The following is a 69,960-nucleotide window of genomic DNA, read 5'->3' on the forward strand; positions in this document are numbered from 1 at the left end:
GCATGCTAACATAACTAAGTTGCATGTTGACATCAATAGGTAGCGTATCTAGCATATTGGATGTCACATGTTGGCGATATTTGAGATTTTGTATAACTCTTATTTGATTGCAGTTTTCGTCTATGTCAATATAGTGATGTTGCATGTTGACATAACTATCTTGCATGTCAACATATTTATCTTGCGTGTCGACATAATTAATAGAAAAATAACTTGCACACAAGGGGCAGAGATTGTATTTTAAAAATTTCACATAAACCTTTGAGTCAGGTGAACAAAAAAGTGGTTTGATTACGAACATCGATAATCTTATACAAAACATGAATGATGAGGGTCAAAACATACTTTCGCCATATCAAACATAGTACATTGACAGTTTCCGGTAAAAAATCAAAAAATATTAAAACACAACCAATGCTTTTTTGAAACGTTGTTTACTTTGCATTCAAAATACCAATATTTATCCGATTGTTTTTATTTCTTTATAATATAGACAACGTTTTTAGTCATTAATAATGAAAACCACATAAATTATTGTATTTTGTTTTCCGGCATTTGATATTACTATAGTAATATTTATTTTATAGATCAGTATAATGCATGTGAAAATTTAATGATTAATATATATACCGTTAGTACCCATAATGGAGTATTATTATAACAGGAAATTTAGCATGTATCGCTAACAATATACAGGGGTCTTTACACTTCACTATAACTAATATTCAACATCCCAAGATGCTCTTGTTGAGAAAAATTGTAAGAAAAAAAACTGGCGGGGAGAGGGTCAGAAAAAGCCTATTTTAGGGTTTAGAATAATCTACGTTTCCTAGAACCTGAAGAACTGATAGTATTTTCTCGTTTTCTTGATTTTCTTTGCATTCTGTATCCGTTTCCGGGTCCTCTGTTTCAGAATCCTCCAATGGACTCTCGTCATTATGTTGTGAGGAAGTGTATCGCTTCGAATAAATTATTAGGAATACCACAAAACCTATCAGAACTGTAAAAAGGACTAACAAAACCACGGCTAGAGTAAAAAAACTAGGTTCTGAAAAGACAAAAATACACAGATTATTGTTAAACCTATATGGAGTTGTTAAGAAACAAATAAAGTAGGTGATAATACGATTACTTTTACTTACTTCCAGTTCCTTGTTTGTCAGCGATGGGGAAAACTAAACAAAAGTGAATCAAGAGTTAAACAGTGAATCAGTATGATACGCAAATGACAGGATGCGTACCACCGTAATGTTGACGTTACTTACCTGTGAAGCAGTGCTTCCCTATCCATCCTTCATGCATCCACTAAGACAGTCCCCAGTATCCATAGAACACTGTTTGTTGTCCTTACAATGTCCACAGTCAAACGCACAGTTAGGACCGTATTTATAAGGTTCCTATTCTAAGGGGTAAACGAAAGAAAATACTTATTCCTTTTTTTTTTATTTGAAGACATATTTGAAATTCCCTTTACCAGAATCATTGCGAACATTAAGCATATGCATTTATTATAACCTATTCTTCAGTTCATAATGATTGATGTGATGGTTGGAATAGTGTACTTCTTTAACACATAGTGTGCTGTAATATGTATTTTTTACTTATTCAATAGCTATCAAGGTAATATATAGTTAATAGTCAGTTAAATGCCGTTCTCCACTTGAGTTAGATGATTATAGCTGCAGATCTGTAGCACCCAGTCTGAGAACAATCGAATTGACAATCGGGAACTACACTTTTTTTCGCCCTAAATCTTTACAATTCACCGTACACAAAACTTGAGCTCATTAGTTAATTTTATTTTCCACAAGCTCAATGTTCCATAGAGCGATAGATCTGCAGTTTTTAAGTTGATTGTGTCGAGTTCAAGTAATCGGACTTTGGATTTAAGATCCTGGAACTAAGAGTAGGTACACTTTCAGTTATATTTTATCCTGTTTTACAGATTTCCAAATATCACCAAAATGGAAATGCAGCATGTATATGCACATGAATACCTGAACATTCAGACCGTATAAAAATTACCAGATTAGAGATTCAAATGTCACAAGAAGTGCATTTCCTCATATATTTTTTTAAAACTTAGCAGCAGACACAATTTCTTCCGTAGTTTTTTTTTTGTAGAAAACTATACATTGTATGTGCAGCCCTCGCCCACAATTAAATTTACGTGATATTGCATAAAATATATTCATTTCAAAACAACCAGAAAATGTGCCATTTTTCATCATTTTTGGCATATTCTGAGATATAAGGTATATTAATGAAATCATTTTTACCTTTTAAAAACAGAAGAAAATTTAAAACTTTAGACATCTACGTTTTCAAAATGGTATAGTAGTATTTTCATGAGATTTAAACAACTGTTTAATGTTATGGCATATATTGCAGGAAACTGAACCTTCTTCCTCCCAAACAGGTCTAATAGCTCATTTCGGATAAAATATTCTATATGAATTTAAAAAGCAGTGCCCCAAAAATTTTCATTTGACTAAAATTTTGTAAATCCGGATAAAAATCCTTCAGATATAAGATCTTCTGGAAGATAAGTTTTCTTTATGACTACTGTTTTGGAAATCGATCCCTCAGTACATTCAAATCTTATTAATCTGTAGGTTTACGGTAAAACTTGTTCAACAAATTTGTTTTAATGGATACCGTGAAATCAGAAACAATTTTTCGGGGATTGCTTTATTTTTACTGGTTCCTAAGGACTAATTTCCTATCATACCTATAGATTGAATTATGACTTTATTGCCTTAATTTATTAATTTTTGGAGGAAATGTTTTCGTGAATGTACCCATGAATTACACAAACATTTTGCCACCACGAAATAAAATAATTTGCAATATCATCAGGATTTATTACAAATGTTCCTTATAAGAAAAATTGCCAAATTTTGCACTGTAAATTGAAATTTAGGTAATACATCCCAAACGAACGTGATATTGTATATGCATTCGTCGAAATACACGTAGGTAAAAACCCACATATAATGGATAACAATATCCAAGCATTCTGCCTGCGCATGACGGTAGTGCCCAATTTTCTCTGTTTCCAGTTAGGCACATGGCGGGAAACTTATTTGTAAGAAAGCATGCCAGGAAAAAGGATATAGAATATGACATGGTAGGGTTTTTGTCATTAACTATCATGATCACAACTTTTTACCTTTGCACAGTGGTGGTACCCAGTGTTCTTTGCAGCCATTTGGACACAAACCGGAAGTCCAATTGCAGCCTGCGACATCTTTACATTTCCCACACTTTTCCTGGCAGTCGTCTCCATAGAAACCAGGAGCACAGTCTAAGGAAAGTATTAATACATTACATATCGTATATTAAATCTATAACCCTACACAGAAACACGCCAACCTACTGTATTATAAAAGTAAAATGATCTTTGGCTGCCTCGTCAATCTTTCTTACAACTGATCTAAAGTTGTCTTTCATGAATAGTACAATCGCAATATAAAGTTACAAATAATACCTTAATTGTATATAAATGATAAAATATATTTTATAAAACACGTGATCATTTATTTTTGACACAGTACTTGTAGTCGATAAACAGTACAGCGTACATGTTTAGAACACATGCTTCAGAGTTTTCAATATAGAATATAAAGAAAGATAACTGTTAAATCCAGAACATCAGCGTCATATTTACAAGGAATTTTCCCTCTGTATTTATTTCCTTTTACATATAGAAATGGACAATTGATTTGCAGTAATATATATCTGCAAGGGGATTTCGGTAGCAAAGTTCAGAAAATTTATTAAAAATATATATCGTTATCGGTATATTCTGCTATAAAAACCAAAGTTGTGCATAGTATTATTCATGTCGGCAATGGTCAAATGCATACATACAAACTTTTAAACAAAAAACATATACAACAAATCCGTTGTTATAATGATTCATTATTACACCACATTGTTTCAAATACCTTTACACAACGGTTGTTGATAATTTGCCTTACATCCATTTGTACAGTGTCCATTAATTTTCTCACAGAATTGTCCATTGACACAGGAACCGCATGTCCCACTACAGCCTCTGTTGTAAAATCCGTCTACGCATTCTAGAATCCAATTTGAATTTCGCCATCAATATTTGTTAACTTTCGTTTATTCATGTTAGTGCGCTTAAGAAATAAATGCAGAGAGAGAGAGAGAGAGAGAGAGAGAGAGAGAGAGAGAGAGAGAGAGAGAGAGAGAGTGAGAGCTATGAAGACAGAAAAAGCATACAGAACCTATCAAGATGTTTTTCCTGTTGCTAACACAGAGAGAGAGAAAGAGAGAGAGAGAGTATGAAAAGACAGAAAAGCATACAGAACTTATCAAGATGCTATTCCTTTTGCTAACTATACATCGTTTGATCTTTGTTTAATTTAAGTGTAGTAGATTGTGCACTTTTCAAACCAAACCGTCATATTTATATATATATTCATTATCTCCTATCATGAAGTACCTTCTCACAGAACTGCCCGGTCCAGTTTTTATCACATACCTGGTCACATCGACCCGTCAACTTATTGCAGAGGGAATCGTTCTTACATCTCCCCGGGCACCTGACACACATCCCGCTAGAAATGTATGTCCTGTCACTGCACACTAAAACAAAACAGAGTATATTGTTTACGTTGCATTTCTAACATACAATGCAATTTAACGTCCAACAGATTGGCTTTTGTAGAATAACATTGACAGCAACAACAAGGAATAGTTAAAACCAAATCATGTGCGATAAATCGTGTGCACAATAAATAAATATATATATACATTTTGTAGGCTTTGTTTTTACTGTCAGAATATAAAATTCAGCTTGTTAAATAATCCTTTCTATGATTTGATTTATATTTTTGTTGAAAAGTTGTCTAAATATATCAGTATAATTCACCTATACAGTCAGAAGTTAAAGCATTAGGATCAGTACACCCGTGTATACAAGAGCCATTGAAAGCGTCACAGTGTCGGTTTTTACATTTATTCAAACATTCACGACCCCATCCAACACCATATTTACTGTCATAAACACCACCCCTTGTGTCACCATGTTGACTGTAATATTCATCACCGATGCCGGACACCCGGACAGAGCGTCGTGGTAATACACCAGGTGTTTGGGGTCATTCAGCGGGTTAACGACACCTACCACCAGGCCGAGTTGTTCTGGTGAGAGATATCGGATATAGCACAAGAATTGGCCGTATAGTTCTGGTATGTATCCCCATATATTGCCTTAGCGGCGGACCAGACCGGATTGGCCGGAACTGAACTCATTGTCGCCCCTCCGCGTAATCCTTGGTCGTGAACCAGATTAACTAAAAGTTAAAAAGCAAATTAATATAAAAACAATTGTCCTTCCATCAACCAATGACGGTTAAAATCCTAATTGTATCGGACTGGTATTATTATCGTATGATCAAAGAAGAAGTTGAAAAAGCCCTCTGTTTTTAACGCCCGACTTAACTTGTTAACGAAACAATACGCACAACAAACATTGACCAAGTGTGGACAGCAAAGAAAAAGAAAGAAAAAGTAGCTGAACAATCTCCCAAGTTTAAATCGTCGTTTACAGACGACGGACACTATTGTAGAACATTTTTATTTCAGTGACTCAGATGACGTGAAAAATGAATAATTCAAATACTTACCATAAGATGTTACTTCTTTTTAGCCTAGAAATAGAATAAACAACTCAACCGCAAAGTACGACATCATCGGTAAGTTATATTTACCTTGCTTAAATTTAAACAGGGCAGTTATCAAGGTAAATAAACATAGGTGGTGATAAACATTAACTTGAATCTAATCCACTTATTCATTGTGATAAAATGTGTTAACACGCATACAATAGTTTCTTTTTTCCACGAAATACTTTACTTTCAATATCTCAATCAATTAATAATACGTTCATGGTTTTCATAATTCCTACTACTAGTTGTTCTTATTACAAGTGTAGTTCATGTCTTCTTTCATGAAGCTTAGCAGATTCATTTATAATTATATGTTGTATAGCAAAGTTGTTTTATTAGGCAAACTGTTTAATATAAATTTAAGAATAGTAATGAATTTGATATTTTTGTTTATTCATATATTATTTTCAATTTGGTTATTATAGTGTGTCAAATGTTAAATTTATTAATAATGTTCTCAAAGAAAATAAAAACAAATCACCTTTGTGATGGTTTTTATGAAATTTTTTTATGGCATTTGCAATATGTTGATTTTATTATTCAAAATACTTTGTGACTAAACAAGTTAATGGTATATTTAAATGCTAAGAAAAATTTGTGTTAAAAATTTGTTTTTAAATCATATTAAAATAATAAATTTAGGTTTGTTGCACACGCGTTCTTGTTCAGATAATATAGTGAATTTAAAAAAAATATATATATATATACAGTTGAACCCTTTCTTTCATTAAAGGTTTGTAAATCTAAAAGAAGTTGGCCAAACCAAGCCTGTAACTCCATTGATTTTTAGAACATGAAAATTTTGTGCCAATAATTTTCTAGAGGATGAAAACACTTTTTAAAACATTGTGAATTTTACAGTGATTTACGCTTTGATTTATTTGCAAAGTCTTAAAACATTGAAGTAAACTTTGAAGATTTTAATGAAAAAGTTATACTTTTTAATGAATAACCCAATTGTACAAGACATTTTAGCCAAAACACTTGTTTAAATGAATAAAGGAAGGAAATATGCAGATATGTTTTGCTGTATGTTGTACTTTTTATGCAAAGGGGAATAACCTGTCCTATTTTTAGTGTCTCACATGTCTTTTAAGGCAGGGTGCCAATATTTTATGTATTGTAACTATATGAAATTTTACTTGTAATATTGGAGAACTTGACACTCAAATAGACGATTATTTACATACTTACATCTCCAGGCCTACTGTAGAACTTTATTTATTGCTATTTGCGTCCTCATTTAATGAAAGAGCATTAGTTTTGATATTGAACAAAATTATAATTATACGCTAAATCTGCTTGAAAAAAGAAAAAACTAAGGGTCATTGTTTACCAACAGGAAGTTAACTTCTTCACTTAATGAACAACGGAAGATTCGAATATTATTCATAATCCGGATTTGACTATTTAAAATCTAATGTTATATCGGTATCCGAATCTTTAATCCTATGAAATTACTATCGAATATATCAAGTATTGAGCATAAGGAAGTTTTGTAATGGTCCTATTTATAATTTAGTAGAGATTAGATTTGCAATGAATGTTTAAGAGTTGATGATAATGATGCAAATGTAAAGAGTTCAGCTTAAGATACAGTCGTATACTGACGGTAAAAGGAAACAAACTGGTATCTAAAAAGATCATTTATGATAGTTCGTTTAGCATTGTATGAAATGGGAACTTCAAGTAATCATAATCAAATTTCAAAAGACCATATAAATGAACATCAGCTTTAGTTTACTACAAAAGCTTCAGTACGCTTCTTTAACACAAAAAGACTGTGCAGACAAATTGAATACCGCGCATAATCGTGGTATGATAATTTGTCTGCACATCCTTTGCGTGTTAAAGGACCGATGGCATGCGAAACTTCACATTCGATGCTTAAATAAACACACTTAGGTTCATATTTACCATAAACGTACGGTAAGTTAATTTTCTGTATATTTTTTTTAGCTTGGATTAAATGTTCTTCTTTGAAATTAACCTGCACTGTTAGTATGAACTTTCGAGGAAGTCGAATCTTTTTTTCATAATCCTGTTGACTGGTACATGTTTTCCTCATATTCTTAATTGTTAAAATGGTGACCCAAAGACCAGTACTGCGGTTCTAAGAGAGGTTTAAAGTTTTTCGAGGTTTAAAGTTTAATGCAAAAATATACAGGAAAATGTTTTTTAAAGATCTTCTTTTCAAGAACTACAAAGCTAAAATTTTAAGATTACTATACAATTATCCTCAGATCGTGTATTCTAAGCCACTAAAGTCTGACACCTAGGGCAAACATAGACTTCCCAAAATGAGTTTAAATTTCAAAATTTAAATATAGATTTAACCTGTTTATAATCTTCTGCCCAACAATGAGAACTACAATGTTACATGAAGGCTTCAGATTATTTGAAAATTATTTTTAATCTCCTTCCATTAGAGCACTTCCTGTCGCTTTAAGTCCAGTCTGGGTAGTACCTGTATTAGTCATTGAATTCATCAGAGTAAACGCATCATTTGCGACATATTCTCCTTCTGGTGTTCCTGGGTCACTGTTGGGTTGGTATCTGCGCTCATATATCCTCCCATAAAACTGATAAGTCCGGGGTAAATTAACTAGTCTTTTCCCCTCAACTACCTCACATTAAGTGCGCATTAACTACACCGTTCCTGGACTCTGCGTTTTTGGGTCCTCATGTCTGACTTCCTCCTACATGGCACCCATTCATTAAGATGTAATTGCTGATAGCCAACTTAAGTCACTACTCCCAATGCCCTAAAAATACTTACGGGGTGGGAGGCTTTGTCCCTTTGCATCTTAGATCGGGACATACTCTTTCTGAATAATCCTTAAAAATCTCGATTTTCTCTGACATTAATGCCGATTCCCATCGACAACATGACAGCTGTCATTTTCATGACATAACAAGTATACATCCCAACACCCAGACAATCAATATTTTCACATGAGAAAAAAAACACAGCAATACATATATAAGCTTTTTACATCAAAATTCACTAATTGCTTTTCTTCACTTTTAAGTATGGTGAACATTAATCATTTATTGAAACCTCAATAGAAGACCCCTTATATGAATATGTGAATTTTTATAAACACAATGCCTATTTTTGTTTGAAACACACATAGATACAGTTCTAGAATGTTTTAAAGTCTGTTTTCACTAAAAGTTTTTAACTTTTACCTATTGTATAAAAAATTTCTCAATTGACCTTACGGACGAAGTAAGAATTAATTACATGAACAATCTTTAATTCCAACATTACGCAAAATAGTCCCGAAATTACAATTTAACAACGATATTTAACAGTAAATGAATTTCCACATTACAATTTTTGAATCGTGCAAGACACACGGTCTGTAACATTCAACTCCGTGAGTTTTCATGAAAATGTTTTATTTTAACTATGGTCATGTAGAGACAAATGTTAATTCATAAGTACCAATTAAAATCATTATCGTAGATCCGTTTCTTTTGTTTATTGTCTATTTATCAAATTAAAAAGTAATTTGAATAAGTAGATGTGCGATAATGTAATGTATTACTCTCAAGCACTCACTTGTTTATTAGCCTTTTAAATTCAATGATTTATTTCCGGGTTTAGATAGAAAAGCAAGAGAAAATCATAATTCTTCATAAGTAAGATAAAATCAAAACTTTTTAAAGTATTTACATTATATTAACTATAAATTATAAAATTATAAGCATCCTTATATTATAAATATACGATTGATATTCAGAAATGAAAACTATTTCCTTTAGTATTTTTTTTATATGATACACATCAACAACAAAGGCCGTTACAGATGGTTGTTGTTTGTCATATCAAATAAATTAGATTTTTGAATTATGCGCATGAGACAGATGCAAAGATACCATGACTTTATTGACGATTTTATTTTATCTCATTATGTAAAGTACATATGGAAGTTGCGAAAATAGCAATGGATATAGATGTATTTATGGCTGCAGGTTTGTAGCTCCCGACTGCAAAAAAGTGACATGAACGATCTGATAACTACATTTCCTTATGTGTCAAAATGTTGCAATTTTCGGCACACAAAAACGTGCGTTTGTTTTCGGCTGGTCAACCTTATCACCACACGAGTTCAAAAGAGTGTTGTGTATTACTTAATTACTACTGATGCCGTTGCTTAACTTAACTCAGGCTTTCTCTTTATCACGTTGACAGACTTCGAAAAATGAAGTACGTTAATGTCACGTCCAGATCGAGAGTCGCCTATTTTACATATAAGCAAATTACACTACTTCACTTTGCGGGGCTGGTATTAGTAATTTAGAGAATATCAGAGCCAGTTTAGGTAAAAAGTAAAATGTCTGAAGAGTTTAATGGAATCAAATATCGTACAGAATGTTTATGAATAAGATTGATAAGCCTTACAATAGCGCAAGTAAAACACTGTCGCTCCCAAAGCATCAATCCATTTATTGCATACTAGGAACTACAGACATGCAGCAAACATATTTAGTATAAACAAAATAATTATAATTGCTACATGTAACACTTAAGAACATGACTTATATGTGCATCGAATTTATTCCATGTTCCAGGGGTGAGTTTAAAAAATCGTTTTAAGATTACGTAATAAAGAAAACTATTTAATTTAACAAAATAAAGTTAAAGAGGTGGGATGGTCAACAAACTATCTACCTTAAAATTTTAATGTAAGGGAAATGAATACACGTGGCCCTATTTATACTTTATAGATCTCCATAAGGAAACGACTGAATATAGATAAAGAAATATTCATATATTAAAACTAACAAGAAATTTTTTCTTCTGTACTTGAAGATCGTGTATAGTTTTAAAAAAGAAAGAATAAGGTAGATCCTATGGCTAATTTATTGACCACTTAGTCTTCTAAACCAATAAAGCTATAAAGAGTTATCAGAGTGACCAAAAATGCTTCACAAATATGTGCTCCTCAATTTTTCATCGCTAATTTTTAATCTTAAACCGAACATAGCAACACTTCTATAATCTTTTATAAATAAAAACATTCTTAAAATAAAAATAGAACCACTTTGGGAAATACAAAAATATTTACATTATACAAAAAGTGTCATCGTCATTGCTCTCCATACAGAAAGACGAAATGGCCCATATCATTCAAGTTAATGTATTTAAAGATAAAAAAATATACACAAAATATTGGCTTAAAATATCAATAGCTGATATATTGCACTTGCAAAAACGCTTGAAACATCTTTTTTACCAAAACTAAGAAACAATATGATATATTATAGTACATTGATGTAATACATGTTAAAAGTGTATTGCTCTATCAAGATGGAATTGTTTCCTGTATAATGACGGAAGTAAGCTAAAATCATGATAATTTTGTATAGTAATACAACTTCAGTCCTTGCGTGTTTTGTTCTAGTCATGACTTTGATGTGCGTGTTCTTCGGATTTTTGGAAATCACAAACGGTTTTGGTAATATATTTTTTAGATTAATATAGTTAAATAAGTGTGGTTTGAGAAGGCTGGGTAATCAACAAATTATCCATTAGATTTGGTTTTATATATGAGTTGTATTGCTAGAAATTATCATTAAGTATAGAAAAATTCCATATGTAAAACCTTTTGAATTCGATATTTGTTTCTATATTATCATACAACATGTCTTTTTCCAGAAGTTTAATTATAACATGTACGACTCTCCAGCCCTCTCGATTTATTAAAGATCGACAAATATTAGCTAAGAAACTTTTAAAATGGCATTTCGGTACTTTCATCAAATAATATAATACAAAAATTGAAATGTCAAACAACATAAGTATGTATTTTATAATGTAGTTTATAAAAGTAATCAACATTATTTCAAATTTATTTTAACATGCTGTGGTTTAACAAAATCACTGAGAGGTTTGTTTTTGTTGTTAATGTTTTTAATTTTTTTCAATTCTGCTTTTTATCTCTATTAACCGTAGTAGTCCTTATAAAGAAAAAAATTAAAAACATACATTTTTTAAAGAACTTAGCTATATAATATATTTGATCAGTGCCAATACATGTATACTGATGTTAATGTGTTGATGTGAGTTACAGAATGGTGCGTTAATTTCCATTTTTTTAGGTGGTGGGGGTAATTTATAATAGTTTTCTGTTTAACAAATCTCACTGTCTTAATTTAACTGATTTTTTTATCAAAAAAATTAGGAGATATATAATTATCAAATTGAATTCAAATACTAAAATTCTGCCAGAAACGCACAGGCAACAGGAAGTTAAAAATGAAACTATAATAATTTTGTTTTTGGATTTACAGTTAATGTTGCTCTAAACAAACCAGCACATCAACTGTACCCATACAGATCAGGCGACGATAGATGCGACGCAAGTAACGCTGTAGACGGACGTAAATCTGACCTGAATTTGTGGGGAGGTCAATGTGCTGTATCGGCTGATTACAAACAAACCGCCACCTGGTGGGTGAATCTAACAAGCATCCACAACATCCATCACATCACCATATACTTCTTGACAAACAATGCACCCACATTAGGTAAAAGTAAAAACAAATGTTAGAAGACTTAAAAATTATATAACTTGTACACGAGAAAAAATGTTGTTGTATTTTTTATTTGTTTTAGTTACATTTAGTTGTTATTACGCTGTACGGCGGTTGTTCTTCAAATGATTGTTCTTATGAAAGAGACAATATAATCAATGCCATATGTAAAAGTGAATGCATAAACTAAATTTTAAATTTTTTTTCTCAATTATACAAGCTTACTTATAATCTCACTTTAATAAAAATAGAAACGAAAGATCAAGACCAATAGTGGGCTCGTCTAAGCAAAGCTTGGTTTCAATTAGTTTAAAGTAAATAATTAGAGATAGTTACAATGAATGATATCATTGTGAATATAGCCCATAGAAATAACTTTACATCTAATAAATGTGCCAAAAGGTTTGAACGGGGAAAAACAAAATCCCGGAATTGACAGAATCAAACATTTCAACAATTGGTGATTGTATTACGTAATTTTACATGTTTAAGATTTGAATAGAAAAATACAAAATTATTAGACAAAAGCAAAATTATTATTCTTTTTAATATTTCATAACATTTTTAACAATATATACTGTTGTATATCTACGAGGGTTGTCTAAAAGGTTCGTAGACACATGTTATGTCATTTTATATAACTACGTTATTTTCATGAAAGTATTATATATACATGTACATTGCCTTTACAGGCTGCACAACCCAAGCTGACGTTAAATTTTAATGACGTTTTTATAACTTCGTAGTCCTTCGGTTACCTTAGAGTAATAAGCCGCATTTATTCGATTGGCCAGCCGTATAACCCCACGCTTCATTAAAAATAGTTTGTGGAATAGTGATCTCGAAATGTCACGATGCTTTCCTGTTTTATCCATCAATTGTATCGTTTCTATCAATGTTTAGCCAAGTCGACACAGGATTTTATCTTGGCGCGCTGACGCATGAAGATGACGAACACAATGCTACTTGCATCTCTATTGAAGATTATGAAGTTTTGACAACTTTTTAAAGAACACACTGTAAATTATAACTTAAAGGAATTCTATGAAGTTTGGACAATATCTACACTCGGCTGTGCATAACCTCTGGGACCCTTTTAATGCAGAAACCAGTTTGTTTGATTTTAGGGAGAAGCATTCAAAACAACTCAAGTTTGATTTTTGAGCTTTATGACAAACATTTCGGTATGCAATATCTATCTATAAACTTTTTGGACAGCCCTCGTACATGATATAGTATTTGAGGTTTTGATTACGGAGATTTATAGTCCGTTTTTATTTTCCTAAAATTATTGATGTTTTATTGATTTTTAATCTAATTTTATAGGAGTAAAAATTTGACCATCATCGGTCATCTGAATGCTCTCTTGATGGTCTATAGACCAGATTGTCCACTCTCCTGTTAAACAAATGTAAAGATTAATATCCTTTTTTCCATGAATACTATTATGAAATCGATGTTATTATTGCTAACAATTTCAGATTGAAAACTAGTCAATTTGGTTTATTTTTATTAGTGTGGGTTTTAACGACAAACAGAAAGACTCAAAGTAAAGAATCTTTTGCAAGACATTCCTGTTTTTATTTAATTTACAACGATACTATTGTTGTTGTTTCAAAATGCAGATTTCCAGAGAACATATGCCAACTTCTATCTTGGATTCTCTTTATACGTCTCAAAAACTACAGACATGCATCAGGGGACTCTATGTTTCAAGGACAACCACTTCACAATGTATACCCTCCCTGCCGTCTTCACCGCCACCTGTCATGCACATGGACAATACGTCATCTACTACAACGAGAGACGAAATACTTACCGCCGAGGCTTCACCCTCAATGTTTACAGTAACCTCTGCGAAGTTGAAGTTTATGGTACGTGATCAATAGTTAAAAAAAACAGTTATAGCAATGGTCATGATTTAGCTATCGAAACAGGAAATTGTAAAGTAAATTTAATTCACATACAATTTTTATGTAATTTATTTGCGTTGTGTTAATAAGAAACACGTTTGTAATTAAACTTATGCTAACCAAATAAACGTTTATGGAAACCATAACCGATTAATAAGAACGTAATAACCAAAAAGGCAGCTTAACAACTTGGATATAAGAGTACTTACCTATATGCTTACCTATATGTAATATGAAATCTTGTATAAATTTAAAGGAAGAATTGTCATAGCCAATTAAAACAGTCCAGAATGAAGAACTTTGAATGTGTTCACAAATTAATTTTCTTTAATTCAAAGTATCGTTTTATCACCTTATCTGAGTTTTGCTCCTGTGGTCATTGGGCCTCTTGTTCATCATTTGATACAATTTTTACAATAATCTAACTTGCCAATTTTTATCATTGTCTTAAGGTTGTCCTAAAACAGGATTTTACGGATCTCACTGTTCCATTCCCTGTCCAGACGCTAACTGTCAGTACTGTCACATAGAAACGGGCACCTGTCAAAGCTGTAAACCCGGGTTCAGGGGTCAACGCTGTGAATTTGGTAATATAATTATTCACGGCACCATCAATTGATATCTACAGTACTATGTTAAATAATAGACTCGAAGTTTTAGCTTTTAATACTAATAAATCTGGAAAATTATTGTATCCTGTTTTACATATTTTAAACATCATTGTTATTTAAAGATTACCAATATGTTTTTATTTTTATTCAATCAAGCTTAGTTAATTGATAATCAACGAAAATTGCTCAAAAATTCCGGAAACTATCTGAATTTTTTAGAATCTAATTATCTTGCGCATGCACATTGGATCCACCCTATATCATGAAAGGCATTTTAGTTTATGTTTTCACAATATCACATTTGCATGGATAAACTCAGAAACGATAATACAAATACGTGTAAATTTTCATTAGAAATTTGCTTTATATTCTGTTCATCAAAGAAGATACATGAGATAACTCTTACACATTTTAATTACTATGAAAAACCCCGGGAGTTCCAAATGTCAACATGGTGTGTAAATTTTAAGCAAGTAAAAACGTTAATGAAAAAGTGTTGATTTCTTTAACGATATGAATTGAATTTTTAGATGAAAGGAATTCACAGCCTCAAAAAGGTTTGTTACAAATAATGTGACTGTAATTTTTAATGCAACTTCAATAATTTTCTCCAAAATCGTTTCGGACCGATTCTGCAGTTTTCTGCTACATTACGGGTATATGGGAGGTATTTTAACTCTAGTGAAGGCCTGTCCCAAGACACAGTTAGACTAATCTAACTAGGCAAAGTGTAGTAGTGTAGTAATTAAAAGCATTGTTGAAGGCTTATAGCTTCTTCAGGTAAATGTCAAGAATACGGGTGTGTCAATGTATATTTCGTAAATGTCTGATACGTATGCAATGGCATCCCATGCACGCATGGGTCAAAGTCTAGGTTCTATTGAGATGATGAATTCACTTGAGAAGTACTGAATTAAAAAGTGAATCATCAACGATGTAAGCTTAATATGAGATTAAGCTAGTTAGTTAGTTTTGTAAAAACGCATGCATATTAACTAATTATTAAAGTTAATATTATTTTACCTCCTTCAAATGGTGAATTTGCTTTATATTAAAATAAAGGATACAAATGCAGGCTCATTTGCCCTCTGCAATCAAATCAATAAATAAAAGATTAAAGGACATATCGCATGTTTCTAAAGTATACGACATTTTACATTTTTTGGCTTCCTTGTGTATCTAATAATTACTCCTAACAGTTTGTTAACGGTATAAAAGCGGTAATTAGCCATAATATCAATTTAAATTATAGCCCCGATCGTTAAAAACTCGTTAATTAGATAGCGTGTCACGTGGTACAGTGAAGTCACATGCGACCTTCTTCGAACAGCTGATTGCAAACAAATTGTAGGATTAGCATTATCTTCTTTAAATTTTGACATTCATTCACCATGTAAGTTGGGTTTTTTTACATGCTGACTAAATTAAAAGAATCTTATTATTCAGTCGTACATGTTTGAGCCACTGGATAAAAAACGATGATATTGCCGAAAAAGCGACGATGAAGTCGGCAATGACGATCAAATTGATCGACGTGTAAACATTTAAACACAACTTAGTAAGGATTGTAGCTCAAATAAATCTGTTAAAGGTGTTTATTTATTAAAATCTACAACAGTCTTGGTTTTTCAGTTTTTGGCGTTCCTAACGACTCAGAATGTTCATTATTGTAAAACTGTGGTGCACAAGAAGTTTGTTTCTTCGGCAGTAACTGATTACAACTTTCTAAGGTTGTTTACTCTATATTACACTGGATATAGAAGCAGGCAAGAACGTTTTCCTTAATTATTGTTTATTTCTGTAAGATCCCATCTCCGTATTTTTTTTATCCATTTACGTATAAATGTATATCAACAAACTTTGACTATTTCTCGCGTAAACAATCAATATCGACAACTTGATCCATGACTTCTCCCGCAAAAAATAAAACTCACAGAAATCTCACATACCGTACTAAAATTATGATTTCTGCAGAGGTGAGCTACATGTATGAATGAAGAAATCATGTAGGCCTATACAAAACCGATGCATACATGAACGTATAGTTTAACAATAAGAAAAAGAAAACAGCTAATGAAGCGAGGCGGTATCCAAAATGGCGTCCCCTCTCGTTATTTTTCTCCGATGAACTTGCGTTTTGTACACAGGCCCCTGTAAATAAACTTCTATTTTTTTCTTTTCGAGAAATGAATACGATTTATTTATGAAACTATAATTACAAAAATGTACCATATAATTAATAATATATGAACTGAATGTTTATTTATAAATCCTCTCGTCGACAGATAGACCCCTATTTGTCACAAGATTTCCGCATACTTTCGTAAGGGAAACTTAAAAAAAACCAGTCCAAATCCCCATTTTCGGTGGCTAAATCACCCGCAGGAGGCACAGAACACCATCATGTCCCGTTATCGGCAATTTTATAGGTGATAATTAGTTTAATTGTCGTTTAAATCTAATCCAATTACAAAGATGGTTAATAAACTTGATTTTTAATGAGTATAGAATGATTTTATTTAAAAAATTCCGAAAATTGAAAAACATGCGATATGTCCTTTAATGCACCTAGATAGCGCGGTGTTGATGTGCTGATATTTTATTTGATACAATTTTTTAACATCTTGAGATTTAATTTGGTGTCCTTTTTTAAAATAGATATCATACACATCATAAACAGTTTCGCTTTTTAATGAAAATATTTTTTTTCGGCATTTTAGCTTGTTCAGTTGGATATTTTGGACAAGACTGTACTGAAAAATGCAAAAGTTCTTGTAAAGGCTGTAACCATGTTACTGGTCTATGCGATTCAGGCTGTCAGTCTGGATGGATCGGGGACTTCTGTGAGCAAGGTAAATTGTCATATACAAAAATATGTTACTGATGTTGTCTGATTCAAATCAATCAAGATTTTTTTACCAAGAATTTTCATTAAATAAAGATGCCCTATAGTCGAGCTTTTGATAAGAAAGTGAAATTTGATTTTTCTAAAAATGTTTGTTTTGCACAAGACAATGGAATAAGGAAAAAATGTTATCTTAGTTTATGCTTAAGAATATGTTTCTGCCATCGCTTAAGTCTAATGATGCGTTATTATTTTCCAGTTGTAAATTGCGTCATTGTTAACATTCCAAATAAGTATCTAGCAAATTAGGATAATGATTTATTGTCAAATGATTTTTAACTATATTTGTCATGAAAATTAAAAGTAACCGTTGGAATCAGAAAAGTTTTTGTTTCCAAGAAGTTTTTTTAAATCAATGTACACGATGACTGAGAGTGTATTTTGTTGCCTAAAAATATGGTTGTGACTGATCTTGGTACTATTCATATCAATTCACAGCTTTGTGCTGGTCGTTTTGAGTTAACACAGAGTTAGGCATATGATAGACAGTTGCCACATTTAAATAACGCCATGACGCATGAAAATTTCGTCGTAACAGAATGTAAAGAAGGGAATTACGGAGACGAATATATTCTTGACTGTGGGCGCTGCAGAAACAAGACCAAATGCCATCATGTGGACGGAACATGTGTAGATGGGTGTGAACCAGGATACAAACTAGAATACTGCCAGCAACGTTAGTAAATCGTGTTGTGTATTATGTATTGAATTGTGTTAATGCGCAAATATTGAATTATTGAGCACTATTGTTAGAAAAAGCAAAAAGAAAGTTAAAACAGTCTACATTAAACAAACTGTGCAACCAAACAATTCTTTAGATTTTGATTTTACCCTTTTATGATGTTAAAAAAGTAAAATAAAGTTAAAACATACTACATAAATCACAGTGTACAATAAATGTTTTTTTTATAGTAGATAAAAATGCTTGACAAATATATCTAATTTTACAATACCAATGTTACAAATAGAATTGCGTAATTACCAACAAATTGTTTTAGCTTGCGAAAAAGGACTGTATGGTGTTGACTGCAGGGAGTTTTGTGGACACTGTCATGACATAAGTCAGTGTTCCAATATCAATGGGACATGTTTGACTGGATGTGATGCTGGTTATGAAGGTGTACTGTGTAAACAGCGTAGTTCCTTGTGGCTCACGTTTTTTTTTCTATATGTCTTCGAATTACTTAAAAACATTGATTTTGGGACAACTCTCGTAGTTGCAAAAGTTTTTATCAGATAAATAGACACATGACCGGACGTCCAATCGATGTATTCATTTGATTTTGACCAATACATAACTGCCAACATATAAATAATCATGACTGTATACAAAAAAAATAAAAAATTGTATTTTGCCCACACATGTTTTGAATTTATTCCTTTCAGTTTGTCGTTGTGGATATTTTGGACAACATTGTTCAGGGAAATGTAGCGAGACATGCGTAGGCTGTAACCATGTCAATGGTTCCTGTGATTCCAGATGTCTCCCAGGTTGGAAAGGAGGCTATTGTCAAGAAGGTTTTACGGGAATTTCTGCATGTTTATTATGATTTCATTATCATAGAAAATAGATTAGTAAAATATCAAAATTCCTTTAAAAGCTTAGAGATTTTTTTTCAAAACATTTGATTTGAAGATACTACCAAAGATAATAAAAACAAAGACATTGCTTTGTTTATCACAAAAAGGATCAATATCAAGCTTTTAGTTGACGTAAGTCAAGCATTTGAAGTGCTCAAATTATACTTTCGAGACATTGATAACAAAAAAATAAAAATTAATAAAATTGTGCCACTTTAAGCCTTATATGCCCATATCAGTAGTCATATTCAAATTGATTCCAGCTTGTGATGAAGGTTCATATGGAGGAGACTGCAATGAGACATGTGGACATTGTCTTGACGTCAAACAGTGTTCCAAAATTAATGGAACATGTTTAACTGGATGTGATACAGATTATAAAGGTGACACGTGTAAAGCACGTGAGTGAATTTACTAGTATATTATTTTTTAAATACAGTTACATGGATGGATACATCTTAAGAAGGACTGCTACAAATAACTAATGATAACAATACACAACAAAAGAGAGATAAATGAGTATACACTTCGTAAGGCTGTTTATAGTAATGTTTTCTTAGACAAACTTTTAAAAAATGTTGTATAAATACTGAAACACAGATTGCATACTAGTATAATTTTCTGTTCAAACCATATTGCAAATAGTGATTCTACTTTTACAAATAGCATATATTTAACTCCTTGTTCTTTTCAAGTGCGTTCTTGCTTCAATATATAAGGGGCAGAATCAATTGTGACACATCATAGAATATAATTTTGTTTATCAAGCATTGCAACATAAATAGTCTACAAAACATAAATAACAATACATGTATAGTGACAACAAATGATTCTCGAATGTGTTTGCGTGTGTCTTTAGGTGCAAAATATATTGATTGATTTTAGCTAAACAAATCAAAACATGATCAATTATTTGTACAAACGTTTAAAAAATACTGCGTTATCAATAAGGGTAATCGTTGTATATTAGTATCTTTATGCGTAAAATGGAACCAAATGATAAACAAAGGAAGCTGCTTTAAATGATCGCGTTGATTAAACCATTCATGGAGGCATAATAACGAGGTTTAAAAGACATGACAGTCTTCATTTCGTTGGCATGATTAAAAGATTCATTGCCGCACAAGGTAAGTTTGCGATTATTCATTATACCTTTGTTATCTTTTGGATTTATTTACCTACCACAACAGATTATTTTCCGAATTTTTTATTTTATTGACTTTATTTCCACCGATAAGACTCATTTTGTGGAAATTCCATTCGCAAATTTTATCATTAAATCTACATCTACCGAGTATTATTCCCTCTATTTTTCACAGAGACTTATAGTTAACGTATAGCTCTATAGAAACAGCCAGACTGAAATATACACGCCCTGTTTATCGATTGGTCGAATTCTACAGCGACTGAAACCGACAGGAAACTGAAGGACTGGAATAAATATATACGATCCGTTTTATCGATTTGTCGAAACCTACAGCGACCTAGGAAAAATCAAACACTGCACACAAATATCATGATGATATCAGTCTCAAGTTTCCGTAAGAGACGACTTTTGACAGTGTAGATTCGTTTTGAATGATACCCTTTTACTTAAAAAAAACAATTGTTACACTTGCATTTTTTTTAAATTCCGTCATTCTAAAAATATGTACAGCTAACGGCAAAGCACAAAAATATCTGTAAGTGATATTGTAAAAAAAGATCGATTTTTTTAAACAAGGACTATGTTTTAACCATATAGGCATGAATGACCGAGGTCGTTGTGGAATTTGCTGTGTTTGTTGTGGACTGTTTTGCTGGAGAGTGAAACGTTTTATAGAAGGATCAAATCAAAACAGTAAGTCAGTGTTCAAGGTAGAGACTGCAGGCATTAACTGCAGGCATTAACTGTAGGCATTTTTTTTTTAAATTTGAAATATTAATGTATTTTGAAATGAATATCTAAAAATTCTTCGTCAATACAAACAGGTGCTTGTTTCTGTAATAAAAGTTAATCAATTTTATAAACATGTCAACTTTGATTTTACAGGGGATAAATTGTTCTTTGTTATAAACCATACACTTTCGTTTTAGTTCTTTTATATAATGAAAAGTTACCGAGTATATACCAGAATTTAAACAACAGCCTTTAAAAAACATGAAATATATATTCATTCAGTAAAATTGATTTTATCAAAAAGTATATTCTCATAAAAAACATATGTAGATGAAAAGTCAAAGATTCAATATTACTAGTAGCTCATTCAAATAAAATTGACCGATTAATGCTTTTTTAAATAGGAAATGTTTCATAGAAAATTTACCACCACATCAATATTAAACGTTGATTCGACTACTTGTTGATAGTGACGTAGATAACGTCATTCCTAAAAAATGACGTCATAATAGACGCGCATTGCGGCGGTTTTCTAGCGTACTGATATTGATTATTCAAAGTTTGAGCTGTCAAATTTGGGTCGATATCATGAAAAAAATCTTATAATCTCAAAAAAGTATCTTTGAAATGAATGATTACCGACAAAACATTCGGAATTGTTTTACTATATTATAGAATGAGCACTTTTAACATAATAGAAGGAATTCGAACTAAAATTTTAAAATTTTTGTTTTACGCTAAAACAATTTTGGTATTACTTTAATATTAAAAGGTTAAGGGTTAAGTTTTCATTTGTTCGTTAAAATAATTTTGCAAGTTTCTGTTTAATTTAGCTGACTTATTTATTAAGATAATAGTGTGGCACACAATGCAAAAATATTGAAAATGCTTAACAAACGTTAAAAGACAACAGCAGAGGATGCTTACTCCCTAGGCACCTGATTCTATCTCTATTTAGTTTTAATTACATGTAACACTTTCAAAATTAACAACGTCTCAATTATAGTAAAAATTTATTAAGGATTTTTCTTCGTTTTTCCAAAAATATTCAATAGCCAATAACTTTGAAAGTGCATGTATGTCATTAACCAACTTTCTTGAAAGTGAAAAATGACATATTACATTCAAAGCCTAATAACATACAATAAATGGATTTTCATTATCATCAGTGATTGTTTTTTCATTCTTTGTAAATACCACCCATAAAAGATACAAGGATTTGCGAACTTTTAAGGTGCAAAAATAAATAGAATATTTCTGTAGCATAATTTTTAAGGGCGACGGAATATTAACAGAGACTTTTAACATCGAGGATATTCAGGGAATGGACTTTACGAAAAACAGACTAGTGACTACCATGTTGATATGAGAAAATATTGTTTTAAAATCCTACTTCACTTTTGTTTTCAAATTAAAAACCAAATATGTTTTCGTTAATTTAATTACGTTCTTGGAACGAATATCTTGCCCTTTGCTTCGGGTCGTATCGATCAGTATATTCGTTTCTCGAACAATAAAATAATCAATGTTGCAATCTCGTTTATATTAGTATGTTCTATTTGATTTTGTTTTGCCTTCGACTAAAATGAGGTTCTTTTATTGGATAAGACGCGTCACGTGAATGTCATCTACACATCTCAAAGCGGCGATAATCAAAATTTAGAACAACATAACGGACGTAACGTCAATTCTAATGAATATTGACTCAAACGTTCCACCATGCTTAATTTATTTTGTCAGTCCAAAAATATGAAAGGAAATCCTTATTTTTGAATGGCGTATTGTTTACAATAGACAAAAGTAGTAGCCACTATCATCACGTATGTACCACAATATTCGGGGTGTATACTATGTTGTACACATAGTGTTTGCCCTCGAAGCGGCGAAGAGGAGGTCAAGTGACGATATTTGGTTTATTTTTTTACTTAAAGACTTATTTCACCGGACTTTTGTCGATGTGTGTGAGAAAACTAGAATGTGTTTACTTTCTAGTTTTCTCAAACACCCAAACACAATTCCGACCACCAGAGCAAATTTGATTATGCCGTATATTTACGATCAAATATTAGTATTAGGACAAAGTTAATTACTATGTTTATATCATTTACAAATACATGTCATCTGAATATAATTATAGATAGATTAACAGTTTGTATCAAAGTACTGTGCAAAGTAATGACGGGAGATGATTTTATTGAAAATTGCGATTTTTAAAATCAAAGATATGTAATTTTGCATGGCAAGTAGTTTCTTTTAGCTTTATTTATATTTAAATAATTACGCACATGAACTACAATCTGTACGATGCATTAGGTATCAGTATTCGAAACATTTCTGAAAAATTGTATCCAAGCCATCTTGAACTTTGGCATAGGAATACATACGACTACCAAATATATCTAAATTGTTTGTGCCATTTAAAATCTGACTATTTTTAAGGTATTTATAAATAAGTTTCCTTGAAAACGATGCTTCTGATTACATTGCATCGACATTATCGATTATTTTAGAGTACTTAAAAGTTCTAAGTCCTGTTAGCGGTGATGATTTGTGCTAAAGTCAATATACTGTTTCACTTCTGGTTTGCCAAAGTAACTGCATAGGAGAGTTGATTAAAATCAAATCCCAAAAATCAATCATATACATAGTTATTCATGTAAAAATGATATTATACATGGGATGTATACAACTTGTTGTATCAGGAGCGTATACCCTAATGTTATTAGTGCGGGGTGATAATGTAGATTGACATCAACGTCGCAGCATTTTCATTATTAGACTGAGTATGAACAATGTATTTCAATACTTATTTACAGTGTATATTTGAAAAATCATTACATATATCTAACGCAGATCTTCATATAAGCGCTGAATTCATTTCATTTTACTGTTATCAGACCTGAATCTGCATGTAAACACTATCAGGGAATACCCATGGACTAGTGGCTGTCCCTCTATTACTATTTGTATCTTATCTAATCACATTTATGGTTGGTAAAAATGTGTAAGCACAAGTCGACATAAGTTGAAATATGATGACAGTTTAAAGTGACACTTGAAAATACACCAAATTCTCTAAATTCTGAGAAAAATTTATAACTGCTGTTAAAGCTTGAACAAACATTAGCATTTTTAAGTTGATGAGCCCAGAACTTATACATGTATATTGAATGGTTTCGTTATTGCAGTATAATGATATCCAGGGGGCATACTAGAACATCGATATCCAACCCTATAAAACCGTGTTGCTAAGGTACATGTAAATTGTTCGGTTTTATAGGCATTTACGAAAATACCACAGACGATTAGTAAACCTTATCAAATTGTAAACAACAAGTGTTTAGATATTCAATTCAGCTTCCATAGAGTAGATACCTGTATCTATGTGCATATTTTTAAATACATGTTCCAATGGTCTTTGTTTGTGGTAACACTACGAATTGATTTTGTAACATATACTAGTATTCCAGTACAGTTTATCAAAGACAGAGTTGGGGCGACGAGGTTTGCATGATTAAACAAAACGATACAGTAAAATGTCAACAGGTTTATAAAACAAATTAAACGATGATTATTTTAGATTTAACTCATATGGAATCATTCTTATGATATTATGAGGTGGTTAGATACGACCGGGTGTAGTCAAATCTACCATAAAGGCATAATGGCTTTATTGTAATTGATCACCTCCGATCGTATTTGATCAAGGCAAATAGCAAAATCATTTTTAAGCAAGCCTAACATCATCTTTAAACAAGTTTCCTTTTTATCTCAGTTTCACTTATAAAATAACACTTTTGTCTACGTTTTATTCCTTTTGCTATTATCAAATTTACGTTACATTTAAAAGTGAGCTCGTCTAAATTTTATGGCCATAAGTGTCTGAAACCTATAGATCCACTTTTATTTTCTTCACTGATTTTGAGTATTACATTTTGCCAGATATTTAGTTGATTATGTTGTTTCGATGTGAACTAATAATTATTTTCTCAATGACATGTCAATTGACCAGTTACATTACACCTACTCAGGAAAAAAGATCATTTTGACTTGTAATATCAACATTTAACTTGTACTCATAACAAAACCCTCTTAGGATTAATAATTTGAAAGTATACACCCCTGGTACCTGAAATACCATAGATATTTTCACAAATATGGAAAGTTTACTTAATGGTCATTAAATTAATCGACGTGACATGTTTTTCTTATAATTGTTCAACTACTCAAAAAATTTGGTCCTCTACAAAACAAAACACTTTAAAAACTGTTACAATTGTTAAACTGCATACGTGCATAGAAGATGAGCTCGGGGCGATTGAGTCTCAAAAAGACATTTACCTTTCCTGTCCAAAGTGAAGAAATAAGATATGCACTTTACAAAACATAGAGAAATGCTGGAGCTGGAGCTGGAACCTCAACTCAATTTGAAAGTTATCGTCGACCATTTCAAAAATCCATAAAACGAAATACAAATTGAAATCAGAGCATCACGGACCTCCAAAAAAAATAGAGGTAGGATCAGGTGCCTAGGAGGAGTGTCCAGTCACACCCGCCGTGTTCTCTTTCTCGTAAACGGGGGGAAAAAATCGGAAAAGTCCGTATTTGCTGACAAGGTCGGTTTATCGACCATAGAACTTACAAAAAATGACTTCAAACGAGACTGTTGATAGTCCTGTTTTATTAACTTGTTGGTCAGTAGCTTGCCTCGCCTTAGAAACTGTTCATACGAAGAGAATGCCCTTGCGTATCGAATTAACGGAGTGACAAAAACACAATATGCATTTGATGAAAGTATATTGCTACATAAGTAAGGAAAGTTGACTATAGAAAAATTAAAGTCATCGCGTTTATCATAAAGTTCGTTGTTAGGCGACAATCAATGTCCATTTCCAGTAAAATATCTAAATATGAAACAGATGACGCAGACTCTGTGGTATCATTTATTTAAAGTTCACTGGGATATATCATGTTGACGTAAGAATGAAAATAACAATTGTTAATTGGTAATACGTCGTCGAATGTTGAGTTGAAGGCCATATCGAGTGATTTATTTTATTTCCCGTACAAATTTTTGAATGAATTCTGCTTCATTAGAATACAAAAATAGATCCGCTAACAATGGGGTACAAAAGGTACCGATGGGAATTCCAACTGATTGTTGGAAGACTTGATTTCCAAAAACTACATTGATGTTGTCTATCAGAAACTTAAGCATCTTTTTAATGACAACTTCAAAGTACTTGTGTGTGCAATCAAAATGGTTTTTAACAAAATATATTTTAGATTTCAAATGACAAGGTATGCATTTTTACGACAAATGTGACAGGTATGACAAATGTGACAATTTTTACGACAAATGTGACAAGGGACGAAATCATATAACTGTGTTTAAGCATTCTATAAAGTATCTTAGGGTTTTACCGCTATTTTCGTGTCGGAACTGTAAAAAAAGAAACATTTGTTTCCATCATCCTCATTATATGCAAATAAGTACTTTTTATGTTGTGATCGGGTACAAAAATTTGCAAATAGTTTATAACCAAACACTTCTAAAAAAAATTCTGATTTTAGATTCGTTTTGCTTTTTACATTAACATGGAGGTTAGATGTTATGTTAATTTCAATATGTAAATTGAAATTATACATATGTAAATATTATTTTTTTATTTCAAATACATCTGTGAATTCAATGCGTAAGGTCAAAAATGACATTTGCTAATAAACCTTGTTCTTTAGAAATATGTTTTTAAATCATATCTTTTAATAGTATAAATAATATACTCGTAAACTGTTCTGGAAAAAATCAATGTAAAACTTTGCTATCGATTCTGCTTTTAGACGATAACCGCCTAAATTCTGAGGGACTGTTCAACGCAGGTCTTACTTTGGAAGAAAGTCCTGAAGTCCGGAATGCCCCCCTTGATGTCTCCTTACAATCTTTGGATCCGTCGTCAAACGGCGAAAATGTCCCTATTCAACACTCAGGTGAGATTCACTTATGACAATTTTTAAAATACGAAAAAATACACATGTACATGAGCCCAAATCATTCCTATAACATTACAGAGAACCCTAAAATTTAAGGATATACTAGCATTCCTAAATTTCACTTAATTATATTTATTCATTTTCCAGTCTTTCTTTGTGTTTTAAAAAAGATTTGCGATATGAGACTTTACTGCAGAAAACAAATCCAACCGCATATCAATTATGTTTAATCTCTCTGATGTAATGAATCAAAAAGGCTAGCAACTTGTTTTCCCCTTTCCTTGCCCCTTTAAGAGTATTATTTCTGTTTAAATGTAAATACTCGTATTCATTATGAACCAATTATATATCTTTAAATAATGCTATACAATTTAAACTTTAAATGAATTGATTTTTAATTATTTGGTAAACATAAAGCCTAATTCATTTCAAACATAAATTAAAAAAAGAAAAATGCATCTATAATCTCATTCAACATACATCTCAGATCACCAATTGCATACCAGAGAAGTGAGTGCTCAAATGGAGTCACGCATTGTCAAAACTGTCCTGAGCACAGGAGTGGATCGGCAAAGGGTGATGCAGGTCATAGAGAGAAGGCTAAGAGAGACAGGTAAGGGGACTCATTATCAGTGTTACTTATCATTTTATGAAATATATTATATAAAGGTTTCATGATAATGAAACTGACTTTTATCGTCTTCAGTATTCTCAACGGCTTTGAGAAAGGTTTCGCGTACAAACCCAACATTCTATTTTAGTTTAGATATATGATATTATAAAATGTGTTTTATGAAAATGCCAGAGAAAAAGATCAATTGTGTGACCAAAAAATCAAATTTATTTTATCGAGTTGATTTTTAATCACGAATCAATTCTATCTTTAATTATTACACAACACAATTCATACGGGGTTTTCTCAAAATTCTTGTCGGAAAAGTCCTAAAAGTCCTAAAAAGTAAAAGTCACGTGGTGTTGATAACCCTAAGATGATGTTGTTTCTAAGTCTTTATACGACAATTTCTTTTATTCCTCATAGGTGATAACTTCTTAAATCCGGAAGACCTGCTAAACGCAGTTTTGACCTTGCAGCAGAATCATGTGTCTCCACAGCAAGGTTTGACGGTTTGACGTTTAACTTAATCCCAAATTAAATTTCATAGCATACAATAGAGGGAAACAATATTCCTTTTTTAATTTTTTTCCCCAATATTTTCCCTTGTTTGTGTCATTATTGATTGTTTCTAATCCAATTGCAAGGTGTATCAATGTTTCTAATCCAGTTACAAGGTGTATCAATATGAAATAGATCTGTTATGTATTCAATCAGAATTTAGAAACTTTTAAAAAATCTGGGTGGTCAAATTATCAAATATATCTTAATTCTGAATAATGATTTGTTATCCTTTAAACATTTTAGTGAAGAACAATTCCATGTATTTTAGCTTTTACATTTTAGTATCTTCCTATGATTTTATACAGAATTCGATCGCCTTTAGAAGGAGATTAAAAGTCTAAAAATGACCAGGACCTTCTAGTCCCTTTTAAGAGGGATATGCGGCCATCTTGTACATTTGAGGATAAGAATGTAAACATTTCTTGAACTGGTCAAAACTATTGCCAAAAGATATAAAAACAATAAATATGAGATTCTACATGTTGTTTTGTATGCAAATTATGCATACAAGAACAGGACAATGCCTTTTTAATCACTTAAAACAGCTGTCGAATTGCGCAGCTACAGACTTATTTTGAAAATTTGAAAATCTTAAAAAATATTGGGTAGAAACAATCCAGTTCAAGAAATGTTTACATTGTTATCCTCAATTTTACAAGATGGCAGCACACCCCCCTTATAAATCGTTTTTAAAAATAAATTATCTGTGTCAAAAGATGTCTTCTAATTCCTGTATTTCGTAGCATTTAATACCTTAAAGAGGCTGGATTGTCAATAAATTACAGATCAAATCTAACTTGCAATTTTGATTTATAATACTTTTGGCAATAAACTAGCATTTCGTTAAAAAAAAACCAGTCCAAATATTTTAACTTTAAAAATCAAACATGTCCTATATTTACTAATGAAGAAACAATCCATAAATTTTAACTTTAAAATTTAAACATATTTTCATACCAAGCGCTTCATCTTATATATATATATATATATATATATATATATATATATATATATATATATATATATATATATATATATATATATATATATATATACACAAACATAGTGTAATGTAGCCACGACCAGTCATTTCTAATGATATTGCATATAAAAGAAATAGAACCATTGCAAAGGATGATGTGAAATGTAGCCTTAGATTTGATTTTGCATGTATAAGCCCCCTTATAAACTCATATGGAAAAAATACATTATTAACTATACATAAAGGTACAATTAAGGGCTAAAATAGGCATGCCTGCCTGCTGCCCAATCTCATTCAATATGTTAAATTGAATAAAATATTGTTTGAAAAAATACATCATTTTTTATGGTACGGGTACACTGTTTACAAAATATTCAATCTACGTATACTTTTAGTTCTGCACTACATTTGAAAGAGTTTTAAATATTTGAGCGCATTTCGTTACGTTTTTCTCTTTCAGCTGGTCAATGTATGTTTTCGAAATCTATATAATATGTATTTGTCTGTGAGTGTGAAAAGAAAAATGTACTTCAATGCGCTCAAATGTAACTTTTAAAAAAATGCAAAAAGTGTAGCTTTCCCCATTATAAAGTGATGTTGTTTACTATATGTGAACTTGATTTACCTTTTAAATGTTACATGTCTGTACTACGCAGATCACGTGACATCCATATGGGTCAGCGTGTAAGATGTGACTATATACGTCATTGAACTTTATTAATAATCGCCAAGATTTCGCTTATCTTTGGTGATTTTGGCGATAAAGAATGTCACGTGATATGTAAACAAGTCATCTGCTTAATATATCCTGTATAATTGTAATAGGGCTCGCCCATCTGATTCCTTTTTTTTTCGTAATGAATAGAATTTAAAAAAAACAAAACGAATTCCACTGTTTTTGGTTCACATAACCATCGATATATCTTCAATATTACGGAGAGACAGGACTATGATCAAATGACCTTTGTTGATCACATGACAGTTATAATAGAATCTATAGTAATTGTTTTCATTTGCCCCCCCCCCCCATTAAACTATTTTCAGGGTCTTTATGGTAGGCTATACTATGCATATCATTTGTAGTATGTAAAATTTCTTAATTAAGAATTCAAAAAAGAGTTGAGAAAATTTTAACGTCTTTAACTTTAGAAATCAAATTGAAACTCAAAAATATATGTACGAAATCATAAGTTGCTATTATATTCGTGCATAAATTTTTATCATTATTATAATAATACTGATAAATTAATTCAAAGAAGATATTACTTTTTTATGCTTCAAAACAGAAATTGTCACAATAAGCCACGTTTCCAGAAATATTGGTAAGGATAGTTACTATTGTAGTATCTCCGTTGAATTCCAAAATCTTGGAATTTTTATATGTTAAAAAGCACCTGCTAGGGTACAGTTGGACTTCGGTATCTTGAACATCGATATCCCGAATACAATGGATTTGTCGAAGTGACTTGTAAGTCTCAGCCACTTATACCTCAAGTAATTTACCTTTTATATCTCGAATACTTGGATATTTTGAGGTTTTTAACCAGTGCCATTACGTTGGAAACAATGAGGTATTATGATAAAAGAAAATATTCAAAAAATTTCAATGAGTATTTTTTTTTGTGGTATAACTTTGTGTTTGAATTAAGAATGGGAGTTCTCAAATTTGAAGTGTTGAGTTTATCAATACCCTTATAAAATCATGATATTGCTATGTGAAAAGACCAATATTGTAATCAAATGTTGTAATCAACAAAATTAATATATGTTGTAAGGCACAGGTTAATGTTGACGTGTTAAAAAACCCAAATAATTAATTGATAAATAATTCTACACTTCAACGTCCTGGTCCCCCTAAAATCATAACCAGATGTATCATTTTAAAAAATACCAAAATTATTGCCGATTTTTCTAGAATTCAATGTATAATGTTTAAGAATATAATCTTCTTTTTTTAAACCTATTGCAATATCTTAAGCATGAAAAAATGACAATAACAAACCATACAGCTCTTTAGGTTATTGAAATAAAAGGAGGTTTTATTGTTGATTTCTAAAAAAGGGGTGCAAAAAATCAAGACCAATTTCATACGTTTTATATCTGATATTACTAAACTAGACAACACAGACACTAGCCAGCCACCTATGATCGAAGTTGTCCTGGACACGGGAGTTAATTGGAACAGCGTTATGCAGGTCATAGAGAGGAGACTGATAGAGACAGGTAAGAGGTACTCAAAAAACGCTTATCCAAAGAAATATTTGTGTATAAAAATTGTAAACTAAACACAAGTATACACAGTCGTCGCTATAATTGCCCTGATAGTTTATCTGTATAAGCTCCAACAGCATGAACAAAATATTTGCAACGTATCAATATTTAAGATCAATTTGAATGATTACATAATAATCTTCAAATTTAAAAAAGTAACACGGATTAAACCATGGAGAAACCTTAAATGATTTAAACTACGTTAGATACTTCCATTAAACAATTTAACATGAGTTGCGTTTTATGGTTGATTTTATACATCCCGTTTGTTGTCACCGCTGGGCAAACGCAATGCAAGTCTATAACAGAAATTATTAACAAAACTAAAAAACAATGAAAAATGAACAATGCAAAAAAATTAATTTATTGGTAGCCCTAAATAAATTAAAGTATCGTAATGTAATTAATGTCAGCGTTAAATCAATATTGAATTTTTTTTTAGAATTTTCAACTTCAAAAAATTACTTACACTAATATTCAATGTTGAATCAACGTCGTGTGTCTGCTTGGTCTGTGACGGAAAGAATTCAAGAAATGGAATAATGTATAATGTTTATTCTCAAGAGACTCTCCATGCTGTCCATAAAGATAATTTTGGCAATGTTAAGATAATAGATAATTTGCAAATAAAATTAATTTTCCAGTTAAAAATTCTACAGTAATGTTTACTAGTGATAATTGATATCAATATGAATAAAATCAATGCAAAATTACTTTTAAATGAGTATTTTTACTTTAATTATGATTATATTTTACTTGACTTTCAACATGAAATTACAACTATATCTCTTTTCCGGAATTTATGATCTCTAAATCTAAAGACAGGTTTTTAAACATCGAAGAATACTAGAATATAACTGTGGATTTTCTAGGTGTAAACTATCAAACTGCTGAAGAGTTGCTCGATGCTGTAATAACTTTGGAACAGAATTCTGAGACAAACAGTACCTACCAACATCCAGGTTTTAGATTGTTACCATATGACCTCACGAAAATTTCAAATGTCTTTTACCGGAGATGATTCTCTTGATTTTTTTAATTGAAATTAAATTCACTTTTCTCTAAGAAGTAAAATATTCATGTTATGTATTTTTAGATCACCTGAGTAAACTCAGATCTGGTCTTTTATCCTAAAAAATACCCATGTCATACTCAGTCGTGTATGTTTTTATAGATTATGAAGATTATATCGCGGCCATGGTTTTAGAAGAGAGTCAAGGGAGCGACTTTATCATTCCAGATACCACACCACTACCTTATACAAGCGGTGACAGTCTCAATGCTAACACTTTAACATCTGGTAAGATTCTTTAACCATTAATGTTTAGATTTTTATAATTTATAGACTTGTTATATATTTTTACCAAAAAAAATAAAATGGAAAAACCATACATAACACAACTCATTTTCAAAACGGCCTTGAGAAACATTTAAACTGACTAGCCTTTAGATTTCCATACCAATTTAATATCTGAAAAAAGGCCATTAAACATAAACAATTCATACTTTAAGAACTTTGCGTTATAGATAGGTAAATTTGTAACAAAATTATGTACTTATAAACGGAGCTCATGTTTAAGAGGGATCGATGGTCGTCGCCATAAAAAAATAGGAAGGTACCCAAATTTTAAAATAAAATATATATTTTTTTGTTTACACTTAATAAAAGTTCAAATCATATCTTGTTACGTCGGTCCATTTCCTATGTTTTACAGATCATCCAGTTGACACTGAAGTCCTTCGTGTTGACATGCAGCAGCCTATTGTCCTGTCTGTTTTGGAGACTGGAGTAGATCGAAACGACGTGAAAACAGTCATTGAGAGAAGACTAAGCGAAACAGGTAAGGGGATAAACTAACGTAGAAAAATTGTTCATGATAGGCTTTTAAAACTGAGATATGCATTATATTTGTGTGTTTGTCTGCATTTCAACCTTACTTTACATCAATTGCTGTATTTTTTAAACTAAACTTTTTGCTTTCCAATACCTTAAATCAGTCTAATACATATTTTCAAGTTCATCTGGAGCCCTTGATAAATACTAGTAATTTAAGTGTTCTAACCTGTAAAAGAACAAACAAATCTTCATTCTTGGGCGGAGGCTATAATATGTTTCACCTATTTATGCTTTAGTAATCATCATCATCATCATCATATGGTGTGGATAAATCGGACCTTGACCCAATGTAGTAGTCTTAGAACCCAAAGAATATGGTTTATTTATCGTTCATTTCGGAGTTCTTCAATATCATTTCAGATGGGCTGTTCCGTATTTCAAAATATTGTTCAATATAACTTGACCTGCGCCTCATTTAGATGTAGTATAAATACACTTGATACTTTCTGCTTCTTATTGTGCAAATAAAAAACATCTTGGAACCAGGAAAAAGACAATTTTTCATTTGAAATTTTTCCAATATTTTATCAACTTCTATTTGCTCTTTAATTCATGGAAATGAAATTTTGTTATTGCCCTTAAAAAGAGGAACTTTTATATAAATGCTTAAAGTTGGGTACATATCAAGTCTCTCAATTGAATCTGAAGATCCCTATAATTGTGTTAAGTAAAGATGAACTTGGCTCGGTTTTTCTTTAAAACATTAATGTAAGAGCGGTCAGACATACATAAAATAAGTATAAGGTGATATAACTGCCTTATTTAATTTTCAATTCAGGATGACTGGAAGCTTCTTTCTATTTCAGAGCCAACTTATATGAAAATATTTGGTTTTATTAACTTCTCCAATTTTCATTTTTGCTATACATATCAGAGATGGGGTCAATTACTTTCAAAAGTAATCGATTAAATTATAATTACTTTGGATTTTAGAAGTAATCGATTACATTAGACTACTTCTCCTCCTCTTAATAATTTAGTTGAATACTTTAGTTTACATTACTTGCATTTGAGTTTTTTACCGGGTCTTTTTCTTAGTTTCAATGTTTAATGTTTAGAAAAAGAACAATTATTCTTTGACAGAAGTATAATTCTGATATCAAGATAACAATTTTCACAAGCCTCTTCACAACACTGTATTATCAATAACATTTTGATGAAGTTGTTTATGTGTTTGTCAATTGACATTATAGAGATGTGTTGTTTCTAACCATCTTTTTGAGTTGCGTAAATATATCTGTTTTACCTCTAAAGAAAGAAAGAATTCATCTATCATATTGATAAAACACAATTTTTTGTTAATTTACAGATTAAACAGAAAATCCTTAACATATAACTGACTGTGTTGACATGTGTTGGTGAATGCTTTTAGTTATAAAAGTAATCAAAAATGAATTATGATTACAGGCCCTTTATACAAAGTATTCGAATTAATTACAATTACTTTCAACCAGAAAATGTATGACTACTGATTACGCATGATTATTCTGCAACCTGTAATCGATTACGGCTGATTACAATTCTGATTACGAAAACCCCATATCCGATAAATGTTAAACTGGTTGACAAGGATCTGGATTGAAGAAATTCATATAAGGAAAGTACAAACAGATAGTCCACCTTATTGATATGACCTGGAAAGTCCATTCTATGAAATAAAATATGTTTAAGTAAATAAATGAATAGATAAAATCCATTTTGATTGCCTTCACTTACGTTGACTTGTGTTGATATTCTTACCAGGAGAGGATTTCCCTAATGTTCAGGAATTGATGGATGCTGTCCTTGCTTTCGATAGTAATACCAGGTACTCAAATGTCCATCAAGGTATCTCCAGATTACCTGTACCTCTTGATGCATCCCCTGGCAATGCCAGCTATCGAACTCAAGCTGCAAGTAAGATATAAAGCTATGAAAAATATAAGAAGGTTCATTGGTCGGGTTATCTTATACATATTAGTCTCCATTAGAGAAAGAGCTATTTCAACGATATTAAGACATTCAATTCTTGCATCTAAAGTGTAACGGTTTTTACTCAATGAGTTTATCACAAATTTATTAAAGATAATATTTAAATTCAGATATCATGATCCTGGATTTCTGTTTACCATTAAGACTCCCAATGGTACTTTATTATTGCAGTTATTACGACTATGGCATTCATGAGCTTTTTTTGCAACCAAACAAAAAGCAATCTTTTGAACTTTAAGTTGAAATTGTGTGGAAACAAGTTTATTTTAAACCTTGTTTTCGACCATCTTTACCTAAAGTTTTGAAAGTCAACTTACGTATTTAATGGAACATTGCGTATCAAAATTTGATTTTTGTGGAATTTGCTAATATTATATAGAATAAAATAAGCCTAGAATTTGAAAATTCATACCTGATAGTTTATACACAGCGAAAAGGAAAGGGCTTTTCTCGTTATCCTAAACGAGAAGATCCAAGGTGTAATATTTCTACCAGACACTGGTACGTTGATCAATCTTGACAACTAACATTTTTTCTTCTGTACATTTAACTATTTTCTAACTTTGGACCAGTAGGTGAATTCTTTAATTTAAGAAATCGCAAAAACAGATTTCAACTGGTACAGTAGAACACTTGTATGGCTATTACTAGTATTATTAGAGGGTTTTTTTTGTAAATAACTATCAACAGATGTGATTTAACTGTATATTGATAGAATTGGCAGAAGAGAATCGCCAACTAAGGCAGCAGAAGGTGTGCAAGGTCTGTTTGGACGCTGAGATTGGGATGGTCTTTCTGCCCTGTGGACACCTGTGTTGTTGTCAGGCGTGTGCTCCCAATGTTGGACAGTGTCCAGTATGTAGGGCAAACATTAATAACAGAGTGCACGTGTTTATTCCGTAAAAAACTTCAACAACCGTGTGTCATGTTATTTATAATATGGAAAAGAAATCGAATGCAATGGAATGTGTAATGTGTTTGCCACATTTTTCATCAGATTAATGTAAACATGGATATATCACATATTATACAATGACCTGTAAATAATTATATAGAATAAAATATAAATATCAATGTAAGAAATTTTTGAGGAAAAAAATGGTTTATTCTTATTCGCCGATAATTGGCTTCTATAATGACTACTACAAAGCCTTCGAAATAATATTTCTACAACATATAACCGGGGGTCGTTTTTAAATTATACGATTTAATTAAACATATTGTACTTTTTGTTTCAATAATTGACATGTGTGTATATACAATTGTTACACTAGCGGTTTAATTAATAATAAGTGGCTAGTTTGTATAAAAACATATTGATAGCTTTGGCTTATCTGATATAGGCATCAGTAAAATCTTATTATATGTCCACAAATTAAATAGTGAACTACAGAGTTCCTCAAAAGGTTCATTTAAATTGAAAGTGCGACTTATGTAAAGCCAATCAAATTGGCGATGAACTTTATTATATTTTAGAATGTAGTGCATTGTCACATTTCAGAAATTAATCATTATCTTAAAAACCTAAACAAGTTGATATTTAGAACTCTTATGTCATCTTCATATCATCTTCAAACCATGTATTTGTTATAAGAATGTGTACTTTAATTAGTAAAGTATTTGATTTGGTCGGTCATCCTACGTAAGAACTACATAAAATTCATTGTTTATTTTATTATTCTGTTATTATTATATTATTATACTTTTGTATATCATTCTTCTGTACCTCATGTAACATTATATGTTTTGAGTGAAAATAAATGAACTTAACTCTTGTACCAGTTATATGGTTTTGATAAGAAAAAAAATTGAACCCAATTGCACTAGTCTCGGTATAAAGTAGAATAAATACTCTCGTAGAAAAATGACAGGGGGTTAATTTTCTACGTAGAATATTGACCCTCCCCCCCCCCCCCCCCGGTCCCCGGTCATTGTTTATTATTTGTGATATAATCTTTACAATGTTGGAATTTTAACTACAGTTTACAGAAAGTGACAGAAATAATTATTCATATTCACATAAATTTAAAGTAAAAGAAGGGGTATATCTTACAAAATAGAATTGTATCGGGGTATGGTTGTCAATTTATTAAGTTACATTTACCTGTATCTCATTATTACGAGTGACAACAGATTAAAATTATTTCGAGATACAAGACGCAATAAAACAAAATTCTGTTTATTAGCGATGAAAGAGTAGACTCTGATAATTTATAGTCTACATACTTTCCTTAAGGCCGCACAAGTTTGATTTCCTTTTCTTCGGATTCTAGGCAAAAACATATTGGGATAAGCGGGTGATTAATTAATCTTAAAATTGAAAAACTGTAATCTGAAAATATTGAGGCGACATCAAAAAATAGACGCGAGCGATTTCTCGTCTACATCAAACTTTGTTTAAATTTTACAAGTTCACAACTTTCAGAAAAAATAAGTGAAAGTTTAAAACTGGCAATTAAGGTTTACATATCGTAATTTTACGCTGATATTAATTTCTCGCGTTTAATCAAGAATATACAGTTATGTAGCCTAATGAGAGTCATATAGTAATTCATGTACGTGATAATTTTCAAATGTACTAGTGTACAGGACATGCTACACCCCTTGGCAGTACGTTTCCCGACCTTTTTTAAAAATTATCTTTAAAGAAGATGAGTGAATAAGGCGAGAAGAATGCCCATACAGTAACGGTTGATGTTTTGTCATAAAAATGTCCTCAAATATAAAAAAAAAATCCAATTTCATCTTAAAAGCTTCATTTTTATCATATGGGGCATCAATTTTTTTTTAATATTTATTCTGATATGAATATAATGTAACCATGATCTGATTAAGCGTAGTGGGTAAAGCGATAGGATTACACATTAAGATATTATCATCGGCGGTTCGAATCCTCTTCAGTGCGAAACTTTTTTTTACACTTTATCTAATCATTTTACAATGCTTTCCTACAAATTCATGCAGTTCCTTAAACACGATGAATTTGATTAAATATTGATATTTACAATAAATAAAAATAAAGAGAAAACCTATGTTTTAAAAGTATATGTTACAAGAATATGTTTCGGATGGGCAGCTTATATTTAGACTTGTAGTACATGTAAACGCAAGTAACAATGGGTTCACCGACTCGATACGGCTGCTGTGTATGTAAAAAGCAAGTAAAAGAGAAGATAAAGCGTCTAGCGAGTAAAGGCCTTGTTATGATTCTACAAGACAGAGGCGAAAATATCGACAAAAACAGTCAAATTTGCTATCTGTGCATACTTAAAGTGTCAAACAGAACTGATTAATTAAAGAGGTACAGAACAGACCAAAAACTACTACTTATTCAGTGTCTGTTCCTTTTTGTTCTGCGGGAAAATCACATTATAAGTGTGCATTTTATAGCTCTAAGTGAACCTTAGGAGAATTTCAACGGAAGCCAAAATTGATTCCTTTGTTTTGTTTGGTTTGCTTGTGCCGGTAGGATGTAAATGTTGTCCAAACACTTCTTAGAAAAAACATGAATCCCAATCAAGATATTGTTGTGTCCTCTTACAGGAAGAAAACGTCTATCCTCACCTCAAATGAATTCAAAACAAGAGCATTATGCACATAATTTGTCAAATTTCAATCTTGATATTGAAAATTTACATAATGAAGACTGTAACACTTTGATAGGAATTCAAAGAACAGGGTTTTTTTTTATTTGAGATCAAATATAACCTCGCTTCGAAACACAAACTGCGAGTGGCATACTTCTGTTCAAATTGAAATCAAGCATCGGGGCCTTAAAACTTAGACAAGCTCACTTTCGATCTCAGTCTCACTTTTCCTTTTGTAAAAGTGAGACGTAGATTAATAGTAAGCCAGTCTTAGTTTTATGGCCCCGGCTTTGTCTAAGTTTTATGGCCCTGGGGCCAGATCTGTCAAATGGAGTTCTTGTTACACTCTGTGGCATGCGTAGCAGACGTCAGGTAGCTGAAATTGTAAGAACCGCGCGTGTTGCAGTAATGAACGATTTTGTTCCTATGAATCTTGGCTTCAATGACACTTCTCGGGGAAGCATCGTTGACCGTCACATCATAGATATTTCTACACAACTCTTTACCAATCCAATATCCGACAACATTATACTTGTTTTATATGGGACATTTATTAACATGCAAAAAGGTTGTCTTACAAGTTCCGACGCCTTACATACTCAATACATAAAAAACCCTTTGTCACGCCGATATAATGACTCCTCTATTCTGCCTCGCATTACGAAAACAAATGCCGGAAATTTCATGACGTTTTGATCGTTGACAGAGGTTTTAGGAACTCGGTGCGATTTCTTCAAGAATGTGGCTTTCAAATAGAAATGCCGTCATTTCTACATAAAACTAGAAAACAACATACAACGAAAGGAGCCAATACGTCAAGATTGGTGACCAAAATTTGGTGGGTTATTGGGGCAACTAACGGAGGGATAGAGAAATGGCTATATCTTAACAATGTGCTCCATAACAGTCAAATTCCACATTCCTTATATTGGTGATTTTGTGCGTACAATGTGCAGCATGATTAGTAAATACCGACTGCCACATCAAATCAGCGACAATGCTGATCTTAGTCTTTGTTACAAAATGTTAAATTGATACAATCTTCGAGAAAACGCAAATGCTCTGAAACAATTGAGTACAAGAGACAAACAAGCATTTAGAGCTAATTCTAAATCCTGGAAAAGAATTGATCTCAAGGATGTTGTTTGTTGGTTTTCCTGTCCTTAGTGAGGATGAAGTGAGAGAGTTAACATTTGGTGTCTATCAAGTTCGACAAGCAAATCCCTACGTCATAGAACACACTGAAAACGGCCAGTACCACGTAGACGTGTCTGAAATTGAATCTGGATTAATTTATACAAGAATTCAATCAAGACATCGAAACAGTACCACTTACAACCTTTGGGTAAAGTACACTATGCCAACAGTCAGTGTGGTTGGTACTGTCAGTGTAAATCTGGCGCCCGCACTGTAGGATGTTGCGCCCGCGTCTGTGGCGTCATTTGCTATCTTGCGTACTCTCGCCATCAGTGCAATTACGCTGTTAATGCTAATAAACAATCCATTTCAAACATTAATGATGCATACGAACGCCAAACAGATTCTGATGAATTTTCTGACTAACCATAATTTTAAACTGACTTCTTGTACATTGAATATTGTGTTAAGTTTATATATTCTTGCACGAGACATGACAAACTTTACAAAATCTAAAGCCCAATAAGCGAACATTTATGAAAAGGCATTTTAAATGGCTTCTACCCCCATCTTCTTTAATTAAATCTTATGTCTATATCTGTAATGCGTGTACTAGCAACTTAGGTATTAACTGCAATACCTGCCTTAGATGACGTTTTTGATTTTATTTAAAAAGCAGCGCCCTGGTAGGGGGTTCAGGGGGGCGAAGCCCCCCCCCCCCCCCCCCCCCCGACGGAAAACAGATTTCATGTTTTATGGAACACACAGGAACAAATTTTAGGCACTTTTCGCACATAAAATTTTGATTTTTTTAAAAGATTTTTTCCGTATATATTAATAATTAGCATCATCGACGTCACATATTTGTGACCTCAAACAATCAGAGTTTTGAAATAGGGAAAAGAAAGATATTTGTTGTGTGCTTTTTAAAAAAAAATTTTTTTTAATTAAATGTGATATTTTAACATTTTTTATTTTTGGTCTTAAAATGATGTGTAGGCACGTGCCTTAAGTGCCTAACGGCAGCTACGCCACTGCGGCTACAAACAGGGACCAGGGGCACGGATACAACGTACGTAATAAAATTAGAATGCAAAAATAAACAAACATAAAATATTACTAAATTGATCAATGAAGGCATCATAATGGATCTAACACCAAATAAGACTTTCTGAAATCATTAATTTCATTATCAATAAGTTTTGAGCTCAATTAAATACGTTAAACGTCTTGGTCGATGGTCCTTTTTAAAACTGTGGGTCATGTGATAGATTTAACGTCTCGGTACAAATCCTCAGTCGGAGCGAAACGTCTCGGTACGAATTGCCCCGTAACCCAAATAGGTCTATGTCACGGTCGGAACGCCTGCTGCAATCGCCATGTTGGACGAACTTTTGGAGGAGCTCGATCGGTCGTTTAACGCTGTTAAAATGTAAATGATATTGACGCCAAGAAACATTGTAAGTGCTAGGCCTACAGGTTGTGGGTTTTTTCAAGGAGCATGAATGTTAGAATAGGTTATAGTTGAAAGAACATGGTTTTCGTATTTTCATTGGGCAATGAAAGTGCAGTGCATTGTTTATCGAAAAACAAGATTGAAGATATCTGCACTGGGTTTACACGTATTATTTATAGAAACAATACTCCCCAGAACAGCTAAACCAAGATCACGATATGATAATAGTTGTTTAACATTGTAATGAACAGGTCGAGACCACTATATTTTGTGACGTCGGCATAAATTTGCATACTAAATTAGGCATCTGTTTACTTTTATCGACAAACCAATCAGGTGAATGAGTTGCAAGGCATTGTGGGCTACTACAAGTTTCAGTGTATACAAAGCGTATTGAAAATATATACCATTTTGAATTGTCCTTTGGAAACTCATTTTGAATGATTTTTCAGAATTTATGAAAGTAATATGGACAATAGACCAATCCACACTTTACAAAAGTTATGTCCCTTGGCCGCCATCTTTGGGGAAAAACCCATATATTTCTCACAGTAGCCTTTGTAGTTTAGAGGGTTGTAACCTCGCCATTTGACATTAGAAATAGGGTTCCTCTGTGAATTTTGATTGCCCCAAGTTGGGGCAACCCACACATCGAAGGAATAAATTAAATTGCAAGAGATTTCTTCACAGGACGCCCAAATATTTGGTTGCATAAAGAAGGGAAAAGTTGTTTTTTCCCTTTTGATTTTTGGGTTGACCCCGTAAAGGGGAACAACTCTTGCAAAGTGTGGATTGGACTATTATGTCTGAACTTCAATTTCTATGCTCTCATTTAAAAAATATTGCATATGAGGACTTATATTAACCTATTTAAATACCCCATTGTCAATGTTCAAAGGAGAGGTACGTCCTATTGAATTAAAAGCAGCGAGTTTTTTTTCACGTGATACCCCATATTTGGGACAACATTAGTAGAACACGCGTTGGTGTTTTCTTCAGGGACATTCATCAGAATGCTTAACGGACAAACTATACTATATGCTGCATATAGCTTGCGCTTCAGCATTTGTATATTTGTGCATTTGTACTACTGTGGCTATTCACGTATGTTAAAAATGTACAGTTACCTGTATTTATTTCTAGTGCACAATGATAAAGTCACCAATACACAAATGTGATGTTTTTGTCTTATCAAAATATGTTTGTACTTTTATGCGTATGTTTGTCAGTCGTTTGATACTAATCATTTTTGAAGCAACAGTTAATCAACTAAAACAACAGTATTTTTAAAGGGGCATGGTCACGATTTTAGTCAAAAAAATATTTGTTCGATTTTTATCTTTATAATGCTTTAATAAGGCATTTTTAATAGGCAACCAAAATTTGATTGTCATTTGTTGAGTTATAAGCGAGTTACAGAGCTTACAATTCCTCGCTATGTAAACAAAACTTTTGTTTATATTTTGAATGTTGATGTGAAAATTCTAGTTTTAGACCTAAAATGTTTGTGTTAATCTTTAAGAACTGTTTATTAATGCTTAAAAAGAATAAGAATATAGACAAATCATCTAGAAAAAGATTTTTTACTGGTATATTGAACCTATGTAAACAAAATCAGGGCACGAGCCTTGTTTACATGACGAAGAATTGTGAGCCCTGTATCTTGCATTAAACTCATCGACGGGCACCCAAATTTCATTTGATTATTTGAAATGCATTCATAAAGCATTGTAAATAATAAAAACAGAAAAATAAAATTTGACCAAAATCGTGACCATGCCCCTTTAATGTGAGCATGGAACAAAGTTAATGGTACGTAATCTTTCCTTTTTTACCTTCTAAAGTAAAAATCAAGATGTACAAACATTCCGGCAAGCAATTAAATATTGTGTATAAAACAAACAAATACCACGTGCGTTTGTTGAATCGTAAACACGTTAAAGACCGTCATGCATTGCAACTCATTCATTTGATTGGAGAATCTGTTTGCCGAAAATACTGTCACATGTTAAATAATGCTATCCATATAAGGTAGTGTACCCGACCTGTTCAAGATCAAATGGATTTTGTTTATTTCATTACAAGATGTTTTGGCTAAGATAGTGGTACACATGTAATACATGATCAACACAAAATATACTTAATAAAGACAGATAATTTTAGGTTATTGAATGTTCACAAATACTTTTGTAGGATGTTAACATAGCCCTTCTCTCTTGAATTTATTACACATTCAGGTGAAAATATGTTAATTTGCTATTATTTTTAAGAAAGGAACCTCACACATTGCCCCCCCCCCCCCCCCCCAGTAGATTGACATGCGTTAATGCAAGGAACACTGACCCAATATCTATTGTTGGTTACTTTGCAATATCATTTGAAATTAAAGTTGTTATCAAAGAAAACAGTGGTGGAAAGTACAAAGTCTATGGGTGTAAAAGGTTTTTTACTGATTAGATACCTTATACTGTATAACCTTTGATGTGAGATTCTAAAAGCTGTACAAATTATGAAATTTGTTTTTTTAAACCAAAATTTGGTAATTGATGTTATTGATTTTGATTTGTTTGTTGTTATTTATAGGCCTGTCTTTTGAGAAACTGCAGATTTCCCCAGCTGAACTTCCATTACAACATCTGTACATTGTCAACATGAACCAAAGCGTACAAGGTTTGTAGATGTCATGTGCTACAGGAAGGTATCGGTAAAAATCATTATAAAGTAGACCGATAACAACAAATATTGTGGTTTCATCTTTATTAAAATATCAAATTTGTTATTGGCAGGCCAATCATCCATTAAGTTTCATAGCATTTGATTAACTAAATTTGTAAAAACTAATTGCCAGCCAAAATTAATGAATCACAGACCACAATAATTGTCATATACCAGTCAACTGAAATCTGTTTTTGCCATTAAAATGGATTACTATCTTATACAACAGGAAATCTTGAAACCTACAGTAAATGGAGTTTCAGTACATTAGAAAATTAATAGGAATGGAACTGGCTTTTTTTTTTGATAGTCTGTAATTCATTTAATTGAGATAACAAGTTTCAAAAATGGATTAAAAAGAGAAATGGAATAAAAATAATGACCAACATTTGACATGTCTGATAATTGTTTCATGATCTTGATTTTGATAAATTGTGGATCATGAAAACTATACTTAAATCTATTTGATATGTTGTTAGTATGCTTGATTGCATAGTTAAGGAGAGAATGGCTATGCATATTACATTGAAAACTTTCGTTCACATTAATATGATAAGAAAAGCATTTTATCAGGATACAAAATTTACATAGATTTATGTATATATAAATATACTCTATTCCAATAGGATTTTAATTAATGATATACATGTATATTGCAGGGTAGATGTACTATACATAAAGGAATTGACCATGGACCCCCGACACAGCGCCCAGGATGTGGTGCGTTGTGATGTGTGTGATACTCCTGTCCCCCCACTACACTGTGACTTCTGTCAGACCAATCTCTGCAAAGCTTGTGTTGGAGAACACATGCTGGATTTATCCAAAAAACATCAGGTGGTACCGTTCCAAGACCGAGGATCTACTCCAAATTATCCCATTTGCACAAAACATTCCCCCAAGCAATGTGAGCTTCATTGTGAACAATGTGACATTCCTATTTGTGCCCACTGTGTTTCCTCTGAAAGTCACAAAAATCATAAGTTAGTAGACATTTATACCAACTATGAAAAGAAAAGAGAAAATATACAAAAAGATTTGCAAGAACTAGTTGAATCCCTTTCTCCTAAATACCAAGATATTGCAAACAAAATAACAGTGCAGAAAGCTGATCTGAGTAAAAACTCAGAGAAATTGACAACAGCGATTGACAAACATGGAGAAGTCTGGCACAGAGTAATAGACACCATTATACAGAAACTGAAATCTGATCTTGATGAAATGGACGCCAAACACCTGGCTGTCTTCAACAAACAGGAAGATGAAATCACACGCACCATTTCTGAAATCACACAGAGCATTGCTGATCTGAAGAAGTTACTAGACTCCAATGATGTCAGCCGTGTCTCTGCCTACAAATCCAGGAATGCTGAATTCAGAAGATTGCCTCCTAAACTCACAGTTTCTCTACCAAACTTCACCCCTCAGAAAATTAACCCAGAACAACTTTACCAACAATTTGGTTCCCTGTCAGCATTCTCCATTACAACAGAGGAACATGGCTACACCATGGAAACCTCAGAAGCTGGATCCTCTCCTCTCAAACCACTGCTTGATGAGCCACGGATCATCTCCACCATACAGACACAGTATAAACATTATCTAACCAGTGTTACTTGTCACAGTGATGAAGAAATCTGGGCGTGTAGTTATAGTAATAAGATAATGAGTCTCTACAACCTGCAGGGGGAACTAGTGCAGTCAGTCCAAACCAAGTCAGGGAACAATCCAAAGGACATAGCAGTGACAAGGCGTGGGGATCTAGTTTATACTGATTACGATGATAGAACTGTGAACATAGTGAAGAATACACAGATACAGACAGTGATCAGACTACGGGGGTGGAAACCTCGCGGTGTCTGTAGTACCTCCTCTGGTGACCTCCTGGTTGTTATGGTCAGTGATGATGATAAACCATCAAAAGTTGTGTGTTACTCTGGCTCCACAGAGAAACAAAGTATTCAGTACGATGACAAAGGACAACCTCTCTATTCATCTGGTGAGTACATTAAATACATCAGTGAGAACAGGAACCTAGATATCTGTGTGTCAGACAATTACGCCAGTGCAGTAGTGGTGGTCAATCAGGCCGGGAAACTCCGGTTTACCTACACTGGTCCTCCCTCTACTACCAAGGGATCATTTAATCCACGCGGCATCACAACAGACAGCCAGGGTCGGATCCTGTCAGCAGACTATCCCAACCACCGTATCCACATCCTGGATCAGGACGGACAGTTCCTCCGCTACATTGACAACTGTCATTTACAGGGTCCATATGGTTTATGTGTGGACACCAGAGACAACCTCTTTGTGGCTGAGTGGTACACAGGTAACGTGAAGAAAATACAATATCTGATGTAAACAAACTGTGTATGTATTATATGTAAACAAACTGTGTGTGTGTATTATATGTAAACAAACTGTGTGTGTGTATTATATGTAAACAAACTGTGTGTATGTATTATATGTAAACAAACTGTGTGTGTGTATTATATGTAAACAAACTGTGTGTATATTGTATGTGTATATGTCAATGAACCATACATGTGCAAGTATCATATTATATATGAGAAACAAACTGTATGTATGTATCATTGTAAATAAACTATTTTGTTCTATATGTAAACAAACTATGTGTATGCATTTTATTTATAACAAAAACAGTGTATATCGGTGGACATCATATGTAAATAGATTGTGTGTTTTATACATGTACATATGTATGTAAACAAAATATGTGTATATCATCATTAATTGTAATCCAAAGAAATAATTTAATGTACATGTGTGTATTGAATGCAGTTGGAATTGGATGTATAAAAATATTTCTTTATTAAATGTACAGATCTAATAAATATTTTTTTTTCTTTTCTGAAACAAGCAATATTTACGGTATATGCAATGGATACATATATCACCAATGTTATAATATATAGGATCTCTCAAGATTCGTGATGGCATATGATTTGTGAGTGCCTTTAATCCTTTTCAAATTTATATCCAGAAATCCTTTTTATGAGAGCCTTTATTTGCAAATAGCATAAATCTTCATGTCTACAGTAATGCCTAAAGATCCTTTGGGATGTCCTTGGTAAAATTATTACAAGGGATTTTATGTCAGTCAAATATCAGATAGAGTTTTTTGCTCACCGAGACTAAGTCGGGGGGGGGGGTGGGGGTTAAGCTATACCGTCTGTGTCGGATGAATGGATATAAGGATGTAAATTAATATATTCGAATGTCTAAAAGACATTAATGTTTTAATTTGTTAATTCTATTTCAAAATAAACTGAAATATTTTGTTCGTACTTTGAGGTACCTACGGTCGTGTGAATAAATTCAATAACGCCCAAAGGCCTTAACGTATTGTTCTTTGTGTGTAATAATTGATACGCGACTTGGTATGACCACTATATATAGTGACCCCTTCAGAAAAACTTCAAAGATAACACGCGATCTTTTCTTCTCATTTCAAATTTATTTCCTTGAGATCTTTTAATTGGTTAATAAAGAAAGTAAATTGAAAATAATTGTATATACTTGTGTAAAAATATTCCTTTTGTTTATAAATGTACCTCGTGTATCAGTTTATGGTTTTAGAGTGAAAATAAACTGAACTGGACACACTTGATAGAATTACAAACAGCGCACTCAGGTAAACTGGTCAGGCGTGAGTAATTAATGCGAGTTAGCTCCCTTATACCATGAGTGATGTATGTGAAGGAATACATTGAGTACATGTAAAGATTAATTGCTGATCAATAGGAGCTAGGAGGCGGTGCTATAGGAGATGTTAATCCTCACCTACTGGGTGACATGCAGTTTACATAGAGGACAAACAACACAAAAACAGTAGGATGTTAATTTTTAAACGTCAACTGACCATGCTGATGGAACTTAATTCGCATTGAAATAAATATGTTGGTTGGAATACATTTCCATTTTAATTGAGTACATGTAAAGATTGATTGCTATGATTGATCAACAGAAGCTAGGAGATGGTGCTATAGGGAATGTTAATCCTCACCTAAAAGCAGTTTGCATAGAGGACAAACAACACAAAAACAGTAGGATTTAAATACGCAATGATGCGAAGATATTCCGAAAATAAGAATCAAGTTCCTGCTATCTTCCGTTTAAGCATATCTTACTTTTTTGCAGATCAATTTTTATTCACATTATAAGAGATGGACCCCTGTAGAATTTTCGGTAAATCGATCACCGTCATAACCATCGCCTGCCCTAAGGACCCTTTTCAGATCTTGCCTTCTTCCGATATCGAAAATTAATGTAATACTTTTTAAATTCAGAACCTATAGGAAAAAAGGCACTGCAGTCATCATAGTACTTACATGTACTTACCACGGTAAGGGGATTCTCCGTTATATGCCTACTGAGACTCTTGTAGACAAGTGGAGAAACTCATAGCAATGTTTTAGTTGATATGGAATATATAGTACGTGTATATATATATGTGTGCTCTGGGACTTTTTAAAAAAAGAAAAATGATATAATCTGTGCCTGAAACATTCCCAAAAATATATATGGTTTATGCACATCTGCTTGGGGGGGGGGGGGTTGTTATTAATTATTTGCATTGTTGTTGAATCGGGAATCAGGGAAATAATTCACGGTGGCATAAACAGAGAGTTCATGGTGTCTTTAAGAGAGAGAGAGAGAGAGAGAGAGAGAGAGAGAGAGAGAGAGAGAGAGAGAGAGAGAGAGAACGTTTCACGTAATTGCTGTTACAGCAGTATAGACCTATAAATAAATGCTTCGGATCCATATATAGTATACTAGGCCTATGACTTCAACTTCTCAATATTTCAATCTTTTCAAGATAAATTTATGAACTGTTATCTTTGCTGCGAGAAAAAAGGGCGGGGGGGGGGGGGGTAACCCTCCTCCCCCCCCCCCTTCCCGGTTCCGATGCCTATGTAATATGTATATAAGCTGTGGAAAGAAATGTCGTTTTCAAAAAGGGGTGGGGCTACTTGATCATACAATTTTGAATCTAAAAATCAATTAGTAAATAAAAACAGAAAACGGCATCAATGATCGAAATGCGGAGATAATATTATATGCCTGAAATATGTGAACGTACGGTATCAAATTTGTATTTACCTGTCCCGTCTCGCCTGTAATATAATATGGTAGGAACATATAAATCTTCAGGTTTTTAACAGTTAAAGGAATAATTTAATGTTTTATTTTTGAAGTTTTAATTTTTTTTTCATTGTGTATATTATTAAAAAAGTAACATTAAATAAATCGTAAGATTGTCGGACATCAATAATCTTTTCACCTTTGACCTTTAGCCTATGTAAACAATACTTAGCAAGTTGTGGAAAAATCACCCTAGCTGTTGACTTACTTTGTAAAAGTGTAGTGAAATAAATAGCATTATTGTAGGCTTAAAGCTTGGTTCTGTCTGTAAATGTCAACAATACGATGTGATGATGTATCTATTTTGTAAAATCCGAAACATTATCATATACAATGTCAACCCGTGCATGCACGGTTCAAAGTCTAGTTTGTAAATAAAAATTTAAAACAGAATTGAAGAATGTGGAAGGGGGGGGGGGGGTGTTAACCAATCAATGACATCTCAATTTTAAATACACTTTAATTCTCAAAAGCCAAAAACATGCTGTCCATTTACAGCAATAGTAACTATTCATTCTGATATAAATGTAATATAACCATGATCTGATGAAGCGTGGTGGGTAAAGCAATAGGATTACACATCATGATACTATCATCGGCGGTTAGAATCCTCTTCAGTGCGAAAATTTTTCCAACGGAAGCCATAATTTATTCCTTTGTCTTGTTTGGTTTGCTTGTGCCGGTAGGATGTAAATGTTGTCCAAAACACTTCTAAGGAAAAAACATGAATCCCAGTATTCTGCCTCAAGAATGCAGATAGCTAACCAATCGTACTTTAGATAACGATTTATTCATGAACTTGGTAAAAAGCTACAATAAAACAAAACAATAATAAGTACATAATCAAAACATATATGACACAAAATTACACATTTTCACAACTTCCCTACGACAATATTAAGGTTCTGAGCAGATCATGCATTTAGCACATATTATGAAGAAAACTAGCATATATTGCAAGCATACATATATTTGACCTATTTATGACGCTACTGATGGACCGTAGATAAAGGTATGAATATAAATACACAATATTATGAATTATAACTATTATATGCACGTTAACAAACTAATTTCTGTTATATTACGAGGATAATCTATTGACAGGATATACGTTTATGGTAAATAAATTCGTCATGACTCGATACAGTATGTAGTGACTCGTAAATAAACAACACATCGATATGGCATTATGAATGATTATAAAAACTAGATGTAGGAAGTAAATATTGTAAATACTTACACCGTGGCGAACCAAAGTAGTGCGACATTGCTATCAGCGTCTGACTAGTGTGTTGTAGCGGGAAAAAGTGATGCAAAAATCGTGCACCTCTTAATACAGAAGAGTTCTAATTTTGTAATAACTCGTACATGAACTGATTCGTACAAAAACGATATTTATAAAACAAGTAACAACACACCCAGTCAAGATATTGATGTGTCCTCTTACAGGAAGAAAACGTCTATCCTCGCCTCCTCACCTCAAATATAAGGTATCCGACTTGCTTTCAAAAATCAAAACAATTTAAGAGCATCATATGTACATAATTTGACAAGTTTCAATCTTGATTTTGAAAATTTACATATAATGAAGACGATAACACTTTGATAAAAATTTCAAAGGACAGTTGGTTTTTTTTTTATTTGACATCAAATATAACCACGCTTCGAAACACAAAATGCGATTGGCATACTTCTGTTCAAACTGAAATCAGGTCAGTCAAATGGAGTTCTTGCTAAACTCTGTGGCATGCGTAGCAGACATCAGGTAGCTGAAATTGTAAGAACATCAATGATGAAAGAATTTGCAAATACTTATTAATACTTCTGTTAAAACTGAATGGAGTTCTTGCTACACTCTGTGACATGCGTAGCAGACGTCAGGTGGCTGAAATTGTAAGAACCGGGCGTGTTGCAATGATGAAAAATGTTGTTCCTATGAATCTTAGCTTCAATCACACTTCTCAGGAGATTTCTGTCATCGTTATGCTGGGTTTAGACGGGACATATATTTACACACACAGAAAAGTTCGTCTTACAAGTTCAAACGCCTTACATACTCAGTGAATAAAAACCGACCTTTAGTCAAGCCTTTCATCATGACAGCAACAGATGGATACATCGTAGATGTGGTAGGTCCATTCTTTGCCAACGGTTGCCATAATAACGCCTCTATTCTATCTCACATTATGAAAACAAATGCCGCAAAAATTTCATAGTTTTTTTAAAGAACAAGATGTTTTCGTCATTGACACGGGTTTTGGGGATTCATTACGATTCTTTCAAGAATGTGTTAATTCAATAGAAATGCCGTCATTTCTAGCTTAAACTAGAAAACAACATACAACGAAAGAAGCCAATACGTCAAGGTTGGTGTCCAAAATTTGGTGGGTTGTCGAGGCAGCTAACGGAAGGATAAAGAAATTGTTATATCCGCGGGGGTGTTAACCCTCTGGCTGCGACGTAAGCGTGCAAATATACTAACGTCACTGCGACAATTAAACGACGTCATAAAATTTTTGACGTTATTCGGCGGAAATAATTTTGCGCTCGATTGTATTACATAAAGTGCCCGTTCCAGTCATATCTTATCTTTTATTTTATAATTTCATTTATTTTAACGCTTTGTACTTTTTCTAACTATAGTTAGTATTTTGTGGCCCTAGCCACTTGAGAAATTTTAAGCATCAGAACTGAAATAATGAAATCAATTTTTAAATAATTCCTTTCGTTTCTTACTAATTAATTTTACGATATATAGAGACGGAAATCTGACGATCGTTAAGCATAAAGAAATTGCTACATCAAGTCGGTATATTCTAAAATTAAAAAAAAACAAGATAACAGATTGATGTTTTTATTTATTCCTCAAATTGTCTAGTTGTATGAAATGTGACAAAACATTTCAAACACAGGCCGATGCCGCAGGATGCGCACCACGTTCTTATTTTGCTTTTGCAGATGACGCATACTTTTCTTTTTCTGCCTAGAAATCAGATGACAAAATGTTGTTATTATTAAGTTTGTCGTTATTTAGTTGCTGCATGAACATAATTATACCAGAGTATTATAATTAATTATTTTCGATATCGATTCTAAGGGTGTTTACCATCAAGTTGTTCTATGAAGTGCCTCTCTGTCAGTCTTGCTTGAGCGGACAGACTTGGCCTTCCAGCAAGGCGTCTGGGTTGCCGAAAATTTCCAACAAGTCCCAAGCAAACTCCCATTTGAAAGTCCATCCTGTTCATTTTAGTCCGTAGACCTCTATTTTGCCTGTATATGATGTACGCATTGGCTGAAAAAAATCAGTAAGCTTTATTGTATTGTGATTATTAAAGAAAATGGCCGGGCTGGCAAATTTTTGTCAATGTTTTACTACAATAGAACTTAAATTTATCTGTATACATATAACATTGCATGTGCGCCAACCATAGCATTATTTGTAATCTGTATAGCGAGTTTTTAAATCAATTTTTGTTTCCGTTAAATTTCTGTTAAATACTACCGTTTAATCGCATGCAATTAAAGACATAAATAACATGTCTCTGATGTAATATTTAAGTATACACATGACAATATATTAAAAGGATATTATAATAATAAAATACGACAACATTATACTTGTAATATGTGGCTCTTTACAGTCAAATTCCTTACATTGGAGAATTTGTGCGTATTGTGTGCAGCATGATTAATAAATACAGACCGCCACTTAAAACCAGCGACAATGGTCGTCCTAGTCTTGGTTATAAAATGTTGATAAAATCTCGAGAAAACGCATATGCTCTGAAACAATTAATTGAGAACAAAAGACACACACCGATTTAGAGCTAATTCCAAATCATGGAAAAGAATTGATGTCAGTAATGTTGTTTGTTGACTTCGATCCTGTCCTTAGTGAGGATGAAGTGAGAGAGTTAACAGTTGGTGTCTATCAAGTTCGACAAGCAAATCCCTACGTCATAGAGCACACTGAAAACGGCCAGTACCACATAGCCGTGTCTAAAATTGAATCTGGATTAATTCATACAAGAATTCAATCAAGACATCGAAACAGTACCACTTACAACTTGTGGGTAAAGTACACTATGCCAACAGTGTGGTTGGTACTGTCAGTGTAAATCTGGCGCCCGCACTGTAGGATGTTGTGCCCGCATCTGTGGCGTCATTTGCTATCTTGCGTACTCTCGCCATCAGTGCAATTACGCTGTTAATGCTAATAAACAATCCATTTCAAACATTAATGATGCATACGAACGCCAAACAGATTCTGATGAATTTTCTGACTAACCATAATTTTAAACTGACTTCTTGTACATTGAATATTGTGTTAAGTTTATATATTTTTGCACGAGACATGACAAACTTTACAAAATCTAAAGCCCAATAAGCGAACATTTATGAAAAGGCATTTTAAATGGCTTCTACCCCATCTTCTTTAATTAAATCTTATGTCTATATCTGTAATGCGTGTACTAGCAACTTAGGTATTAACTGCAATACCTGCCTTAGATGACGTTTTTGATTTTATTTAAAAAGCAGCGCCCTGGTGGGGGGTTCAGGGGGGCGAAGCCCCCCGACGGAAAACAGATTTCATGTTTTATGGAACACACAGGAACAAATTTTAGGCACTTTTCGCACATAAAATTTTGATTTTTTTTAAAGATTTTTTCCGTATATATTAATCATTAGCATCATCGATGTCACATATTTGTGACCTCAAACAATCAGAGTTTTGAAATAGGGAAAAGAAAGATATTTGCTGTGTGCTTTTTAAAAAAAAAATTTTTTTTAATTAAATGCGATATTTTAACATTTTTAATTTTTGGTCTTAAAATGATGTGTAGGCACGTGCCTTAAGTGCCTAACGGCAGCTACGCCACTGCCTACAAACAGGGACCAGGGGCACGGATACAAAGATTGAAGATATCTGCACTGGGTTTACACGTATTATTTATAGAAACAATACTCCCCAGAACAGCTAAACCAAGATCACGATATGATAATAGTTGTATAACATTGTAATGTTTAGGTCTGTTTCAACAGGTCGAGACCACTATATTTTGTGACGTCGGTATAAATTTGCATACTAAATTAGGCATCTGTTTACTTTTATCGACAAACCAATCAGGTGAATGAGTTGCAAGGCATTGTGGGCTACTACAAGTTTCAGTGTATACAAAGCGTATTGAATGCGATATTTTAACATTTTTAATTTTTGGTCTTAAAATGATGTGTAGGCACGTGCCTTAAGTGCCTAACGGCAGCTACGCCACTGCCTACAAACAGGGACCAGGGGCACGGATACAACGTACGTAATAAAATTAGAATGCAAAAATAAACAAACATAAAATATTACTAAATTGATCAATGAAGGCATCATAATGGATCTAACACCAAATAAGACTTTCTGAAATCATTAATTTCATTATCAATAAGTTTTGAGCTCAATTAAATACGGTAAACGTCTTGGTCGATGGTCCTTTTTAAAACTGTGGGTCATGTGATAGATTTAACGTCTCGGTACAAATCCTCAGTCGGAGCGAAACGTCTCGGTACGAATTGCCCCGTAACCCAAATAGGTCTAGGTCACGGTCGGAACGCCTGCTGCAATCGCCATTTTGGACGAACTTTTGGAGGAGCTCGATCGGTCGTTTAACGCTGTTAAATTGAAATGATATTGACGCCAAGAAACATTGTAAGTGCTAGGCCTACATGTTGTGGGTTTTTTTCAAGGAGCATGAATGTTAGAATAGGTTATAGTTGAAAGAACATGGTTTTCGTATTTTCATTGGGCAATGAAAGTGCAGTGCATTGTTTATCGAAAAACAAGATTGAAGATATCTGCACTGGGTTTACACGTATTATTTATAGAAACAATACTCCCCAGAACAGCTAAACCAAGATCACGATATGATAATAGTTGTATAACATTGTAATGTTTAGGTCTGTTTCAACAGGTCGAGACCACTATATTTTGTGACGTCGGTATAAATTTGCATACTAAATTAGGCATCTGTTTACTTTTATCGACAAACCAATCAGGTGAATGAGTTGCAAGGCATTGTGGGCTACTACAAGTTTCAGTGTATACAAAGCGTATTGAAAATATATACCATTTTGAATTGTCCTTTGGAAACTCATTTTGAATGATTTTTCAGAATTTATGAAAGCAATATGGACAATAGACCAATCCACACTTTACAAAAGTTATGTCCCTTGGCCGCAATCTTTGGGGAAAAACCCATATATTTCTCACAGTAGCCTTTGTAGTTTAGAGGGTTGTAACCTCGCCATTTAACATTAGAAATAGGGTTCCTCTGTGAATTTTGATTGCCCCAAGTTGGGGCAACCCACACATCGAAGGAATAAATTGAATTCCAAGAGATTTCTTCACAGGACGCCCAAATATTTGGTTGCATAAAGAAGGGAAAAGTTGTTTTTTCCCTTTTGACCTTAGGGTGGACCCCGTAAAGGGGAACAACTTTTGCAAAGTGTGGATTGGACTATTATGTCTGAACTTCAATTTCTATGCTCACAATTAAAAAATGTTGCATATGAGGACTTATATTAACCTATTTAAATACCCCATTGTCAATGTTCAAAGGAGAGGTACGTCCTATTGAATTAAAAGCAGCGAGTTTTTTTTTCACGTGATACCCCATATTTGGGACAACATTAGTAGAACGCGCGTTGATGTTTTCATCAGGGACATTCATCAGAATGCTTAACGGGCAAACTATACTTTATGCTGCATATAGCTTGCGCTTCAGCGTTTGTATATTTGTGCATTTGTACTACCGTGGCTATTCACGTATGTTAAAATGTACAGTTTCCTGTATTTATTTCTAGTGCACAATGATAAAGTCACCAATACACAAATGTGATGTTTTTGTCTTATCAAAATATGTTTGTACTTTTATGCGTATGTTTGTCAGTCGTTTGATACTAATCATTTTTGAAGCAACAATTAATCAACTAAAACAACAGTATTTTTTAAAGGGGCATGGTCACGATTTTAGTCAAAAAAATATTTGTTCGATTTTTATCTTTATAATGCTTCAATAAGGCATTTTTAATAGGCAACCAAAATTTAATTGTCATTTGTTGAGTTATAAGCGAGTTACAGAGCTTACAATTCCTCGCTATGTAAACAAAACTTTTGTTTATATTTTGAATGTTGATGTGAAAATTCTAGTTTTAGACCTAAAATGAATGTGTTAATCGTTAAGAACTGTTTAAGAATAAGAATATAGACAAATCATCTAGAAAAAGATTTTTTACTGGTATATTGAACCTATGTAAAAAAAAAACAGGGCACGAGCCTTGTTTACACGACGAAGAATTGTGAGCCCAGTATCTTGCTTTAAACTCATCGACGGGCACCCAAATTTCATTTGATTATTTGAAATGCATTCATAAAGCATTGTAAATAATAAAAACAGAAAAATAAAATTTGACCAAAATCGTGACCATGCCCCTTTAATGTGAGCATGGAACAAAGTTAATGGTACGTAATCTTTCCTTTTTTACCATCTTCGCTAGCCAAGGGTTTTCGGTCCGCTTTGCTCCCCATAAACCCTTGGCGGATTTCATTATGAAAACTCGGTGACAGGCTCCGCTTTATGATTGGCTGCAGCTGCGAGTAGCTGATCCAATCACAGTGCATGTAAATATAAACTTTAAAAGAAAACAACCGAGTACAGTGCTTCTTCAACGATGGTCTAACCAGATCGCTTTAAAACCTACTGTTACCTACATGTATCTATTTTACTGGGATTGAACATGTAGCTCTACAAACTTGTCATGGCTCGCGTGATCAGCATGGGAAGTAAACATGGCAAATGTAGAAGTTGCCTATCCCGTTAGTATATACGTTTCTGCTTATGGTTATTGCTTTTAAAGATTCAATGATCTTTGTTTTATTTAATTTCTTTGGTCCGCAATATTCACGACAGCGATACCTGGTTTTATGGCATGAAAACTTTCATATACATGTAAATCGGCGACTTTCTCACTCCGGTCTTTACAAAACACGATGAATAAAACATTCTGTGCTTTCCCTTCGTTATTACTTAATTCGTATTTAACATGTTTAATAGCATCGTTGATTATGTTCCGACATTCGGTAGTCAGCATGTTTTTAAGTTGTATTAATACTGTAGTGTGTATATAACCCGTTGTTTAATTCGATTAAAATGTAAATATGCAAGGGGCGCAACTCAAGTTGCTCGCTAGATAGCGCCACCACATCACCGAGTTTTCGTAATGAAATCCGCCAAGGGTTTACGGGGAGCAAAGTGGACCGAAAACCCTTGGCTAGCGAAGATGTTTTTTACCTTCTGAAGTAAAAATCAAGATGTACAAACATTCCGGCAAGCAATTAAATATTGTGTATAAAACAGACAAATACCACATGCGTTTGTTGAATCGTAAACACGTTATAGACCGTCATGCATTGCAACTCATTCATTTGATTGGAGAATCTGTTTGCCGAAAATACTGTCACGTGTTAAATAATGCTATCCATATAAGGTAGTGTACCCGACCTGTTCAAGATCAAATGGATTTTGTTTATTTCATTACAAGATGTTTTGGCTAAGATAGTGGTACACATGTAATACATGATCAACACAAAATATACTTAATAAAGACAGATAATTTTAGGTTATTGAATGTTCACAAATACTTTTGTAGGATGTTAACATAGCCCTTCTCTCTTGAATTTATTACACATTCAGGTGAAAATATGTTAATTTGTTATTATTTTTAAGAAAGGAACCTCACACATTGCCCCCCCCCCCCCCCAGTAGATTGACATGCGTTTATGCAAGGAACACTGACCCAATATCTATTGTTGGTTACTTTGCAATATCATTTGAAATTAAAGTTGTTATCAAAGAAAACAGTAGTCGAAAGTACAAAGTCTATGGGTGTAAAAGGTTTTTTTACTGATTAGATACCTTATACTGTATAACCTTTGATGTGAGATTCTAAAAGCTGTACAAATTATGAAATTTGTTTTTTTAGGTCACCTGAGTCACTCAGGTGACCTATTGCAATTGGTCTTCATCCGTCGTCGTGCGTTAACAATTTTACATTTTTAACTTCTTCTTGAAAACTACCTGGCCAATCATTACCATTTTTGGTGCGAAGCATCTTTATGGTAAGGCGAAGAATCTAAATTGTGAAATTCATGGCTCTACCACCCCTGGGGTGCCACGGGCGGGGCAAAATATGCAAAAAACGCCATATTTTCAAAAATCTTCTTCTCTACTCCCACGCATGTGAGGAAAAAACTGGTTGCATGGTTATGATGTCCATGAAGCCTTCTACCAAAATTGTGAAATTCATGACCCCTGGGTCAGGGGTTCTGGCTCTAGGGTGGGGCCAATATGGCCATATAGTAAAAATGTATTAAATGTTAGGAAATCTTCTCTACTCCCATATATATTTTTAAAAATTTAAATGCATGATTATGATGTCCATGAAGCCCTCTACCTAAATTGTGAAATTCATGACCTCTAGGTCAGGGGTTCAGGCTCTAGGGTTGGGCCAATATGGCCAAATAGTGAAAATGTATTAAATGTTAGAAAATCTTCTTCTCTACTCCCATATATATTTGTTAAAAACTAAATGCATGATTATGATGTCCATGAGGCCCTCTATCAAAATTGTGAAATTCATGACCCCTGGGTCAGGGGTTCAGGCTCTAGGGTGGGGCCAATGGCCAAATAGTGAAAATGTATTAAATGTTAGAAAATCTTCTCTACTCCCATATATATTTGTTAAAAACTAAATGCATGGTTATGATGTCCATGAAGCCCTCTACCTTAATTGTGAAATTCATGACCCCTGGGTCAGGGGTTCAGGCTCTAGGGTGGGGCCAATATGGCCAAATAGTAAACATGTATTAAATCTTAGAAAATCTTCTTCTCTACTATCATATATATTTGTTAAAAACTAAATGCATGGTAATGATGTCCATGAGGTCCTCTACCAAAATTGTGAAATTCATGACCCCTTTATTAGGTGTTGTTGGGGGGGGGGGCAATATAGTGTTAATGCATAATGCATATAATGCATATAATGTTTAAAAATCTTCTTCTCTATTCTCACTCATCTGTATAAAAAACTGACTAATAATTATGTTTACTAGGAAGTCCTCTACTGAAATTTTAATTTTCATGTCCCCTCAAGGATGGGTTTTGACTCTAGGGCAGGGCCAAAATGGATGTATAGATGTTAATGCATATAACGTTAAAAATTTATCTTCTTTACTCCCACACACCTGAAAGGAAAACTGAAATCATGATATCATGATTTTGTAGACCAGATCTTTTAGTTTTTCACCAAAATTATAGCTTTCACAGTTCTTTTTGAAATGTGGTCGTCATTACAAGTTTATAATTTTTGTACTCCAGTATAAAACCTAATTAATTAGATGCATATATGAGACTCCATGACAAGTTTGTGTATGGGATATATGCTACTCAGGTGACCGTTAAGGCCAGTTGGCCTCTTGTTAAGGTCTTCCGTTTTCAACGGAAGACCTTGTACTGATTCTGTTGGTAATTCTTTTTATTCTTTTTTTTCTTCTAGACGTTTTTTAAAACTCAAATATCTTGCTTGTTTATTGTCCTATAAAGTTCAAATTTTCAGAGCATATTGGTAGTTACTATTTCTCAATATCTAAGGAAAATCGTTAAAATCGACACTTCCGGTACCGAGTTATTCCCCTTTTTCCCAAAAATATAGGCATTCTTGTGCACGCAAAGGCTCTGAAACCGCTCACAGCATGTGTTAAAAAGTCACAAATCTTAAAAATAGAGAGTTTGAACGTTGTCCTCCGAGTTTTGTTTTTACAATTTTCCTCCTTTAAAGTTTCAAAAAATTAATTTGAATTTGTGTTTCAAAAAATGCTGATTTTTGGTTGTGTTTTTGTTATGTAGCTCTTTAGTTTAAAAATTTCTCTAAACACATATAGAACAAAATATGTGCAAAATATCAAGGGCTTTCACTTGACACCATTGAAAAAGGGCTGGCCCCTTAAATTAGGGGCCTAGAGCCCTTAAAAGTCTTCGCTTTATAGCTCAAAAATGGTTAATATTTCGCTATAGCTGTCGATAGAAAAGTTGTTCATTATTGTGTTATCAATGTCGTTACAAAATTATTTTGTACCGGTAATGCGTAATATGAGTGTAAAAAGCTTGTCTTGTTAACATGTACCTGTATTCATTTGGCAAGTAAGCGAATCGTCTTCGTGCGCATAACGTACATAAATTAACAGCTGAAAGTGTGGATGCTTTAATTCATTTGAAAAAGTGTCTAAAAAGTATACGTGTACATGTTTTTCTTACAGCCTTTTTTTGGAGACACCTCTGTTTAGTTCTTATAGTGGACAACTGTTATGAAAAACAAAAACGAGAAAATATAAACGTTCTTTTTCTTTTCTAGTGAGATACATCAACTAGATTAAAAAAAAATAACTTCCATGAAATAGATTTGAGTCATTTAACTGCAAGCATTTCAAATCGACCTAAATTCTTAGTTGTGTGCGTCATTACATAACCCATCTCGCCCGCGGCCGAGAAAATCGATCGCCGAGGTCGCGGCTGGACTACCTAGCGGTCAGCGGTTATCTAATACACAAGAATCGCGTCTGTCATATGTGATTTTATTTAGCCGCAAACACAAGAATCGTACACAGTGAAATTAAAGCTTACTCTTCCTAATTTGAATTAAACGATAGAGTGTCAATAAGAAATCGTTCTGTTTCATCATAAAAGCAATGCCATTCTCGAACTGAAGCAGTGTCAGACAGATAGATCAACTGTGGGATTAAAGGGGGAAAAAACTTATATTAATTAGAGTTTATTCATCATACTGCAAACATTGTAAATCGTTCTGGGTTCTGAGCTCTCTATGTGTGTTTTACCTTTACGTAAGTTATCCGATCCCTCATCCGCGGCCGAGGAAATCGGTCGCGGCTGCACTACCTAGAGGTCAGCGGTTATCTAATAACAAGATATATATACAAGAACTGTTTCAATTTTATGTTCTTAAAGTTTGTTCACCTTCAATTTATTTAATTAAACATTAGAATGTGAATTGAGAAGCCCCTCTAAAAATTGATAAAAGCGATATTATTCCAAATCAGAAACATCATCAGACATAAATCAATAGTGAATTTGTAATTCTAAAGTGTTCTAAAAACTATACATGTACTAATAATTTTATAGATAAACAACGAAAAACCACAAAGATTAAACCTTAAAATGATGATCACCCCTAGAACATAGCCAAGGAGATCCCGCGCGAGTGGACAAGTGATCCGCGGTAGCTTCGTGTTCTTCTACATGTACTTTATCACTCGTGCATGTTTATTGATATTTTGTACGATTCCAACTATTTGTTTATTCGAGATGTTTTATAGATATCGTAGAAAGTAGTTGACGTCTTCATAAGGTTGCACATAAAATGAGAGAGAGAGAGGAGAGAGAGAGAGAGCTCAAAATTGGAAGCATTATTTAGCCGAATTTAGAAAACGAAACAGTCCCCTAGCGTTCAAGGCAGGATATAAAAAATCAAATATCAAATTAACACATGCGGTAGAGACAATTGCAACTTCTCTGGCCTTTCCGGCAAGTTTGGAAAAACACCTTGAGTGTATTAACATAACCGGATGTTAGAATTTTACACAAAATGGAGTCGCTTCCCATTAAAAAAAGTATCGGCAAGAAGTCATGTATGTCGTTTCTGTGTTATATTTTTAGTGTATATTGATACCTTTAAAGAAGTATAGCTCGCATCTCAACAGATCAAAATGTGTTGTAATTATATCAAGTTTTATAAAAAGGGGGGTTGTCATGGACGCCTAGGTAATACATTCGAAGTGTTTTTCCGAGCTTGCCGGAAAGGCCCGAGAAGTTGCGATTGGCGGTAGAGGCTGACACGATAAAAGAATTGTCCAGAATTGAGGAATTTAGTGATTATTTTTAGAATGTTTACATGAGTTTTTAAACAAGATTTGTTTAGATTTTATCGGTTTCATGATCACAGTGCAAGGGCTTTATTTTTTTCAAAATGTGGCGAAGACCTATTTTTGGCGACTACTTAACATGTGTACATTTTTCTCCTCAATGTATGTCACTTTCCCACCCGTGTGTTTATTCGGTCAGTCTATGCTAAGTCAATCTGGTCCACGTGCGACCGAAAATCTCCTGTCGCGTCAGCGCACATAGCTCAGAATATTGCCCCCGGGCTGCAGATCAGCAATTATTGATAAATAATTGAGTAACATTTGGAAGGGTGCTTTCACTGCAGCGGTCAATTGTTAAACAATAAGTGTCTAAATATTCGATGCCAATCAACCTCACATTAAAGGTGCGATATCGTAATCTGAGAATGTGGCTAAACAATTAACCTGTTGAACACGCTAAACTTCTATAGTTGTGAACAGAATAAAATATATATTATCAGAGACATAAATAACTTAATAAGTTATTTATGTCTCTGGGTTTATAAGTTAACAGTTTTAAGTCAAAGATTAAATAAAATTTGTTCTCAGGATTAGAATGATTAGTAATGATATACGACTACATTAAGCAATAAAGTCGGTCGATCGTTATTAAATCATCAGAGTACTGCAAGTTTCGACAGTTTCTTATTTTTTTTAAATAATTGTAGTAGTTCAATTGACTTGCAGACTATAATATAGCGACTTTTCTGCCTCCCAAAAATGTATGCATTTAATTGCGATAGATATTTGTTCTTGGGGATTTTACTTATTGTTACATGTATATGCACATTGATAAAAAAAATCATTGAAGTTGTGTAGTATGAGGTTGTCATGCAGATTAAGTGACCTAAAACTCAGCGGAATATTTTATTTTTCATCTAGCTTGTCAAAATGGGAGATTGTTAACTTGTAGTTTGTTAACTCTGAAAAAGTCTAGAACAGAAGAAATAAAGTCTTTATAGCTTTCGCTACATCTTCTTATTTATGTGTACGCGTACATAAAGCTATTTTAGATTTTTTTGTATAAAAAGTGTTGTTTTTCCTTACGTTAAATTTAAATCTATAGAAATTCAATATCTACATGTAACATCTCAAAAGCTTTGATAGCTTACCGCTTGGAAATCATTTAGTGATGCAAATTGACAAATGCCCATGAAAAGACATTATTGGACACCAAGGGTTTCTTATCCTTTCCGACGATGATGAGAAGAACTCAAATGTGCATACAAATCATACATTTACATGTATATTTATATGTGATGTGATAGAAATAACTGAAAAATATAGGGTTTTTTTTGTGCCGCACAAAACGGGCGAAAAGGATTTTTATACCCCACGAAAATAAATTAAGGGGGGGGGGGTAAATAAAAATCACCTTGTCCGTCCGTACGTCATGTCCGGTCTATATCTTTCTGATGGAGAAACATTGGAAGTGTTCTTACTTTATATAAATATTACTCATTACCTGACGAAGCGTCATGACCTAAACCCAAAGTCATTTGGACAAAGTAAAGGTCACTGGCAGGAAAAGTGCAAAATTTGTTTCTGGTCCACTTTGGAACTTCTTACTTCACACAAAGATTGCTTATGACCTGAGGGTGTGTAATGATTTGTCCCCAAGTCATTTAAGGAGAAACATTGGGAGTTTCTATTTCATGTAAAGATTCCTGATGACCGATGATGTGTCATGAACTTGACCCAGGGTCAGTTGCGCAAGTTCAAAGTCATATTAAACATATGTCATATCTTGTATTAATGGAAATGAGTAAAAGCTAGAGTTTAACATAAAGATTACTTGTGACCTGTAAATATACCCTGCCTTGTCTGACTCACTAAAGAAAACGAACCATCCATTATTCTCTAATAGAGAAATACGTGAGTAATGACTTCTTTCTTAGCGGGGATATCATTTGTGAGCTTGCTAACAGTACCTTTTAGATGGTCCAGTGGAAGCAATGCCCCCTTTCTCTCAACCAAAATTTCCCTTAAGTTAACGCTTAGAAAATTTCCCCCACCGCCACATCCACACTTTTATTATAATTAAATTAATTATATACATGTACATAAAAATGATGTAATTTTTAAAGTTATCCTAAACTTAAAGTAAGTTAAACGAAGAACTTGCCTGGTATGAAAATATTACTTTGCAATTTAGTCTCGTTTTTTATTTCTTGAACTTACTATTATCATATTGATAATCCAGTATCATTAAAAACCATTTCCCTTCTCCTTACACTCGCCAGGTTCTGATAGACCTGTATCAATAACAGATTATTTCCACTTGACCTCCACATTTGCATACAATCTAAATAAACACCTACTTAGCAAAGATATGCCTTTATCTGTTTAATGAGTGGTGCAATACTCAATCTAGAGGTTACATAGAAAACAGGCATGAATTATTTTTTTGGTCTCCATTTGAAGAGTTCCAATCAATTTTCTAAAGCTCTAATTGGTAAGAAGAAATGGTCGTGTAAAGATGACCTTTTATCAATACAGGGTCTGTCAGGCTCTGACAAGTGTCAGGAGAAGGAGGTGTTTTAATCAAACTGATGGACAATCCTTTCGCGACACGAAGTTGCGACGGAAGACCTACTCGTTGCTTTGCAACGAGCTCGGCTCTAGTTTAAACCAAAATTTGGTAATTGATGTTATTGATTTTGATTTGTTTGTTGTTATTTATAGGCCTGTCTTTTGAGAAACTGCAGATTTCCCCAGCTGAACTTCCATTACAACATCTGTACATTGTCAACATGAACCAAAGTGTACAAGGTTTGTAGATGTCATGTGCTACAGGAATGTATCAGTAAAAATCATTATTAAGTAGACCAATAACAACAAATATTGTGGTTTCATATCCATTAAAATATTAAACTTGTTATTGATAGGCCAATCATCCATTAAGTTTCATAGCATTTAATTAACGGGTAACTAAATTTGTAAAAACTAATTGCCAGCCAAAATTAATGAATTACAGACCACAATAATTGTCATATACCAGTCAACTGAAATCTGTCTTTGCCATTTAAATGGATTACTATCTTGTACAACTGGAAATCTTGAAACCTATAGTAAATGGAGTTTCAGTTAACATTAGAAAATTAATAGGAATGGAACTGGCATTTTCTTATAGTCTGTAATTCATATAATTGAGATAACAAGTTTCAAAAATGGATTAAAAAGAGAAATGGAATAAAATAATGACCAACATTTGACATGTCTAATAATTGTTTCATGATCTTGATTTTGATAAATTGTGGATCATGAAAAATATACTTAAATCTATTTGATATGTTGTTAGTATGCTTGATTGCATAGTTAAGGAGAGAATGGCTATGCATATTACATTGAAAACTTTCGTTCACATTAATATTATAAGAAAAGCATTTTATCAGGATACAAAATTTACATAGATTTATGTATATATAAATATACTCTATTCCAATAGGATTGGAATTAATGATATACATGTATATTTCAGGGTAGATGCACCATACATAGAGGACTTGACCATGGACCCTCGAAGCAGTGCCCAGGATGTGGTGCGTTGTGATGTGTGTGATACCCCTGTCCCCCCACTACACTGTGACTTCTGTCAGACCAATCTCTGCAAAGCGTGTGTTGGAGAACATATGCTGGATTTATCCAAAAAACATCAGGTGGTACCGTTCAAAGACCGAGGATCTACTCCAAATTATCCCATTTGCACAAAACATTCCCCCAAGCAATGTGAGCTTCATTGTGAACAATGTGGCATTCCTATTTGTGTCCTTTGTGTTTCCTCTGAAAGTCACAAAAATCACAAGTTAGTAGACATTTATACCAACTATGAAAAGAAAAAAGAAGATATACAAAAAGATTTGCAAGAACTAGTTAAATCCCTTTCTCCCAAATACCAAGAGATTGCAAACAAAATGACAGTGCAGAAAGCTGATCTGAGTAAAAACTCAGAGAAATTGACATCAGCAATAGACAAACAAGGAGAAGTCTGGCACAGAGTAATAGACACCATTATACAGAAACTGAAATCTGATCTTGATGAAATGGACGCCAAACACCTGGCTGTCTTAAACAAACAGGAAGATGAAATCACACACACCATTTCTGAAATCACACAGAGCATTGCTGATCTGAAGAAGTTACTGGACTCCAATGATGTCAGCCGTGTCTCTGCCTACAAATCCAGGATTGCTGAATTCAGAAGATTGCTTCCTAAACTCACAGTTTCTCTACCAAACTTCACCCCTCAGAAAATTAACCCAGAACAACTTTACCAACAGTTTGGTTCCCTGTCAGCATTCTCCATTACAACAGAGGAACATGGCTACACCATGGAAACCTCAGAAGCTGGATCCTCTCCTCTCAAACCACTGCTTGATGAGCCACGGATCATCTCCACCATACAGACACAGTATGGAGGCTATACTAGTGGTCTAACCAGTGTTACTTGTGACAGTGATGAAGAAATCTGGACGCGTGGTTATAATTATAAGATGATGAGTCTCTACAACCTGCAGGGGGAACTAGTGAAGTCAGTCCAAACCAAGTCAGGGAACTATCCACTGGACATAGCAGTGACAAGGAGTGGGGATCTAGTTTATACTGATAGAGATGATAGAACTGTGAACATAGTGAAGAATACACAGATACAGACAGTGATCAGACTACAGGGGTGGAAACCTCACGGTGTCTGTAGTACCTCCTCTGGTGACCTCCTGGTTGTCATGGACAGTGATGATGATAAACAAACAAAAGTTGTGTGTTACTCTGGCTCCACAGAGAAACAAAGTATTCAGTACGACGACAAAGGACAACCTCTCTATTCATCTAGTGGTGACACTAAATACATTAGTGAGAACAGGAACCTAGATATCTGTATGTCAGACAATAAAGCCCGTGCAGTAGTGGTGGTCAATCAGGCCGGGAAACACCGATTTACCTACACTGGTCCTCCCTCTACTACCAAGGGATTATTTAATCCACTCGGCATCACAACAGACAGCCAGGGTCAGATCCTGACAGCAGACAGTACCTATTACAACGAGTGTATCCACATCCTGGATCAGGACGGACAGTTCCTCCGCTACATTGACAACTGTCATTTACAGTGTCCATGGGGTTTGTGTGTGGACACCAGAGACAACCTCTTTGTGATTGAGTTCTACACAGGTAAAGTGAAGAAAATACAATATCTGATGTAAACAAACTGTGTGTGTGTATTATATGTAAACAAACTGTGTGTGTGTATTATATGTAAACAAACTGTGTATGTATTATATGTAAACAAATTGTGAGTGTGTATTATATGTAAACAAACTGTGTGTGTGTATTATATGTAAACAAACTGTGTATGTGTATTATATGTAAACAAACTGTGTATGTGTATTATATGTAAACATACTGTGTGTATATTGTATGTGTATATGTCAACAAACCATGTGCAAGTATCAAAGTATATACTAGAAACAAACTGTGTGTATGTATCATTGTAAATAAACTATTTTGTTCTATATGTAAACAATTTATGTATATGCATTTTATTTATAAGAAAAACAGTGTATATCGGTGTACATCATATGTAAATAGAGTGAGTGTTTTATACATGTACATATATATGTTAACAAAATATGTGTATATCATCGTTAATTGTAAACTAAAGAAATAATTTAATGTACATGTGTGTATTGAATGCAGTTGGAATTGGATGTATAAAATATTTCTTTATTAAATGTACAGATCTAATTAATATTTCTTTTCTTTTCTGAAACAAAAAAAGAATTATATTTCTAGTATATGTAATGGATACATATATCACCAATGTTATAATATATAGGATCTCTCAAGATTTCTGATGGCATATGATTTGTGAGTGCCTTTAATCCTTTTCAAATTTATATCCAGAAATCCTTTTTATGAGAGCCTTTATTTGCAAATAGTACAAATCTTCATGTTTACAGTAATGCCTAAAAATCCTTTGGGATGTCCTTTGTAAAATTATTACAAGGGATTTTATGTCAGTCAAATATCAGATAGAGTTTTTTGCTCACCGAGACTAAGTCGGGGGGGGGGGGGTTAAGCTATACCGTCTGTGTCGGATGAATGGATACAAGGATGTAAATTAATATATTCGAATGTCTAAAAGACCTTAATGTTTTAATTTGTTAATTATATTTCAAAATAAACTGAAATATTTTTGTTAGTACTTTGAGGTACCTACGGTCGTGTGAATAAATTCAATAACGTCCAAAGGCCTTAACGTATTGTTCTTTGTGTATAATAATTGATACGCGACTTGGTATGACCACTATATATAGTGGCCCCTTCAGAAAAACTTCAAAGATAACACGCGATCTTTTCTTCTCATTTCAAATTTATTTCCTCGAGATCTTTTAATTGGTTAATAAAGAAAGTAAATTGAAAATATATATACTTGTGTAAAAATATTCCTTTTGTTTATAAATGTACCTCGTGTATCAGTTTATGGTTTTTGAGTGAAAATAAACTGAACTGAGACACACTTGATAGAATTACAAACAGCGCACTCAGGTAAACTGGTCAGGCGTGAGTAATTAATGCGAGTTAGCTCCCTTATACCATGAGTGATGTATGTGAAGGAATACATTGAGTACATGTAAAGATTGATTACTGGTCAATAGTAGTTAGGAGGCGGTGCTATAGGAAATGTTAATCCTCACCTACTGGGTAACATGCAGTTTGCATAGAGGACAAACAACACAAAAACAGTAGGATTTAAAGAATTTTAAATAAATACGCAATGGTGTGATGATGTGAAGATATTGCAAAAATGAGAATCAAGTTCCTGCTATCTTCTCTTTGGCATATATTACTTTTTTGCAGATCAAAAACAGTAGGATGTTAATTTTTAAACGCCAACTGACCATGCTGATGGAACTTAATTCGCACTGAAATAAATATGTTGGTTGGAATACCTTTCCATTTTAATCGAGTACATGTAAAGATTGATTGCTATGATTGATCAACAGAAGCTAGGAGATGGTGCTATAGGGAATGTTAATCCTCACATAAAAGCAGTTTGCATAGAGGACAAACAACACAAAAACAGTAGGATTTAAAGAAATTTAAATAAATACGCAATGATGCGAAGATATTCCGAAAATAAGAATCAAGTTTCTGCTATCTTCCGTTTAAGCATATCTTACTTTTTTGCAGATCAATTAGGTATTCACATTATAAGAGATGGACCCCTGTAGAATTTTAGGTAAATCGATCGCCGTCATAACCATAGCCTGCCCTAAGGAACATTTTCAGATCTTGCCCTCTTCCGATATCGAAAATTAATGTAATCCTTTTTAAATTCAGAACCTATAGGAAATCAAAGTACTGAAAGTACTGAAAAGCGCTAAGCCGGGAAGAAAATTTTAAAAATATATCGATCGATATGAAAATACATGTAAAGAATCATATTGT

General features: G+C 33.1%; 3 protein-coding genes and 1 pseudogene across 3 annotated transcripts; 3 read left to right on the plus strand and 1 right to left on the minus strand.

Annotated features, from left to right (window-relative positions):
• Nucleotides 1-803: 803 nt before the first annotated feature.
• On the minus strand, nucleotides 804-5,727 carry LOC128183606 (multiple epidermal growth factor-like domains protein 10; annotated as a pseudogene).
• A 5,362-nt stretch (nucleotides 5,728-11,089) lies between these two features.
• Nucleotides 11,090-37,153, plus strand: LOC128183607 (uncharacterized). The gene is made up of 19 exons (XM_052852704.1): nucleotides 11,090-11,170; nucleotides 12,006-12,242; nucleotides 13,874-14,122; nucleotides 14,614-14,748; nucleotides 17,493-17,624; nucleotides 18,216-18,353; nucleotides 18,676-18,813; nucleotides 19,522-19,659; nucleotides 20,638-20,799; nucleotides 21,003-21,098; nucleotides 26,979-27,125; nucleotides 27,616-27,741; nucleotides 28,168-28,245; nucleotides 31,406-31,510; nucleotides 32,431-32,520; nucleotides 32,733-32,858; nucleotides 33,274-33,399; nucleotides 35,199-35,351; nucleotides 36,142-37,153. Exons 1-19 carry the CDS (start codon nucleotides 11,119-11,121, stop codon nucleotides 36,327-36,329), a joined length of 2,616 nt encoding a protein of 871 aa, XP_052708664.1. The 5' UTR covers nucleotides 11,090-11,118; the 3' UTR covers nucleotides 36,330-37,153.
• A 4,340-nt stretch (nucleotides 37,154-41,493) lies between these two features.
• LOC128186194 (tripartite motif-containing protein 2-like) lies at nucleotides 41,494-47,179 on the plus strand. The gene is made up of 3 exons (XM_052855968.1): nucleotides 41,494-41,610; nucleotides 44,190-44,276; nucleotides 44,981-47,179. Exon 3 carries the CDS (start codon nucleotides 45,012-45,014, stop codon nucleotides 46,683-46,685), a length of 1,674 nt encoding a protein of 557 aa, XP_052711928.1. The 5' UTR covers nucleotides 41,494-41,610; nucleotides 44,190-44,276; nucleotides 44,981-45,011; the 3' UTR covers nucleotides 46,686-47,179.
• Nucleotides 47,180-55,072: 7,893 nt separating this feature from the next.
• LOC128186188 (uncharacterized) lies at nucleotides 55,073-68,288 on the plus strand. Its single transcript, XM_052855958.1, has 3 exons — nucleotides 55,073-55,188; nucleotides 65,197-65,283; nucleotides 65,993-68,288. Exon 3 carries the CDS (start codon nucleotides 66,024-66,026, stop codon nucleotides 67,710-67,712), a length of 1,689 nt encoding a protein of 562 aa, XP_052711918.1. The 5' UTR covers nucleotides 55,073-55,188; nucleotides 65,197-65,283; nucleotides 65,993-66,023; the 3' UTR covers nucleotides 67,713-68,288.
• Nucleotides 68,289-69,960: the final 1,672 nt, after the last annotated feature.

The sequence above is a fragment of the Crassostrea angulata genome, chromosome 5 (assembly GCF_025612915.1).
Source record: "Crassostrea angulata isolate pt1a10 chromosome 5, ASM2561291v2, whole genome shotgun sequence".
Classification (NCBI taxonomy): domain Eukaryota; kingdom Metazoa; phylum Mollusca; class Bivalvia; order Ostreida; family Ostreidae; genus Magallana; species Magallana angulata.

Bases quoted from the DNA above. Each gene is read 5' to 3' on its own strand.
- LOC128186188 (XM_052855958.1), top strand. From the start codon at position 66,024: ATGGACCCTCGAAGCAGTGCCCAGGATGTGGTGCGTTGTGATGTGTGT.
- LOC128186194 (XM_052855968.1), top strand. From the start codon at position 45,012: ATGGACCCCCGACACAGCGCCCAGGATGTGGTGCGTTGTGATGTGTGT.
- LOC128183607 (XM_052852704.1), top strand. From the start codon at position 11,119: ATGACTTTGATGTGCGTGTTCTTCGGATTTTTGGAAATCACAAACGGT. The intron at 12,243-13,873 runs GTAAAAGTAAAA...TTCAAAATGCAG, and splicing joins AAACAATGCACCCACATTAG to ATTTCCAGAGAACATATGCC. The intron at 33,400-35,198 runs GTAAGGGGATAA...TATTCTTACCAG, and splicing joins GAGAAGACTAAGCGAAACAG to GAGAGGATTTCCCTAATGTT.